Source organism: Camelus bactrianus, chromosome 12, assembly GCF_048773025.1.
Source record: "Camelus bactrianus isolate YW-2024 breed Bactrian camel chromosome 12, ASM4877302v1, whole genome shotgun sequence".
Lineage (NCBI taxonomy): Eukaryota > Metazoa > Chordata > Mammalia > Artiodactyla > Camelidae > Camelus > Camelus bactrianus.
Window position 1 is genome coordinate 60772604 of NC_133550.1, and position 68827 is coordinate 60841430.

The window sequence follows — 68827 nt, forward strand, 5'->3', positions numbered from 1 at the left end:
GAGCTGGGGACAAGGAACACCGACAGAGGAACAGGGTGAGGGGCAGTGGACACTGGGATCTGAGTCCATCAGTCAGATACCTCTCTTGAGGTCCCAGGAAAGGTAAGGCTGGGACTGGAATCCTGGATGGAATGACTCCTTGGCATTCATCATTGTGAGAGAATTGGGGAGGGGTCAGAGAAGAGGGAGTGGGGCATTTTTCTGGGTGGGGGTGTTTCATAAACCCCCTACAAATGGACTCACACGTGCACACATGATTACACCTTTGTTCACAGGTGAGGAATAAGGGAACCAGAAGCTCGGTGGCTTGTGGGGCTAGGTGTGCACTCTGATCTATTTCTCCAGGACTCTGCTGTAAAAGACGTACTCCCTCTCCTTAAAGAACATAGTAGCAATCAGCAGGGGAAAACCCATGAAGGAGGCAATCACTGGGTGCTGAAAACCAGGCACAATCCTTAGGTGGAAGCAAGTGATAACCTGCAGAACCGTGTGGCCCAGAATGAGATGGGAGGGGCCTCCAGAAGGTCCCAAGTGAGCTGGGGCCCCGGAAGGCTTCTGGGAGCCGGTGCAGTGGGGAGGGTTATTCCCCAGTGGAGGCTGGTTTGCGTCCACTCTTCTCATCTTCTTCCCCTGCCAGCCTCCGCTCCCTCTCGCTCCTGCTTCTTGCAGCCTTTCCCCATCTCTGAACCGTGAAAGTCTTGACAAATCACACAGACATTGAATGAAGATGATATGCGCTTACCCTGTGACTCAGCAAATCCCACTTCTAGGACTTTTCCCTGAAGACACACCTCCAACAGCATGAAAACCTTTATGCGTGATTGGGTTACTTATTTGTAACGTTACTTACTACTTATTTGTAGCATTATTTGTAATCATAAAGTATTGGAAACAACCTAAATGTACATAAGGAGGACGGCTGAATAAACTCCGGTCCATTCACACCATGGAGAGCTGTGCAGATGTGAGAAAAATGAGGAAGATCTCTGCAAAATGATGTGGCCTGATTTCTAGGCTATATTGTTAAGTCCAAAAGCAAAGTGGAAAAGAGTCTCTATAGTAGGCTGCCTTTTGTGTAAGAAAGAAGGGGAAATAAGAAAATACACATGTATCTGTTAATTCCTGCTTAAAAAACAGAAAAACCCACAGGAAGAACAAACCAGAAACTTTATTTAATGAGACTGGCTACCTCTGGGAATGGGTGGCAATAGGGTGAACAGATGAGGGTGAGACTTTTCTACTTTTCTGTGTATGACTTCTTGCGTTGTTTTGACTTTTAGAACTGTGTTATGTTTTGCACACTCAAAAATCAATGAACAAGAATGAGGGGAAACACAAGAATGTAGTCAGTAATGATACTGATTAATTCAAAGGGCTAAAGAGTAACTGTGCAGATCAGCAAGCTGGCTGACACCATCATAACAAAAGGATCAGCGTTAACCTTCAGTGATGGGATAAAGTGACACGTGTACCTCCTGGGATGATGCACTGAGAACACGGAAAACACAGCATCACTTCTGGGTTCCTGCCAAGGATGCATACAATGAATCTAATCATAAGGACACATCAGACAAACTCAAACTGAGGGCCATTCTACAAATTAAGCAGCCTGTACTCTTCAAAAAAGGGAGACAAAGACAGACTGGGGCGGGGGGGGGGGGGCTGTTTCCTATCAGAGGAGACTAAAGAGACATAACAACTAAATGCAGTGCATCCTGGATTGAATCCTAAACTACTTTTTTTTTCTTCTGCTATAAAGGATAGTAGTGGGACAAATGGAAATCTGAAGAAATCTGTAAATAAGTTAATGGTATTGTATCAAAATTAATTTCCTGACTTTGAAAATTGTACTGTGGTTGTGTAAAAGAATGTCCTTATTTTTAGATTCCACTGAAGAGTCTGAGTGAAAGGCCATGAACTCTGATTACTCAAGGTCTCAAAGGTCATGACTCAAACAGTTCAGAAAAACAAGAAGGAAGGGAGAGAGAATGAAAATGCAAATATGGTAAAATGTTAACATTTGGCTCTACCAGAATTCTTTGTATTATTCTTGCAACTTTTCTCTGAAATTACTTCGAAATAAATGTTATTTCTTTTTGTAAAACTTTAATTTGTATACAAATTTTAAAGGTTACTTTCCATTTACAGTTATTACAAAATATTGGCTCTGTTCCCTGTGTTGTATGTGACATCCCTGAGCCAATCTTACACCCAGTAGTTTGTACCTCCCACTCCCCCCGACCCCTATATGCACCCCTCACCGGGTATCAAGTTTGTTCCCTGTGTGTTCTGTTTTTCAGCACGTGTCTCCTGATCAGTTTCACAGAGCTGCTAACTGCACCCACATTCTAAACAAAGAACTAGACCATCTAAAGCAGTTCTTTCAACCAAGGTGGTTAAGAACTAGTTTTAGAAACCTTAGGAGTCCCCACCTCCTGCTACAGCAAAGAGAGATGCCAGCAAGAGGCAGAGGGAGGCTTTCTCTAGAGGCAGTTGTTGGGATCCGTGACCCTCCTCATGGGTAGAGGTGCGTGGGGCGCCCCACTTTCCGCCGACTGAGTCGGGGTCGGGGAGCTTCACGGAGGCCATTTGCAGAACTTGAGCTGTGAGTCCTGGATTCTGGGGGCGCAGAGGCTGGGCGGGACCCATGCCTGGCAAAGCCTCAGGCGAGATGCTGGCCTGGCTGGCTGCTGGGTGGTCGTATCAGGAGATGCAGCTGTGCAGGGTGAACCTTGTCAGCACTGAGCAAGCCACAGATTCCCGGGGACCCGCTGAGGACCTGGATGAAGAAGATAGCTAGGAGCTGTCCAGAAGGGACTTTATGCGTGAGGGCTGTGGGGTGGGGCGGGGCGGGAGGGAGTGGGACCCAATGACGTGGTCCTCAGGTGGGGTGTCCCAGGCAGACAACTGGAGAAAGCCCTGCCTGGGTAGGAAACCGCAGCGTGAGCCACTCCTAGCAATGCGGGCTCCAAAGAACCCTCAAAACAATCCTCCACAGGAGCCAGAGGGACGTTTGCAGGGAAGAGTGGGGTCACTGGGGGGAGGCTGGTAAGTTAGCCGACTGTCATGACCTCAGTCCTCCGGAGCTGATCTTCTGAAAATAGGAACCAACAGGAGCGGATGGACCGCGTGGACCGGGTGGGCCTGGCCAGGCTGGTGCGCCCCCTGCTGGTGAAGCCAAACCGCCGGCCACACTCCCGCCAAGGCAGGAACGGCTGGGATTCCGCTGAGCACCGGCCCACTGGTTGAAGAGAGCAGCGCCCGTGCTGAGGGCATCCTGCTGGGACCCGGGATGGGAAAGCTTCACGGTCAACCCCAACTGCAATTTCGTGCAAATTAGAGAAGGCATTCCTTCCTCCAGACCCTCGCGATGCGAATGGCGCCCCCTGGAGTCTGCAGACATTACGGGGCCCTCTCGGTGACCTCTTTAAGGGAGGAGGGTCCGAGTCTCCTTCATTTCTGCAACTCTAAAATCCAGTACTTGGGTCAGGCTTGATGAATGTTGACAGTTAGAGGAAGTTCGAGGTAAATGAGTTGTGGCATACTGTTATCTTATAGATAATCAAGTGTGTAGGACTCGGAGCCCCATCTATAAAATGGGTATAATACCTACATGGGCTAGAAAATGTGTGGCACATAACAGTCATAATAGCTAACATTTACTGTATGTAATCACACTAAAAAATGCGAATAACATTATGATGTAAATGTTGCAAATGGTATAAGGACTTGAAGGATTTTTATACCTAATTAGTGAGGTCTCAGCCAGGGAACCTTGGAGCAGAGATGTCAACTCTGGACCACAAGCCTCTAAAAGCTTGTCTGAATATTTCTGGCTGGTCAGGACACACTCTCTTTCACTGGTTATGCTTGTTCTTTTCCTCAGGTGACCCCAAAAAGGTGCTGACTCAGAACCAGCCACCCCGCTCTCCAAGGTAAGAGGCAGAACTGTCAGCCAAGGCAGTGATAGGATTGGATTTGATGTAAAAAACAACCACGCACACACAAAAAAGAGTCAAGACTAATCAGAATGTTCTGACATTCTGAACGTGGGGAAGAGGGGGACTGAATCCAAAAAACCCAGCAGGGGTGAATGACATCTGAGTCATGGAACTGACAGCGGATGTGAACAAGCCACTCAGTTGTGGGGGATGCTGCTAAGAAGTTCAAAATAGGATGCGGAGATGTGCTCGGCTGAGAACTTCAGGGATATATTTTATTTCCCTCAGCTCTGTATGGCAGCGGAGTGACTTCTGGGTCCCTTTAGTTCTTGGGGGTTTAGTATGAGGCAATTTGCAGCCACTGTGCTCTGGAAGCTGGATCATTTGGGGTGGATGTTCTCTCTGCTTCTCTGACTTCAGCAGGGAAGTGTTGGTTGGGTTGGTTCATTCGTGGCCAATAGGAAATGGATCTGAAAGGGGCAGCCTTTGGCTCAGGCTCTGATCTTGGGTCCAAACAACAACAGACAGAGTGGCAGGATCGATTTCACAAAAGCCAGTATTCACTGAGACTTTAGCCGGGCTGTGTCCTGAGGGCTCTTCACGTGGCTTCATGTGTTTGCTTATTGAATCCTCACAACTGTATGAGCTACGTACTGTTATTAGTATTCCCAATTTAGATATGGGAAAGCTGAGGTTCAGAGAGGTTAAGTAACTTTCCCAAGGTCACCCAGCTAGCAAGCCGCAAAGCCTGGGCTGGCATCCTTAGCTGGGAGCTTGTGCCCCTTAGCCAACTCTCTGTCCTGTTTCACTTTCAAGCCCTATTCAGAGCCATGTTAAAAAGCACCTGGAGAGGGGAGGGTATACCTCAGTGGTAGACTGTGTACTTAACATACACAAGGTCCTGGGTTCATTCCCTAGTACCTCCATCAAAATAAATCAATAAAACCTACTTACCTACCCCTCAACAGAAAAATATTGGAAAGAAAAAAAAAAAAAAAAAAGCACCTGAGAACTGCTCTTCCCAAAAGGGGACAGCAGGGGGCAGTGTAACCAGCAGCCATTTGAAGTCTGGCTCTCCTCCAGGGTAACTAGCACCCCGAGAAAGTGTCTAAGGGATGTTTGGTTTTATCCTTTAAATGTGGAAGACATGTGTAAAACTGTGAAGAGCACCAGTCTATGATTACAAGCAGGACAGTCTAGGATTCCATGTTTTGTTAAAGCCTCTCAGACCCATCTCCCCCAGACCGAAGCCCCCTTTAGGGCAGGGTCCACCCCACCTTCATCTCCGTGTTTCAATGTTTGGCACGTCGATGGTGCTCAACAGACAGCGATGGCACTGAATGGCGGTTGGTGGGGGATGTGTTGCTTTGGGTGGGAAGATTTTAAGTGCTGACTGAGGGGATGCTGTGTCTAGGGTTAGGTGGGGGCTTCTGAGGAAGGAAGGGGGTGAGACTGGCTCATCCAAAGCCACCCTCTCCACTTTGGGACCAAAGGTGCTGGCCTAGCTTCTCCAACACCTCTAAGATCCCAGCAACCTCTAAGATCCCAAGTGAGGATGGCAACGAGCCCTGGCACTGAGCTAAGCGGGTCTTCGCTGGACCACCGAGATGAGCGCAGTTTCCTCATCTGTACCTTGGGGATAAAAATGCCTGCAGAGGGGTGCATCGGGGCTCCATGTTGGCTTGAGCTTCGGAGTCAGTGGGACAGACCTGCAGGCCGGCTCTGCCCTTTGTAGCCACTTTGAGCACCGCCTATGGAGGCCCGTGGTCCTGGAGCCTCAGTCCCATCTTCCAAGGTGGGAACAGGGTCCACCGCGTGGGGCTGCGGTGGGAATAAAATGAGATGATGCATGGGCTGGCCTGGTCCAGAATAATCCCTCCATGAGTGACAGCTGCTGCTGCTGTGACCAAATGCCTGGAGCACATCAGATGAGTAAATGGTAGCCTCTGCTTGAGCATACCTGTTACACGGGGTGATGCGCTGAGGACAGCGTCTGGCACGTAGGAAGCACTAAAGCAGTGAAACAAAATACCACAGAAGCCAGTGTCCTAAAGACACGCTCAGTGTCAGGGGTTTCTGTTCCATTCGCCCCCCACCCCAAGCCAGGCCCAGTGTGACACGCCTGCGATACGGCTGCCCAGGGACGGGGTCTGTCCCCAAGCTCACTGTGCAGTGGGGGGAAACACAAGAAAATGGGGCTATGGGAAGGAGGGAGAGGGGCCCTGGGCAGGTCACCCCCATTTCTCCCTCCTGGCCCCCTGGCTCTCGCCCCATCCCGATTGTGCACCAATAACGCCAGATGAAACTTCCCAAAGTGACAACGTTCTTCCTTGGTTGAAAAATTTGATGCTGTTTAAGTGCTGCGCCGTCCAGGCTCCTCACCGGGGAGAGGCACCCCAGGTGGGGGAGGGCTGGCCCAAGAAATGTGAGATCTGCCCCATATCTGCTGAATGATCCTGTGCAAGTTACTCCATGCCTCCAACCCTCGTCACATCTGCAGGCTGGGTCAGGCAAGCCCTGAGTTCCCGCAGCTCCAGGACGCTGAACTTCCGCCTTCTCAGCTTTCACTGCTTACGTGAACTTGCTCAATACAGCTGGCCCACGCTTGGTCTCTGGAGTAGGGCTCTTGTTCCTTGCCCTCCAGACTTTGCCCGGTCCTCTCCATTGCCTGGAGCCACCTCCCAGGAGAGCCTTCCCAGGCCCCCAGGTCCAGGACTCTCATGTCCTCTTTGGGAGGGTCTCCTTCCTGCTCTAGGCTTGAGACAGCTCCACCTTTCCTCTCTAGCCCAAGCTGCTCTCCCAAGTATCACACCCACAGGGACAATTGTCACTTGCCCCACAGGCACTGCAAATGAGGCTTCAAACTGATCTCCTCACCCCTGCTCACTCCCCAGATCCACCTCTCCTGCTTTGGGGAAACACTATTAGTTCAAGCCAGAAGCCAGGGCTGTCAGCGTGGCCCCACCTTCCTCCTCCACCTCCCTCTTTCCCACAGTCCCTGCAACCTCAACTTCCGCCTCCCAGGTATCCACCGAATCCGCCCACTCCTGTCTTTGCCCATTGATGCTGCCTTGGTTGGGGCTTCCCGGCTCCTCACGCACCCCTCACTCCTTATCCTGTCTTGAACTATCCCCCCTGCAGCCCCAGAGTGATCCAAGTTACAAATCTGGCCATGTCATTCCCTGCCTACAACCCTGAAGTGAGAAAAGAAATATTCCCTGCTCTGGCTTTGTTTTAACTGACAATGGTTGAGGACTCAGCAAGGGCCAGGAGTGCTGCTGATCTTCCAAGGCCAGTTCATATCCCATATCCCGTTTTATTCACTCATCCATTTATTCAATATATTAAAATCTCAAAGACTATGCTGGCTATTTTACAGACATCATATAATTTAATCTTCACCACAATTCCCACTTTGCACAAGAGAAAGGTTCAGAGAAGAAGTTGCTCGAGATCACACGTGAACTTGGGTTTAAGAGAGCACAGGTTCCCAGGAGCAGGATTCCAGCAGCTATGACCTGACCCATTCCCTGCCAAGGGGAAAGGTTTATGGAGAAGGCAGAGCTGGAGGGGTAACAGGACCTTCCTTGGGCACAAGGCCAGTCTGCCAGTGTGTGTGACACTGGCATCATTGAGGGGACCCTCAGGTCCCTCCTCCTTAATCCAGGACCAGGACTGAAACAGTGAGAAGGAAAGGAAGTTAAAGAAGACTGCTTCCCTTCAGTCCTTGTCCCTCCCTGGTCCCAAATCACATGAGGATCTTCCCCCTTCCCACATCCTGCAGGACCCATGACAGCAGTCCCACCTCCGAATTATCTGGTTCAGGAGAGCACCCTCAGAACCAATCCCCCCCTCCCCCTGTCCTGAATTACAGATGAGAAAACTGAGGCCTGCAAGAGCCAGGATCTCCTGACTTTCATTCCGTGCCATCTCCACTCTTCCTCCCTAGAAATCTTCCCCAAGGAGCTCTGACAACCCCTGGCAGGGATCAGGAAAGGGTCTCGGTGGTAGAAATGCACTTGGAACCCACCTGGTTAGTGCCAACCTGCCACTCACCAGCTGTGTGAGTCTAGCAGAGCACTTCACCTCTGTGTTCTCATCTGTAAAATGGGTGCAAATAACACCAACCTCACTGACTCATTGATGCTCTCACGGCTGCTGAGAGCATCAGTGAATAATATATATGCATAAAGCGTCTGGGCTATAGAAGGTGCTGAGCCAACTTTAAGCCCAGCTGTGTTGTCCTCAAAGAATTTATGTGGGGAAAGAACCCAGCTCTACCCCTGCTTCCCGAAAGGGCAGAATGAAAGAATATTAGAAAACAGATACAGGCAAATGCTATGAAAATTTGGGGAGGCAGAAGTTTCCTCTCATGTCAGCTGCTTGATAACCCAGACTGGACAAAGGGAAAACAATAATGTGGAGACAAAATGGGATGATTGCTGATTTGGGGTATCACTCACTATTTTCCCAGTGACCTCGAACTTGACCTTCCCTAAAGACAGTCATTTGGCCAAAGGGCTTCTTCAAGAGACCCCCGTTTGTGGGCTTCCCAGGAAGGGCAAAGCAGGGCGGGGCTGGGGAAGGCAGGATGGCGGGCGTCCGCGGACCCTCACCCGCCGGCGCACCCGCCCGGGGCGGTGCGGACTACAGCTCCCGGCATGCCCGGCGCGCGGCACCTGCCCGCCTCCAGCCGCCTTGCCTGGAGGATGCAGACGCCAGGGAGAGCGATGAGGATGGAGGCTGGCGAAGCAGCGCCGCCGGCGGGGGCGGGCGGCTGGGGCAAGTGGGTGCGGCTCAACGTGGGGGGCACGGTGTTCCTGACCACCCGGCAGACGCTGTGCCGCGAGCAGAAGTCCTTCCTCAGCCGCCTGTGCCAGGGGGAAGAGCTGCAGTCCGACCGGGTGAGGCCCGCGGGGTGGGCGGTCGTCGGGCTAGGGAGCCTTCCCTCGCCTGAATCCGGGCTGTTTGGCCTGGCCCGCCCGCCGGGCTGGAAAGCCGGCTGGGTTTATTTCCCAAGAGCTGGAGGCGGGAAGAACTGGCCAGAGGAGGGGAGAAGGAAGTGGATCCGAGAGTGAGGGATGTGCCCATTGCCGTGGCAACAGGACAACGCCAGGCTGCGGCCATTTGCAGCTTCTGAGTGCTACCCTGGGCTTCCAACCCAGGAAGCTGATGGATGGGGACGCTCCCTGTCCTTTGGGGCTGTGGAGAGGGATGGACACTTAAGGCCTTCTCTCCTGCCCAAACTGGACTCCCACACCACAGAAGGAGTTACTGAGGCTGCTCCTCCCTGCCCTTTGGGGTGTGGGTGGCCCAGGGGTGCCGAGAGCAGGGTGGAGAAATCCTGGAGTAGCTTCTGAGCTGGGCTTCATTAGGGAGGAGCTCTGGCCTGGGGCACCATTTCTGGGTTCCCGTCTCAGCTCTGCTGCAAACTGTCTGCATGACCTTGGGTCAGACCCTTCGCTGCTCTAGGCCCAGCCCCTGTCTGTAACCCCAGGGGGCTGGTCTGGCAATGACCTCTAAGGCCCCCTCTCTCCCGTTTCCTGACCTTCTGATGCTGTGACCTTGGATGAGTTCCCTCACCTGGTGATGTCTGAGTTTTCTCTCTGTAGAGTTGTACTGATGCCCTCTCTGCCTCCTTGCAGGCTGAGGGTATCCAGTGAAATAGCAGCTCCTTTGGAAACTTGTAAACATCCCCAGAAGAACTGGAGATCTGGTGGAGACAGTACAGGACTGGATTCAGGGAACAAACTCTAAGAGGGGCAATCCCTGAGCGCTACTCTGAGTCGGTGCTACTCAGACCTCACTGGATGCTCACAATGCCCTCTAGTTATGGGGCAGAGGAGTGAGGCTCAGAGAGGCCAAGTCACTGGCCCATGGTCACACAGTCAGGAAAAAGCAGACGCTGGATTTGAACCTAGGTGTATCTGACCTCAAAGCCTTTTTATTCCATCCTGCTGCTCTGTTCTGGGGAAGAGCAGTCTCCACACCCCCTCCCTCCCTCTGATCCTTTACTGGGATTGAACTGAGGCGGTATGTGCAGGGTTGGGCAGGGGAGGGAGCTCGCTCTTCTCTCACTGCCTGTATCCTTCATCCCCATAGGATGAGACTGGGGCCTACCTCATTGACCGCGACCCCACCTACTTTGGGCCCATCCTGAACTTCCTCCGGCATGGCAAACTGGTGCTGGACAAGGACATGGCTGAGGAAGGTAAGTTGGTCCAGGAGGCTGGCAGGGGCCCACTTCCTAGCCCTGTGCTCAGCAGCCTGCCAGGGCCTTCCGTGGAGGTCCAAAGCCATTTCTCCCATCTGGAGGGAACATCTGCTTTCTTCCATGTTTCCTGCCTCTTCTCATCCCCGGCAGGAGTGAATCCCAAAGCCTCTGGCCAGGCTGAACCTGGAGGCTCTGTCAAGGTGACTGACTGGCCCATGCTTCCACTGGGTGTTGTTGAAGGGAGTGACAGAAACATGGAGACAGAGGACAGAGGGAGCCAGCGAGGCCGGCAGCCTCTGCTGTGGGCAGGGATGCCCTTTCTCTGGGTCTCCTGGGAAGCCAGTTGTGAACAGGGTGGAGATGAGTGTGGGAAGAGATGCAGTTCTCTTTCTCTGGGTGATCCGGCATCTCAGAAGCCTGGTGAGGGCTGACAGTCAGCAGGTGGGTGGAGCGGGTGCCTCTTCCCAAATCTGGCAGCCTTGGTAGCACAGTGCTGGTGGTGCTGGTTGTGGGCAGAGCAGGGGAGGAGGGAAGCCTGCTCCCCAGTGCGGCTGTGGTCCCTCCCAGGCCTGGGTAGCTGAGGCCCTGTAGATGCTCACTTCTGGGCCCAACAGACGTGGGGAAGCCATGCCTGGGAGAATGGCTTCTTGGCAGAGCCGCAGGAACAGGGACTACAGTTGGTGCCAAGTGCATTCTTCTTAGGGTACAAGGTGTGCCTCTGGGTCAGGTGACGCAGCCAGGCCAGCTTGGACATGTCACTTCTCCTTTCTGAGTCTCTACTTATGTGTATGAAGGGGTGGGCGGCGATGTACATTGCAGAGAACAAGTTCTGAGACGGTAGGTATGAGTCCCGGGGCTTGTACCCTGTACATGTCCAGCACATCCCATCTCCTCAGTCGGGCCCACAGTCTTCCCTCCTTATCCCCATGGGACACAGTGATCTAGAGGCCATGTGGCTCCCCGGGGGGCCAGGTCTTCAAACTCAGAGCCCATCATCAGCTCTGCAGAGCCCCACAGCTTTCCTGGCAGCCCCTGGGGGAATGCAGATACCACAGGCGTGGCCTGGGCGCAACAGTAGGTCCCACAGGGAGGGAGGTAAATGCTCCAGCCGCATCACAGCCAACATCTGTTTACAGGTTCTGAGTTTGTCAAAGCCCTGGCACTCCCAGCACCTTCAGACAGGGCTCGGTCTCCCATCCAGGGTACCAGGGGAGTCTGGGAGGAGACTGACTAGTTGTGTGGCACCTAGAACATCACTTACCCGTCTGCACCCCCACGCCTGCATCTATAGAATGGGGTGACAGTAGCACCCACCTTGCTGAGCTGCTGTGAGGATAAAAAGAGCAAATACAAGTGTGTCACTTAGCCCAGTGGCACCGAGCACTCGTGATGCCGAGCTGGTTGTCTGTCATCTGAAGGGCTCCACGGGGGCACCCAGGCAGCAGCACTCACTGACATGGGCACCAGGGACAGCAGGGTAGATCAGCATGGGCCCTGTCCCCAGAGGCCAGTCATGGAAAGGACCAGAAGTGTCCCTTCCCTGCAGGAGCTTAGGGGAAGTCCAAAGGCTGAGGGCCGTGTGCTTCACTGGAGAGGTGACTCCCTCAGTGTCTAAGACCCTCAGTTCCCTTAACTGTATGAGGACAGTCATGCTTGCTTCTCCATGGCCCTGGGGCTTGTGATGAACACAGGAGGGGCTTTGCAAACTGTAAAGTGCGGTGGTCGGAGAGATGCAGGTGCACAAAGATCGTGCACTTAGTGGGCTCTGAAGTCAGAGGAACTTGGCTCTGAATCCCAGCTCTTGAGCCTTGCTCAGCTGCTGCTTTTCCTGGTCCTCAGTTTCCCTGTTTGTTCACTGGGGGTGATTAAAGTACCTACTTCTCGTTCTGAGAATTAACTACAATAAAGAACAGAACGTGCCTAACCCGGTGCCTGCCCTTAGCATGTGTTTCAGAGATGGGAGCATGTCCTTGGGGGCCAGTCAAGGCCCTTCTCAACCCAACAAGCCCGCTGCCTCTTGATAGCCCTAGAGCAGCCCCCAGATAGGGGACCAGCAGGCGTCCCTGGGTGACCATGCTCAGCATAGCAGGGATGTCACGCTGCTGAGTGGTGGCCTCTCGCCCCTGCCATGGAGAGTGTGGGACCCAAGGAAGGAAGTGTTCCCTCTTGCCTGATCCCTGAACTCAGAGATGCTCATGACCCTCTTGTGACTGGAGCCGGGGGTGGGTTTGGAGGTGGAGGGGACTAGGTGAGAATGGGGCATGGGGGCAGTGGGGGTGACCAGGGGCTGCTCTGTCTGTGCCAGGGGTCCTGGAGGAAGCGGAGTTCTACAACATCGGCCCGCTGATCCGCATCATCAAAGACCGGATGGAGGAGAAGGATTATACCGTCACACAGGTCGGGGAGCAGCGGGGCAGTGGGGCAGCTTCTGTGGCCAGAGCAGGGGGCAGTGGGGGAGAGGGAGCAGAGCCAAAGAGGGAGGCAGGAGGAAGACTTGGGGAGGCCAAGCTCTCCTGTAAGGGGATGGGTGGTTGTCCCCAGACTGCCCAGCAACGCCCCAGACTGGGAGATGGACACTGGGTCCTGTCCCTGCCTTGGTTCTGTTTGCTGTGTGACCTTGGTCCATTCATGCCCCTCTCTGGACCTTGATTTCCTCTTGTGAAATATAGAGGTGCTGAGAACTGTCCACCCTTCCCTTCCTCACAGGCAAAACGGGGTCAGTGTGGAGGTACAGGGGGCCTTGTGGGGGGCAATGCAGGATTGGTACTTTTTGTGGAATCAGGTGGTCCCCTGGAAGGTACAGCGCACGCTGCTGGAGCTGGCATTTCTGAGCTTAGACCCTGGACCTAAGTGGCCAGTCTGCAGGAGGAGCTGGAAAGATTCTCTGCCCACCGTGGGGAAGCCATGGTGGGTGGGAAATGGGTAGTGAGGTACCATCTTCCAGCCCCAGGAGATTGAAAGGGGGTGCTCCATTTCTTCTGGAAGGGCTGCCTCAATTAGTGACCCAGAATGTCCCCCACTCCCCTCCTCTTTCCCTTTTGTATCACCTGTATTCCAGTCCTGGCTCTGCTACTCTTTAGCTGGGTGACTTTGGGCAAGTAACTGACCCTCTCTGAGCTTCCATGAAAATCCCATAATCTCTAGGGTTTGGGAAGGATTAAGTGAGATCATGCATGTCGAGTACCTGGCACATAGTAGGTACTCAGGACATGGCTCCTGTCTTCCCACTCTGTCCCCTCCCCGCCTCGCTTCCTTCTCGCCTTCTTAGGGGTAGATGGTGGGGGGAGGGCAGATGCTCTTCCCCATCCCGAGCCGCCTGGCCCTCCCACAGGTGCCCTCCACATCGCCTCTCTGCCTGCAGGTCCCGCCCAAGCACGTGTACCGCGTGCTGCAGTGCCAGGAGGAGGAGCTCACGCAGATGGTCTCCACCATGTCCGATGGATGGCGCTTCGAGCAGGTGGGCTGGGTGCTCAGGGGCCACAACTAGGAACTCCCAGCCTCCGGGCAAAGCAAGCCCCTCCCTTCCCTCAGCCCCAGCTTGGGTTCCTTACTGCAGCCCCCTTTTGGGACGGGGGGCACCAATTCTTGAGTCTAACTAAACAAGATGAAGAAAGGCCACAGTTGGCAGCAGACTGACCAAGAGGGAGAAAGGATGGAAGGCCCACTGGCCACAGGGCAGCTCCAGGGAATCCTCTTTAGTGAGAGTCCTCCCAGCGACCAGGAAGTGGTCTAGACTGCAGTATGTAAATCTCTGGCCCCCCCAGGGACAGCTCTGGTTCAAGGAGACAAGATGTACATAGGCAAGCGGAAGCCCCTGTGGGTCCACACTTCTTGTATTAACTCCCCAGATACAGCTTCCGGGTCCTCGCAAGGGACACGCCCAGTTCCAAGCTTTGCCACATTCAGGGAAGCCCAGAGCAGAGGCCCCCCGGGAGGTACTTACGGTGACCCATACTCCCTCCCAGTCTCCATGCACTTTCCCAATCAGGAGAGATTTTTAGCCATAAACGGTGCTGCCCTAGTAATGCACACCTCTCTCAGGCCTCCAGAGGAACAGTTAACCCAAGGTCAGATTTGCCCTTAGTGAAGGAGAAGGACTGGGCTAACCCGCTATCCACACGAGCCCCCTTGCACCTGGAGGCTGAAGAAGGGAGAACCCGAGGCTCTGCAGGATGGCCGGACAGTCTAGAGGAACAAACCCAGTACATTCACTGGATTCATATCTAGGCCTCACCACTGATACGCTGTGTGACCTCAAGCAAGTCACATCTCTCTGGGCCTCACTTCTGTAATCTGTGATGTGGGCCAGTAGTGCCTCCTTTGCAGGGATGTTGTGTAGATTAGAAAGACTGAGGGGGAGGGTATAGGTCAGTGGTAGAGTGCCTGCTTAGCATGCATGAGGTCCTGGGTTCAATCCTCTATTAAGAAATAAATAAGTGAGTAAACCTAATTACCTCCACTGCCTCCTCCCCTCTCCCTGAAAAAGAAAGACTGTTGATAAAGTCCCTGGCCCAGGGTAGGCCTCTCGACATTGGAGCCAGCTAGCATCCTGTGAATTATCAGAAGCATTTAAGTCTGTAAGACCCGAAAGAGGACTCGGGGTCCCGGATTCAAATCCTGTTCTGCTCTTCCTGGCTGTGGGACTTCTGGCAGGCCACCACCTCTCCAAAGCCTCATCTGCCAAAGGGGCTGATTTTTCTCTCTGCCTGCAGAGTGAGGGCTCCTGGGGCTGAATGAGACCTGTCGTGTGCAGGGCCTTTATCAGCCAGAAGGGCCCCTGCAGGTGTGGTTATTCTAGGGACCCCAGAACAAAGATGGGGTCACTCTTGAGAGCCTATGGGAGTCTTGGGCAATTGCATGTGCTCTCAGAGGCTGAGCACGTGGGTCGGGGCCACCGGCCTACGGAACGGGCGGCCTGTTCCACCTCTGCTTCCCCAAGTGAACAGCATATTCTATGGGGCTCCACCGGGTCGTGCCGACTCCACCCTGCAACCTGGTTCTGGGGCTGTTTCAGCCACGTCTGGGACAGAGATGGACAACCTGCCCGTTACAGGCCTCTGCCTACTTTCAGAAGGCGGCCTGCTAGACCTGGGACCAGGCTGGGCAGGGGAGCAGCAGCAGTGATAAAAGCCTTCCTCGAAGGACCAGGCCCAGCCGAGCCAGGTGGGTAGGCTGGCCCTGCGAACAGACCGAAGGGCATAGGTGGCAGCGGAGGGGAGGACTGACTTTCAACTAGAGCTGTCCTCTGGAAACCCAGGGATGGGCCTGAACGGAACAGCAAGACTGGGACACAGCTGGTATCTTGACAGGTGCCCACGTCCACACTCCCCGACCCCCAACCCGACCTATCATTTTCTTTCCACGCTCCGCCCCTCCAGCTGGTGAACATCGGCTCCTCCTACAACTACGGCAGCGAGGACCAGGCGGAGTTCCTGTGCGTGGTGTCCAAGGAGCTCTACAGCTCCCCGCACGGGCCGAGCTCCGAGTCCAGCCGCAAGACCAAGGTGAGCCCCCCGAAGTCAACCTCCCCTCCTTCCCCCCTCCCCTCGCTGCCCTCCCCCTAGCCAGCCCTGCTGCTTCTTTCTTCCTCCTGCTGTACACGCATAACCCCCTGGCCACGGCCCATGCCATCCATCCCATGCCACCCGTGGTCTGCTCATGCCAGTTACCCAGGCCCAGGCTAAGGGGGGCAGTGAGATGGGATGATCCTCAGGGCCCAGCGAGAGTGGACTTAGATGCCACTTGAATGATGGTCACATGGTGGCCACGGGGTAGTGTGTCACAAGGGGGAGTGCACTGAACTAGGCATGGTGACCTTGGACAAGTCCTGTCCCCTCTCGGCACCTTGTGTTCTTGGAGAAGTTAGGGGGGTGGATCACGTGCTTGCGAGGGTGCCATCAAGCTTGGAACTTCTGGGATCTCAATGGCCAGTTTATTTCCCTGGGGCCCGGGCTGGGGTGGGGCAGCCAAATCTGTCAACCCTGCCCCTCCCCCAGGCTCCCTCCTCGGGCTCCACAGCAGAGGGGTCAGGAGCCCTTGGGGGGGTCCAGCCCTGTGTTTCCGCCCTGGCCTGTGAGGCCACATCAGTTGGTGGCGGGGAGGGGGCTGAGCGGAGGTCCTGCCACCCTGGACCCAGAGCTGGTCGGAAGCCTCGGGGGCCTTCAGTAAGACCAGCGGGGCAGGCAGCAAGCCAGGCTGGGAAGGAGGGAGACTGTTCCTTCTAGGAGCCTGTCCCTGTGTGGTGGAGACTTAACGAACTCTGTCTTCCCGTCTGTCTGTATGCCTCCCTGTGCTGTGACTTCCCCCGCCCACTCCACCCCCATCAGGGCCAGTGGCTGGTGTGGTCTTTCAAGGGTGCGCATGAGCCCGCTGCTCCTGCCTCTCTGGGCCAAAGCCTCGGGACCTGGGCTGCCAGAGCCTCTTGCTGGCATCTCAGATCTGGGTGCTGTCTGCCCTGGGCTTGCCCTGGTCTCATTTCTCCTCCGGGTCAGTCCGCCTAAAATGAGGCCTTCTCAGGTGCCCCTCAAGGATACCCCAGCCACACACCCACCCCTTTTCTCCTCCACCCCCTCACCCAGCCTTGCTCTCCGTCACAGCAGCTGATCCCCCAGCATCCTCAGCAGGACCCCACCCTCCGCTGGTTCCCACCCCACCCCCAGACTCTTCCCAGGCTTCCCAGGGGACTGACCAACCAGACGAGATGCCCCAGCTTCTTTGGCTGAGTGATCCCCTCCCCTGGAGGTCCCCCTTCATCTTGCCCACCCGCTCTCCCTGAGATGGGGGCCTGTGGGGACCGTCGCCAGCAAGCCCTGGCCCCCTCGTTAGTTCTGCACTCTTTCTTCCCTGGGTCCGCCGGCTGGTCCACAGAGCACGGAGGAGCAGCTGGAGGAGGAGCAGCAGCAGGAGGAGGAGGTGGAGGTGGAGGTGGCACAGGTGCAGGTGGAGGCAGATACACAGGAGAAAGGTGCAGCCAACCCCCAAGGAGAATGATTGCTAACAAAAGCCGGAGCCTCCCACCCACTCCCTGCTGGAGCCAGCTGCAGAACCTGGGGGGCCCGGGGATGGCCGGGGGGTGGGCCCACCAGGGTTAGCTCAGCCGCGTGCCTGGCGCCTCACCTGCATAACCATCCCTTCTCTCACTTTCTCTTTGCAGCCCAGTCATCTCAGGATCCCGCTAACCTTTTCTCCCTCCCACCACCGCCTCCTCCTCCTCCTCCGCTTCCCGCTGGAGGTCCTGCCTCATCTTCATCCACCTCTTCTTCCTCCTGGATCTCATCTACACCCTGCCTCTTCCCTCTCTGCCCCTGTCCGGGTTTTCTCTCTGCCTGCTCACGCCTCCATCCCGGGGCCACCTTGGTCCCAGCCTCCTGCGCCCTCCACCCAGGCGCCACGGCCCTGCATCCCAGAGCATCCTGCCTGCCGCATCCTGCATCCTTTCTGGTACCTCCTGCCTCCCGGCCAGGGGAGGAAGGGCACAGCTGCACCTCCTCTGTGCCCACTGACCCTGCTGGGCACGTCTGAGGCTGGGCCGCCCTGCTCCAGCACCTCACCTCCTCGCCTCCTCCTCACATTTCCTCCTTGCAGGTTCCCGTCTGCACCCCCTCAGACCTGAGGCTGTGCTTGCAGTAAGGGCTTCTCCTCGGCCCCTCGCCCACCCCCAGAGATGCCATTCCTGGTTTGTAGCTTGGTGGAGCTGGAGGGAGGAGCGAAAGCCAGGAGGGTGCTCACCTCTCCTTCCCTGGACTTGAGCTGAACTTCTGGCTGACTTTCTCCCCTCACCAAAGTTTCTCAGCCTCTCTTGGCCTTGAGTGTGAGGCACTGAGACAAGACGAAGGGGCAGGAATTCTTTCCCACCTGCCCATCAGCACCAGAGCCAGGCTGGGAAGGAGGGAAGGGAGACGGAAGCCAGGTGCCCTGGACTCATCCTGCATGTCCAAGAGCTCCTGCGTCACAGCCTCATGGCACTGGGTTCCCTGTTTCTGCAAGGGTGGGAAGGACAGGCCACACTTGGATTCCCCGGGTTTACGAGGAGTCAGCTAGAGCTGGCTAAGGATTGAGGTGTGGCAGAAAAAACCCTGGCCAGGTGCCCACTCAATCTTACCTACCTGCTGTGTGACCTTGGGCAAGTCACTGTCCCTCTCTGGGCCACAGTTGCCTCTGAAATGAGGACAAATAGCTGCTCTCTGGGACCTTTTGCCTGAGACAGTGGTGACCAGCCTCTCTTGGCCTTGACCCCCAGCCGGAGTCCTGGCAGAATCTGGCCTCCTAGTTGGCCACCACTGGACCTGAGATGGGGCTTGGGGCTCCTGGACGGGTGAGCTGGGTTCCCTTCCCGCTCCCCCTCCTCCTCAGCTCTGAATCCACTTTTTCTGGGCCTTAGCCCCCCTCCTTCCTCCCAGAAAGGACCTTGTGACTCACCGACCTCTTTCTCTCTCCCTCTCTCCCCCACCCTGCCCTCCCTCCATTTCAATCTCCTCTCTGCCCTTCTCCTGGCCCTGCATTACCCCCTCCTCACTGGTCCCCCCATCCCCCTCCCGGTGTTCTGACCACTCCCCACCCCATCCCCCTGCCCCCTCTTATTTTCTAGCTGTTACAAGCCAGAGGCACCCGGATGTGAGGCCCCAGATCACCTCCAGGGACTTGGGGTTCCGATCTGAAATCCTTTATTTTTGTACCACGGGGTGGGCCCCCGGCTCGAGGCGGAGGAAGAGTTCTCCCCCTTGTCGCCTCTGTCTACACCTGTGGGGCTGTGATTTACCCCTGCCCCTGGGGGCCAGGTGGAGGCCCTCTGGGAACTCTCAAGGCCTGAGGTGGGCCCTTGGGCCCCTGGGCAGAGCCACCTGCCTGTGGCCAAAGCGTGGCGCTGTCCAGCTGTGTCTCCCGGGCCCCCACGTCCCCTCCCCTGGGTCCCCCAGCTGCATGGCAGATACGCTCCCTCCCAGCCCAGTCACGTCACCTCCTTGAGCCTTAGTCTGCCTGTCGGATGGGTTCACTTCCTGCCCTACCTACCTCACAGGGTTGTTGTGAGGTTACAAAGAGGAGCAAAGTCCCGGAAAACCCTCAGGGAGTGTATAAAGCGCGGACGGGGCGGCCCTCCCTTTACCCTTCCCTCGGAAGTGGGGGACCTGTCTAGCCCTGGATGGAGATTCAGGGTTTGGTGGGAGATGGAGGGTGTGGGGGTCGGCCCTGTGGGAAGCAGGGGATGTGTGACTTGGCCTTCACCTTGGCTGCTCCCACCCCCACGCTCTCCCCGTCTATAGAGGGCCCTGGCCCAGAGGGAGGCAGGCCATGGCTTAGAGGGGCAGTGCGGCCACTCAGGAACTGGTGACAAGGGAAAGGGGGACACTCCTCCCTCTGCCCAGGGAAGAGTCTGGGGTGGCAGGGGCTGAGTGAGGAGCCCCCTCCTGCATTTCTGGTCTCCCGGGCTGGGTACTTGCTTCTCAGCTGTGTCCGACCCCACCGTGGAATAAAACCTAAAGAAACAGCCAGGCTAGCTGCCTCCCTCTCTTTCTCTGGGCCACGTTTGGGGACAAGAGCTAAACTCAAGGTGAGATAGACAGCCCAAAGGTAGTGGGGCTTTTTCCTAAAGCTCAGGGACCCTGCCCTGTTGTCATACCCTCTCCTGGGTATGTTGGGAGGGGCGTTGTGGCTGGATCCTACATCCAGTGGCCAAACACCGAGGGGACCGACTCTGCCTTACTGGGTGAACTTTGGAAGGTACCAGCCCCCTGGAGTCACACAGGTCTCTTCCGGCCTCCAGGCAGCCCTAGACCGGCCGGGGTGCTAAGGGCATAGGGAATTTGGGCTTCCGGGAATCAGGATGCAGGTCCTCCCAAGCCTGGCTCCCTGCCTCCCACTTCCCAGCCTCACCTCACCGTTCAGATGGCCCTCTGTATCCTGGCTTCACCCTGCCACCTTGCTCCATCCTAACCCCCCAGGACGACCACTCTGCTTTTTGCTGTGACACCTCTTGGTCACCGCCACCCTCAGCCCCAAGTCCTAGGGAATACAAGCCCCACGCCACCCCCAGCCAGTTCCTTCACCTCCTCGGTCCTGCTGAGTGTCTGCCTTGCTCCCCTGCCCCCAGCAACTTAGCACTGCTGGGGTACCTCTCTGCAGAGCATGGTCCCCTAGGCAGAGGCCCTCCCCTAACCCCTCAGCAGTCTGGGGGGGTCTCACCACTCTTCCCCTTGGGCCACTCGGCGCTCTGAAGTTGACCTCACTTTTTGTGTCCAGCTTTGCTTGCAAGAGAGTCACCAGGAGGCTTGTTAAAAGAATAGGTTATGCCATCCTCGCTAATTTTGACTAATTAAGATCCGAGTAAGGCTGTGACTTTGCATTTTAGCAAAGCACCTTCCAGCTGTGTTCTGCTCCCCCTCTAAGATCCCTCAAAGGCCCCCCAGGGTGGAGTCCTGCCCCCACCCTAGAGGTCCCCATCCACAGCGTCTGCTCCATCTGCTCCAGCTCCACAGGCGGGACCCAGCAGGGGAAGGGCTCTCCACATGTGGACCTGGTAGCCGCTGCCTGTCTTTGAAAACCCTCTTGAGACTAGGTCCCCTCCAAGGCTCTCCGCTTCCTTCTCCTCCCAGCTAGGCTGGGAGAAAGACTTGTTCACAGTTGACTCTCCCTCACCTCCACCAGGACCCAGCCCAGCGGCCCTCCCTGACCACGCCCACTCAGACCACACCCTTGGCTGCCACCAAGATTCCACCCCTCTCAGGTCTCCTCCAGCCTCTGGCCACATCCCTCAGCCTACTCTGGGCCCCACATCTGCAGTGTCTCTGTCTCCCCCACCTCCTCTGTCTTCCCTGGACCACCTTCCGTGGATGGTGGCTCTAAAGTCCCTCCAGACCTCTCTCTCAAGCTCCATCTGCCTCCAGCTCATCTCCCTCCCAGAGGCACCCCAAGTTCATGACACCTTCCTAGAGCCCTTCCCCAGACCACCCCAGGTGACCAGGCTCAAGCAATGAGTCCTCTACCAGCCCAGCTGGGAGTGGTCCTGGGTGAGTCCTCCCTCACCTCACCCCATCCACTGAGGCACCTGGAGGACAGTGAGTGTCCTTCAACCCTATGTCCATCTCCATTGCCCAGCTCGGTCCAGGCCCCATCTTCTCCTTGGGGTTCTGCAGTGGCCTCCTCACCAGCCTCTCTGCCTCTGGCCTCCTCCACACTGGCGCCAGTGGTGATTCTAAACTGTGAATCTATGCCCGTGTCACTTCCCTGCCCTAGAGCCTTCCTTGGCTCCCCAGACGGCCCAGTCCTTGGCTCACCTCCAAGCTCTTTGTCGTCTGATCTGTGTGCTGCTCCCTGACCATGAATTCCTTTTCATTACCCCCTCGCAACCTCTGTTCTAACTAAAAACAACGTACTGTTCCCTAATAGGCCATTGACTCTGGGGACTCTCTACCTTTGCACATGCTGTTCCCCTGCCTGGAATGCTATTCCCCACGTTGGCCACCTTTGAACCCCAACTCAAGTCTCACCTCCTCCAGGCAGCCTTCCCTGACTTCCCAAGTTACAGGCTACCCTCCAAAACCCTTCATACTGGATCGTCACCCCCACCCATCCTGAGATCAGGAGCCAAGTTCCGTGCAGCTCTGTGACCCCAGCGCAGTACTTGGCACGTGGTAGGAACCTGTGAGATGCTTGCTAAATAAATGACTCAAAGAATGCAGAGGGAGTGCCGTGCAGGAGGGAAAGTGGTAGACTGGGAAATGGGAGATATGGCTTCCACTCCAGGCTCCACTCCTGCCCCCTGGTGCAATCATGAGGATGTCTCTGCCCCTTAGTTTCCTTCCAAGGTTCCAGAAGGACCCCATCACTTGTCCCAGCCCTCACTCTGCTGAGGGTCACCAAACTGTTGCCCCCCACCAGGGTTGCTCCTGGGACCTCAGCAGCTGCTCTGGAGGCCAGCCCTGTCCCCACTGGCCCCACCTTGGCCTTCTGGACACTTGGCCAACAGGCTGAGCAGACAGCAGGGTCTGTTCGGTCAGATCAGCGCCTGCAGCCGCATTCAATCCCCGGAGCATGACCTCGGATCAGACGGCTTTATTCCAAGGGCAGCTGAGCTCACCTCCAGGTGAGGGTGGGCAGTGAAAGCCAGGGTGGTGGGGGCAGGTAGGGGTAGAAGGACCCTGGAACCAGGGCTCCCCACCCTTTGGCTTGCAGTGGCCACTGGCCCACTTGTCTGTCTCCAGGGCTCTGAGGGCCCTTCCTGCGGAGGCACCTTCCACCCCAACCCCTCAAGTTAGGCCGAGGGCTCCACAGGCTGGAATCTGCTGAAGTGGATGCTGTCAAAGCAGCCTCTGTGCTGGGGCAGGGGCAGGGGGCTCAGACACTCCTACTGGGACCTGGAAGCCATGTATCATGCTGAACTCTTCCCCCCAGATCAGCAGTGGAGGAAGGGGAAGGAGAAGAGAGAATCAGGAGGGGGCAGGCTGGATGGGAGTCCCCCAGCCTGGCCTGCTGACCATCCCAGGCCCTCGGTGGATGGCTGGACCACCAGCTAATGGCCTTCCTCCCTCCTTGTGCCCTCCCTGCGGCAGATGTCAGGGAGCAGGTGGGGGGATAGGGAAGATGCCACTTTCGGTCCCCTCAGGGCCCTGCTATCCACAGAATACTTTTTCCCCCATCTGGCGGGTGCCCTGGGCTCTCTGAGTCCAAGAGGTGGGCCACTGCTCTGCAGGGCGGGCAGCTCCTCAGGTCAGCACCTGCTGGATCCAGCCAATCACTCCCGTGATGCGGGTATAGACACCAAAGTAGTTGGGCCGGCCACAGCCCAGACCCCAGCTGACCAGCCCCGCCAGGAACCAGCGGCCACTGGGCTCCTTGCACACCAGTGGGCCACCTGAGTCGCCCTGTAAAGGAGGGGAGAGACGGAGCCAAGTCAGGGTAAAGCACCCCCTTCCAGGCAAGGGTCCTGACTGCCAGGGATGTTCTGAGTGAGAGCAAGGATGTTACATCCACTTTGAAAGCCTCTGATAAAAGGAGGGAGCCCAAACCAGCTCAGCCTGGCCTCCAGCAGGGCCTGGCTGTTGTGGAAGCGAGGCTGTGTGTCCCCCACACCCAGATCTGCCTCCCTTCTGTGGGCTCCTTCTAGCCCTCTGCTGGGCCACTTGGGCAAAGTGCCTTGTGGTGGACAAGGAGCAGGGCTGGGTTTGGGCCTCAGGCCTGCCCACCTCAGGTCTCTTCTGCTCTGGGACCTGCAACCTGGAGCAAGGCTCTCCACCTCCCAAGCCTCAGTTTCCCCGACCATCAAGTGGGGACAGCCAACCCCACCTTGCCCGGAGGCTTCAGCAGCCTGTGTGAGCGGAGGGCCAGGTCCTGGGTGATGAGAGCAGCGCCCTCTCCCCCGTCTTGCCCACCCACCACGGGAGTCACCTGGCAGGCATCCTTCTTGCCCCTGCGGTAGCCGGCACACAGCATGCGGGGGGTCACCTGGTAGCGGTAGGCCTCGCTGCACAGGTCCTGCGGGATCAGCTGCACGTCCACTTTCTGGAGACCGTTGCTGGTAGGGCCTGCCCGGGAGGATGGAGGGCAGAGGTGAGAAGATCTGAGGTGCCCTGGGGCCCCCCATTCTTCCTTTCACGATTCCTCTTGCATCTCAGGAGCCCCCTTCATCGCTCCTGCTCCGCCCACCCTCCCAGCTCCACCCTCTGCCTCACCATCACTTGTTCCGGCTCCTTCTCTGAATGGCTGGTGGGGACAGAGCCCCCACCCAGAACCTATCTGGACTAGAATCCTCCTCCTGCTTCCCCTCCCCTCCTTCCTCCCAATTGAGGCCACTTGGCCACCTCCCCTCTGCCATGTGACAGCCCTGGGGGTTTTTCCAGAACACACATCTCACCCCTCCACTCTCTCCCTAAAACTCGTCAGCATCTCCCCACTGTCCAGCCCAGCGCTTCTCCATGAGGGCTGCGTGTTAGAACCCCCAGAGGGTGTCAATATAAACCGTGCCTAGTCCCACCCAGAATGGAGATCTGGTCTGTTCAGCTGGGGTGGGGCCCAGACAGCAGTGTTTTTTCTCGAAGCCCTGAGGCTTCATGCAGATCAGGAGAAGAACTCCCAACCCAAGGTCCTTATGGCGGCCCCCGCTGATCCTCGCCCAGATCAACCTGTTTCCCGGCTCCCTTCTGGTGCTGGGTGTTCTCAGGGATCCCTGAGTTGCCACCTGTGCTCTTACTGGAAACACCTTTCCCCTTTGCTGAGACACCGCTGACCCATCCTCCAAGCCTCAGCTCAACTGCCCCTCCTCTGGGCTAACACTGCCCCCTCTACCTCCCCATCCACATCAGCTCTTAGCACTGACTGTCTCCTCAAGAGTGTTCCCTGTTCATCTTTAAATCCCCTTTGTCCAGCTTGATGCCTGGCACATAGCAGGTGCCCTTAAAAGTGTCACTGAATGAATGAATGAATGTCCTTGCTTTACCACTGTTTTCCACCATCCTCTTGGACAAGTCACTTTTCACCTGAGCTTCAGTTTCTCCATCTTTAAATTATCCCTCAATCCTGCCTGCCTCCAGATTGTAAATTGTGGTTCACATTTTTAAAGCCACCACCACAAAGGGTGCAAGGCGTGGCTGGAGTTATGTACAGAACTGAGAGGTGGTCTCTGGGGACGGCCAGCTCTGGTCAGTTTAGGAGGGATGGGGAGAAACTCATGTTTCTGAGAGGCAGTAGCAGGAACAACAAGGGCTCAAAGTGTCACACTGTCCTGGGTTCTAGTCTCTGCTCCAGCCCTCTCTAGCTGTGTGACTCTGAGCCACTGCTAAATGTCTCTGAGCCTCCGTTTCCCCATCCTTAAAACGGGGCCTGTAATAGCCAATAACTAGGGTTATTGGATGGATTAAATGAAACCATGCTCCCCTAAAATCTAACCTCGATGTGGAAAGTACTAATAATTAAGAGCCTCCCCCCAACACAGACACATACCCCTCCACCCACTGTTTGAGGAGCAGAAGGTTGGAGCTTGCCTGTGGGCCGTGGGGACCCTGGCCTATCCGTTCACTCCACACATCTCCCCCAAGGTAGCCTTCCATGACCTTGGTTCTCCTTCAATGCCCTTCTGGAAGGAAGGGGAGAGCCAGGAGGGCAGGGGCCCACGACCATAGTAAAAGGTTGTTTTCTTCTGTGAAATCCAGCCCAATTTCATCCCAGGACTAGAGGGCATTGGGGTGGAGCCCGGAGGCCCCTTGCCCACTCCCCTCCAAGTTCAGAAGGTGGGTGTGGCGGCCCACCCTGTCTCCCCTGCCCGCGGTCCGGCTCACCGCCCTCTCGCAGGGCGCCCCAGCCCGTTATCCAGCAGTGCAGGCCCGGCTCGAAGAAGTGGGAGCGCGCAGGCAGGCAGACGGGGCGCACGGCGGCCGAGCGCACCACGGGGTGGTCGAGCTGCAGCAGGGCCACGTCGTAGTCGTGGCTGTCCTCCTCATGGTACGGGTGCAGGAGCAGGCGGCTCACCTTGAAGGACACCTCGCCCGGCCAGCGCGAGGTCTGCCACACCTTGCCCAGGAACACCGTCCACAGCGCCGGGGAGGCCATGCTGGGGGCGGGGAGGGTGAGAGCACTCAGCGGCCGCCTCTCCCATCCCATCCCGGATCCTTAGGGTGGCCAGCTTCCCCACCTGGGACACTGCCTTCCACACCCATCCCTGCCCTGCTCTAGGCCGGGCAGCTGGTGGTACCATGTTCAGTGTTGGCTGTGGAGCCCCCTCTCCTGCCTGGCTTCCAGCCCCAGCTCCATCCCACCCTAGGTGCAACTCTCGAGGTCTCACTCACTTCATCTGTGAAATGGGAATAGCAGCATCTACTCATATGTTCCTGGGGGAATTTTTTTTTTATTTGGTTGTTTTTTTTTTTTTTTTTTTGGTGGTAATGGGGTAATTGTCTTTTTATTATTAAGGTTGTTTTTTTTTTTTTTAATGGAGGTACTGAGTATTGAACGCAGGACCTCATGCATGCTAAGCACATACTCTACCACTGCGCTATTCCCTCCCTCCTGTCCCTGGGGGAATTTAATAAGACTGTGTATGTAAAAAAAATTAGCACAGCGCAGGACACCGACAAATCTTTTTCTCCTTTTTTCTCTCTATAAAGATACTCTACATAAAGTATACTTTATAGAGGGGGCCACTGTGAACCCCTGAGACTTGTTAATCCTCAGGAGGAGGGGGTGGGAGTTGAGTGTGGGTGAATCGGCAGAGACCGGGCTGTGCAGACCCCTGGAAGCCAGGTCAGCATCAGGTCTCTCTTTACCTTGTGGGCACTGGGGAGCCAGGGATGGCGTGAAAGAAACCAGGTAGTCAGACTGCACCCAGAAGGAACACCTGGGTAGCCGGGCAGAGGATGCAAATGTGAGCTGGGCTCTGCGCGGGCAGGGTGACCCTGGGGTGATGGTGGCAGTGTGGAGAGGAGATTTGTCCGGAGCACTGAGAGGACTTGCTGCCTGGCTCTGAGTGTGAGAGGCGGAAGAGGAGGTGCCCTGGTGGCTCCAGGTCTTTGGTTAGGGCTGTGTAGACCCAGGTCAGACGGGGAGATGTAGGGAGAGTCCAGGGCTGGCTGTGCTGGGGGTGGGGGCTGGGGCCCAGGACATCAGGCTAGAGGTGGATGGACAGCACTGTCAGCCCACCACGCAGATGGGGAAGATGTCTGTGGGGTGGGGTGGATGCCCCTTCCTGTGGGCTTCTCTGGTCCCCCTCACTCCAGGTCACAGGCAGGCCCTGGAGGAGAAGGTCATGGACGATGACCAGATGGAGCATTTCTGTTCTCTGCTGTACCCCAGTGTCTAGCACAGCCCCTGGCACATAGTGTTGGCACAATAAATCTTGCTAAATGAATGAATCACTGACTCAACTGAAAGCAAGATATCAGAAGCAGAGCACAGAGAGGTTGAACAAACTTTTCAGGGGCACAGAGTATGTTTGTGGTGGAGCCAGGACAGAATTCAAGTGTCAGAACAGCCAGTCTGAGGGGCTTCCCACCGCCCATCTCAGACACACTGTACCCACCTGCCGCGGCCTTCCCTAGCCCATCTCTGGTGGTCTCTGTCCCCGTGCCGTCCCCCTCACCTGTCCTCCTGGAAGCAGTGGGCAGCTGTGATCACCCAGCGGTCGGCGATGAGGGCCCCCCCACAGATGTGTCGGCCCCGAACCTGGAGGCTGGCCTGCCACGGCCACTCACCCTCCGAGGACACGGCCCCGCCCACGATGCGGCCGGAGGGGCCCTGGAGGCCACAGTCTGGGGGTAGCGGGGGCAGGGATGGACAGATGGGGAGGGGCAGGAAGGAACCAGGAAAAAAAAGACACAGAGAGACAGAAGGAGGAAGCATGGAGGAAGAGCAGAGGAAAGACATGGTTGGAGAAAGGGAAAGAGAATGAAGGAGTGAGGAAGGGAGAGAGGTGGGCAGGACCCAGATGAGGGGGCAGAGGGTGCGGAAAGAGACAGATGGACGAACAGTGAGCTCTCCCTCCACTCCCCAGTGTGGGCACCTCCCTCCCTCCCTCCCATGATCGAGGGTCCCGCGGGGGGAGGGCTCTCCTGCCCACCCCACCCCACCCTGTTGGAGCGGAGCCCCCAGGGCCACGGGCGGGCGGGCTCACCGCAGTGCTGCTCGTCGGAGCCGTCCCTGCAGTCCGGGTGCCCATCGCACTGCGGGTTGGGCTTCTTCACGCAGCTGCGGTCCTCACACTGAAAAGTGAAGGTCCCGCAAGGCACCCCTGGGGTAGAGGGGGCGGGGGCAGGGCGCAGAGTGGGTCCCTGACCCCAGTCATGCCCCCCCACCCCCAGGTGTGGTACCCAGAGGCAGAACTGTGCCCCTAATTTCAGACGAGGCTCCCAGGAGCAAGGCTATGCCTCGCCCATCAGACTAAGGCTCCCCACTTACCTGGCAGTCTTCCAGGCCCTGGCCCCACCCAGCCACCACCCCGCTGCTCCTCAGTGTCTTCTCTGTGAAGAACTTTCTGCTCCACCGCCCGGCCTTCTCCTGGTCTCCTTTCCTTCTGCCTATTTAAATTTTACCTCTCTTTAAGGCCCAGTTCCAGGCCTGCCTCCTCTAGCAAGCTCTCCCTGCCTGGTCTCCTTGTTGCCCTCCAGTCTTCCTATGCTCTGGCTCAAAGCCAGAGAGTCAACCATCAGGTCTCTGTACTAGTAAATGATCCCCAGAGGGCAGGGACCGCATCTGTAGTGTCTTTTATTCCCATTTCCTCACTCTGCCTTGCCTATCACTGGGTAGTCTGCAAGTGAAGTTTGGTTGGTTGGATGGATGGATGGATGGATGGATGGATGGATGGATGGATAGATGGATAAAACAATGGAGACACAGACAGGAGACTGGGCAGACCAACAAATGGGTAGCTTGATGATCTGGTAGGAAGACTGAGAAGCAGCTAGAAGAATGGATAAATGAATGGATGTAAGGACAAATGGACAAACAGGTAGTTAGAAAGATCATTGGATGGATGCAAGGTTGGAGAATGGAACAATGGACATACAGACAGGTAGTTGGGTAAACCAATAAATGATTAGATGGACAATAGGGAGATAGGTGGTTGGACAGACCAATGGATGAATGGGTGAGTGGATGGATGAATCAATGGACAAAGTGGTCAGAGGGACCAGAAGATGAATGAATGGATGGATGGATGGACGGACATAAAGGCGTACTTATAGACAGGTCAGTAAGTATTCGGACAAGAGAGCAGAAACCTTTGGGGAAGGAGCATGCAGAGGGCTGGGCTGTCTGGCTGAGCCCATTCTTTGGTTTCCCTCTAGATACCTGGTCATACCCCGCCTTACCTTCCTGGCACTGCTCTTCATCACTCCCATTGAGACAGTCAGGCTGCCGGTCACAGACCCTGGACAGTGAGATGCACGTGCTGTCCTCTTGGCACTGGAATGTGGCTCTGCAAACTGTGTGAGGACACAGAGAGGGGGCAGGTGGGAGGAAGCCAGAGGAACCAGCTGGGACTTTGCGTGTAGACCGTGTATTGCATTGCCCATCACGACCACGAGTCTCTTTCCCAGGTACTTTACATCTGAGTTTCACAGCAACCCTGTGAGATATGCCATTCCATCGGTGGAAACAGAAATGAAGTGACTTGTCCAAGGCTACCTGGCTGAACCAGAATTTGAAGCCAGATGTTCTGGTTCCAAATATGAGGCACCTTCCCCATCATGAAGGCAGGATCATCCCAGAGGCAGGCATATCTGCCTTTCCTCCTGCTTTTCTCCTTACATAGTTAAAGCTTTGATGGGATGGGGGTGGTCTGGGGAGATCAGACCAGAACAGGCTGCCCTGATGGTGACTCTGGGGACCAGAAGCCAGGGTTCAGGGGAAGAGGTATTATTCTGAGGGAGTCCTGGCTTGGGCACCATCAGGACCCTGAGTCCCTTCTGCCAGGGCTGGGCAGTGGTGAGAACAACCCCAGTAAGATTTGGCAGCTCCAGTTGGAACCCGTGCAGTGGCAGGGTGAGGACCCCACTCAAGGCAGGGAGATAAAGGATGCTCTCCGTGGCCACCCCGGGTCTACCCATCCCTGCTTAACAGCCTGGCCCTCCTCTCCCTCATCTGCTCTATTCCTTCTAGGATGGCTGGCCGGACAGAAGGCTGAGGGTGATGGCCTGGTGGGGAGAAGCCCTGAGCTGGGAGTCAGGACACCTGGACAGTAGCTTGTCCCTGCTACTGCCCCTGGGGGTGGCCCTGGAGAGGCCACCTTCCGACTCTGTGCTTCCATCCTGCCCTCTCAACACAGCAAGAGAGCCTTCCTGGATGCTGCTAACAGGAGCTGCATGTGGTGGGGAGGGGGTGGTCTCGGCTTAAAAGGGTGGGCTCAGCCCAGCACAGAGGTGAGGAGAGAGGAGGGCTGGGGTGGGCGGGCTGCTCACCACAGTTTCTCTCATCCAGGCCGTTGGGGCAGTCTTTGACCCCATCGCAGGCAGGCACGCAGAGTCCATTCACAGAGCAGAGGAACTCTCCCGGGCAGGCTGGACGGGAAGGGCGCCATTAGGACACGTGTCACCATGAAGACACGTGCAGACACACCACACCTGTGTGCTTACGTGTGTACCCACGTATACACGCGCCTGTGTACACGGTCCACGTGACACACATGTCCAGGCACCGCACAAAGCACACACATGGGTATGTATGAGTGTGTATACCTTGTGAGCCCGTGACTGCCTTGCACACGTGGTCACAACCAAGCTGCACACATTTGTGCATATGTTCATGCCTACACACTTGTACACACACACACACACACGCACACACACTCCTCTCATCTGGCCTCTTGGTGCTTTCAGGGATGGTGAAAGGCTGCAGGGGCTTCGGGGGTGCCCGCCCCACCCCTCGGCCTGCCCACACTCACGATCCGACTGGTTGTACAAGCTGTAGTGCACCTGCACGCCGGGCCCGGTGAGGGAGATCTGGGAGGTGAAGTTGATGGTGATGCCGGCGGTGGCCACCACAGGGATCCTCTCGGCATAGGGCTGCAGGGTGCGCAGGCCACACAGCCTGGTGGGGGCCAGAGACAGACTCAGGGCCGCACGAGCTGGTCCAAGGGAAGGGACAGCCTGGGTCCCCGGGTACAGAGACGGCAAGGACAGGGCAGCCAGAGAGGAAGGGGAGCAGCATCCTGACCTCCACCCCCACCTCTTCCGTCCTGACTTCCCCCTTGGGTGACTGCTCACCCCCACAGTCATCTAGAAAGCAGCCTGGCTGTGTCACTCCTGCTCAAAAGCCTTCAATGGCTCCCCACTGCCTGCAGGATAAAATTTAACGTCAGGATTCTAGTCCCAGTCACCTAGGAGCTGTGAGATTCTAACAAGTCAGAGTTCTTCTCTGAGCCTCACTTTCCTCCCTTATAAAATAAGGGAAATTATCATCTCTGTTGGCCTGACATCTGACAAAAGGCTTCAACGTGACAGTAGAGGCAAAAGCCCTTGGTTGGTCTACTCTCCACAGACAGGAGGGGACAGTCCCCTGTGCTGTGTGTGGGGTGACAAGGTGGCCTCGCTCTCCATCCAGGCCTGTCCCTCCCACTGAGAAGCCTCCACAGCCCTGTGACTCTCCGGGCATGAGGGAGGCACCAGTCTTGCTCCCAGGACCAACAGTGCAGTGCAGCATCTTCTCAGTGCGTGGCCACACTCGGGTGGGACCACCCCCAACTCACATCACACCACTCACACACATCACACCACTCACACACATCCCTGCTGGACCCCCACTGATGATGCCCTTGTTCCCACAGAGCAGGTGGGAGACCTCCGCAGACAAGCGGAACCCCCCCACCACCACCAGAAAGCGGGTAGGAATCCTCCCTTCTCCAGGGTGGGGGGCATAGGGGGCTTATCCCCTGCGGTATCTGGTCACACCTCGCCTCACAGAGCAACTGGGCGTGCTTTCAGGAGCAGGCACAGCCACGCCTCCAGAGCTGTGGGACCCTCCCGAGAGAGCAGCCTAGGGTCCCTGCCATCCCATGCAGGACACCCTCACAGAACAGATGGGTGGGCCCCGCAGCTCAAAGAAATGCCCCCCATAGAGAAGGCAGTATCCTCACAGAGCAAACGGAAATGATTTTAGAGACGAGGGAAACACACCCAGAACATGGGCAGAAAGATCTACATGAAGAGATGAAGATGCCCTCTGCAGAGACGGTAGGAGGAAGTCAAGAGAGCAGGTGGGAATGCCCCAAAGCATGATGGGAACATCCCACAGCAGCCCACAGAGCAGGTCCCCTAATTCTCAGGGGTCAGAGGCTTCCTCAGAACATCTAGAACATGGCAAGTATTTAACAGTTCAATTAATCAATTAGTGAGTCAATCAACAAACAACTGTGATAGAGCTTTGAGGTTGTTTTAACATCCCATGGTGTGGGGCTGGGGAGGGGCACAGGTGGACCTTCTCGTCTGGCCCCTCCCTCGTCACCAGCATCACAAGGCCTCACTGCACAGGGACTCACAGCAACTCCACCCTGTGAGGAGGAGCTGTTCTGGAACTTTCCAAATGAGGCTCAGAGCTGGGCCAGAATCCAGCCTCCTCAGGACCCAGGAGGCCCCACCCGGCCTGCCTGGTGGGAGACAGGCACCCTAACCCTCAATGCCGCATGAGCACCAGAGGCTGAGCCCTCACGCCCCCCGCGGCCCGCCTCAGATCTGGCCTAAGTTACAGCCTCCCATGCTGCCTGGCCCCAGTGACCACATTCTCACCCCTGTGCTAATAAACATTTCTCAAAGTGTGGTCCTGGAACCCCTGGGGGTCCAAAGGAAAAATAACTCTTACACTAATTCTCAGGTATCATTTGCCCTTTTTACTCCCCTTTTCCCACAAGGATAGAGTGGAATTTTCCATAGACTACGTGATGTGTGATATTATCGTATCACATCTGCATTACGCACCAAATGCAGAAGCAGGAATGGGAATTCAGTCGTGGTCTAGTTATTCAATTATTAAAGAAAGCAGCAAAAATGTAAAATAATTATTTTTTTTCCTTCCCGAATGCTTTTAGTTTGGGGAAATACAATTAATTTTTTAAATATATGTCCTTTATATTAAAATGTAATAGGTTTCTTGTTATTTTAAATGAACTGATAAATATTTTTAAATGTCCTCAGTTTTAATTTCTAATACTGTAAATACAGATTATAAATATGGTTCTTATACTAGGTATAAACCTCTTTGGGGTGTTCAATACTTTTAAAGAGTGTACAGGGGTTCTGAGATGGAAAATTTTGAGAACCACTGCTCTGCACCTAGACTCAGTGCAGGGGAACCAGAGGGATGGGGTACCACCAGGGGGTGCCCCTGAGCAAACCTTGGCTCTTTTCCTTTTAAAACTAAGGAACACGGGGGTGGGGGGGGGTTGCTGTTTGTTTTTAAAGTATATAAACAAATTTATCATGGATGATTATCCCCAGAGAATTGCCTGGGGGTGTGGACAGGGGACCTAGGGCAGGGGGAAATGAGGAGTCGGGAGCATCACTGAACTAACTGAAGCTTCAGGGGCCTGGGACGCTGTCCCTGCACAGTCACGGGGAGACTGCGGAGAGACAGGGAAGGAACCAGAGCTGGGTTGGAGGGGACGGGAACGTATATATTTGTAAGAATTTGAGGGCTGCATGGTCATCACCACCTTGACTAGATCTCTAAGTCCTGCCGACAGGACATTTTTCTACTGGCGTCCAAGAGAAAATTCTAGAATAAGCCTGTGGCTCAGCCTGGTGCTCAAGAACCTGCCCAACCTGGGCAGCATTTAATTCTCACCCTGGTGACCTGGGGCAAAGGCAGGGGTGGCAGAATTCCTGCGGCAAAGCTCTTTCTTAACAGTGGCCATCACATCAGAGGCTGTAATCTGGCAACACAGGCCGAGTCACTCAACCTAAAGATGGTCTATCTGTTTAGTCTATGCAGTGTTAAAAGCTTTTTTCCAAATGTAGTTGCCAGCTAATTTCACATAATAATCTAGATTCTTGCTTCTGAAAAATGAGCCCCAGAAACACTGGCTGGAATTAATCAGAGGCCACCTGAATCAGGCAGGGCACATATGGCCCAGCTAACCAGGTCCCTCCCTGCCTCCCTGCCTCCCTCCCTCTCCCCCATGCAGCCGGCCTCGTGGAGCTACGCACAGCCTGGAACCTTTGCAGCTCTTGGTTTCTGGTTCCTGTTGCAGAGCCTTCTGGGAGAGGGTATGCATCCCTCTGGCTCTCTAATTCCTCCCCCTCCATCAAATGCTGCCCCTTCCCCTGCAAACCTTCTCCAAGGAGCACCAGAATTCTGAATGAAGATTGTGGACCCCACTTTTCATCTAAGCTATGAAGTGCTGGGACCTGCCTTGCTCTTTCATGTCTCTGTATTGGGGCAATTTTCCTTCTTGCTTCACTCAGACAATAGATAAGCAGTGACCTGGTCAACTTTTTGCATATCAGCAACTCTATACAGGGAGGAGGATGGTGGCTGGATGGGTGGATGAATAGAAGGAAGGAAGGGTGAGTTGGTGGATGGATTGATGGATGGATAGAAGGGTGGATGAGTGGTTTGGTGGATGAATTGATGGATGGATGGTTGATGGATGGGTGGAAGGAAGGAAGGAAGAGTGGGTTGGTGGATGGATGGATGGATGGATGGATGGGTGGAAGGGTGGGTTGGTGAACGGATTGATGGATGGATGGATGGATTGGTGGGTGGATGGATGGATGGATGGATGGACACACACGTAAATTCCCTTCCCTAAGGATAAGCTAAATGGGAAAGAGGGTCAGAGAAGCCAAGCACTAACAAAGGGAGGACCGCAGTGTCTGACTTGGTAGCCAGAGCGCTGGTCCTGAAGCTGCAGAGCTGAGGCTGAGGCTGGACTTTGCCACATGAACAGCTATGTGACCCTGGGCATCTGGCTCAACCTCAGCAAGCTTCCATTTTCATTCTGGAGGATGGGGTGATAGCTCCCTTGTAGGATGCTTTAAGGCAGATGTGAGAAATGAGTTCTTTGAAAACCAGCTGCTGGCGTTGTCAGGCTGTGAGCTCATCAAAGGCAGCAGCTGGAGCTCTTCCTTCTCCATCGCCAGCACCTGGCAGTGCCCGGGGAGCCTCTGTAGCCGCCCAAGGGCTTAGGGGAGAAGAAGGGCCACCCCACAGCCAGGCCACGCCTGAGGGGTTCCAGCAGGCCTAAGGAGCCAGTGGCTCTGCCTGTCCCCACGAGAAGTGGAAATGGTTGGGCAGATCACAAGAAAAGTAACATCACAGGGGAGGAAGCTGGCAAGAGGCAGTTTCCCGGAAAGGGGGAAGCCTGTGCCGCGCTGACGCCCAGCCAGAGCGGGTTCTGCGAAACCAAGCAGCTGGTGGCCAGATCTCACGAGGTCAGGTCCCTCCCCCACCTCCAGGCCACTCAAAGGGCATGAGGCCTGGGCCAGGGAGAAACTGGGTAGAAAACAGGGAAGCTGGGGGGGAAGCAGAAGCACTCAGAGGAATAAGGTGATGTGCCCAAGGATGCCCCGTCAAAGGAGGGAGCCCCAGCCAGCCTCTCTTCATCACTGCGCGGGCACCTGCGGGGTGAGACACCCTCTCCCCCAGCCCACCCTCTCTTGCTCCTTATCAATGACCATTCTGGGCCCAAGGACTGTGCCTCCCCCTCCCTGCAAACCCTATGCCTGGAAATCTACACCTTTCCCCGGACCTCTCATGTCTTTGCCACCCACACAAGCAGATTTTCCAACAGATGCTCATTCAAAGAATTTCCCAGCAACTACATAGGATGATCATTATCAAAAAAAGATCATAACTAGAGGAAACGGCTTGTCCGGTGCTTACGGTCTGGAGGTACACCTCTGCCTTCCCTTCCACAGTCAGACACGGACAGGAGCCTGGGGGCAGGGGGACATGAGTCTCCACCTGGGGACCCCAGACCCTTAACAAAGGTCTGAGAAGACTGATATGGGACTTCCCAGGTTGCTCTCAGAACTGGTGAGAGCCAAGGAAGCTGTCAGTCCGCTCAGCAGGATGCCAGTGGGTTGGCTGGGATGCCTTGGCCAAGAGAGAGAACAGCTGACACGGCTGCTCAGAGGCTCCGGGGGAAGAATCCACATGAGTGTGAGCACTTACGTGAGCACACAAACGTGCACGGACGCGCGCACACAGGCCCGCGCACCCCAACACACGCTCTGGATCAGACTGCCTTACTCAGCTCTGGCTTCTCTAGTTTCGAGCTGGGTGACTTTGTACAGATGCCTTAGCCTCTCTGTGCTTCAGTCCCTCATCGGTACATGAGGGCAGTACGGGGCCTGCTTCCTCGCCAGGTCGCTGAGGATGAAAAAACGGCACCTTAAGCCCCTGAGCTCCGTGCCTGCCTCGTGCAGTGTCCAGAGCCTGTTACGAATTGATGGTTGGTGCCCCGTGCAGCTGCGTTCTCCCCACCTGCAAGAGCCAGCGTCCTCCATCCGTGATCCCTTTTACTCTTCCCTGGGTGGGGGTCTGCTTCATGCCCACTTTTCAGATGAGTTACCTGAGGCTGAGAGGGGACAGTCCTTGCCCAGAAGGAAGGAGAGGAGCCAGGATTTGAACCCTGCTGTGTCTGGCTTTGAAGCTCTTTCCACCTCACCAGCCCATTTTGAAATGACGTTTCATCAAGAACTAATAAAGACAACTTACTGGAGGGGAGGGTGTAGCTCAGATTCGGCTCTGGGGTTGAGACAGTGGCAGGAAAATATGTTATCTTCATTCAGAGACTTGTGAATCATGGGCCACTCTAGGGTCACTCTGTGGGCTCCTGACACTGAGGGGCGAGCCCAGCCATCCTCAGGTGGGGCAGGCGCAGGGTCAGGGGGCCTGAGGGAGCTCCATGAAGGATCAAGGCAGCCATGCCCAGAAATGCCACCCACGTGCTGGGACCCGTGACAAGTTGCCTTCTGCTCTCCAACCTGCATGGGGCCAGAGTCACACCTCCTGATGTCACCCCCTAAACAGCACAGTCCTGAACTCACACCATCGGCATTTCTTCTTCTTCCTCTTAATCTCGGTCCCTGATAAATTGCAAAACCCCTGGAAAGGAGGGTGCCGAGTCAATGAGAGTCGTCAATCCCTGTCACCTTTTGTCTGGCTGATGCTTTTCAATAGGCTCACCCGATAAACAAAGCACCAGCATTGGTGAACACAGACACCAGCCCCAGAATCCAAGAATTCCAGGGTCCTAGGAACTCCCAACTTTAGTGTATTGGAATCTTGGAGACTCAAAATCTGTGAAACCAAGAAATCAAGAACCTTGTATATTAGAATCCCAGCCTCTGTTAGGCCCCCTAGGACTCCAGGGTTGGAAGGGAGACCAAAGGCCCAACCTGCTATTCGATGTGGAATCTTCTCTTCAACATCCTTGGACCCCAGGGGAGGGGACTTCTCCACTCTGCAAGATTACGTCCAGTTCCTGCCTCCCTCCCCAAGCCTCTGCCTCTCGCAACAATGGAGCCATGGGAAGGGGATATGCTGCCCAAGCGTGCCTCCCTCCCCTCTCCTGCGCCCCACCCCACCCAACTTAGCACCTGTCCCTGAACCATCCTCTCTCCCTCTATGAGATGCTCTGACACAGCATTTAGACACGGAGCCCCTCCCATTGTAAATATCCGCCCCCCCTTGAATGCCCTAGGTCTCTCCCTCTCTCCCCAGACCAGGGAAAGTGCGTCTGCACTGTATCCGTTCCCCACCTCCCTGCCCACCCTACTCCTTTGGCACTGTCAGGACCACCAGAGGTGCCCAGCTTGCCAGCCCCACTGGGCATTTCCCAGTCCTCATCCTACTCATCAAACTGTAGGCAGGCTGACCTGAGGATGGCTCCTCGGGTGACCTGGCCTTGCTGTGTCCTGCCCACCTCCCCAAGGGACTCAATTCTTCCTCAGAAACTTTGTCACCAGAGGGGCCAGGGGAAGGACAGAAAGCAGTGAGGGCACTCCTCAGGGAATGTGGATGATACAGGGTGGCCCAGGGAAGTGGTCAGTTTAGCAAAAGTGGCATTGACCTTGTCTGTGCAGCTTTCTGGCAGGGGAGCCACTTGACTTTGGCCAACAGCAGGGAGTGGGATAAGGGAAGAGGGGCCTCCAAGTGCACTTGGATGGGTTTAGGGAAAGGCGCTGTGGCACCGCTGAGACCTGTGGTTCTGCATCCTCTCATTTAAGGATTCAAGGTGCCAGACAGTGGGGTGACAGCATCCAAGGAGATGAAACCATTTCACTCTAAGATCAACATCCAAGGTGGCTGATGACAAATGTGTGTCTGAGGCTTTTGGGTGGCAGGAGGGGGAGACTGGGGCCCGGGTTGGGGGCTGGGACGGGGACGGGGTCAAGGGTGAGGCAGCAGAACTGAGCAGCCCCACCAGCGCTCTCTTCCTGTGCTGCTCCTCTGAGGACCCAGACTTGGGCTCCCAAGTAAGGCCACCAGTGGGGGAAGGAAGGGAGCCCCAGGGGGTGGGTACCTCCGGTTCTGGATGGTCCACTGGCCCTGGGTGCACGGAATGTCATACTTCTGCCTCCGCAGTGCATAGGCATCAAACCAGAGGGCCAAGCCATAGTCCAGGGAGGGCACCTGGGACAGAGGAGCTGGTCACCAGGTGGCCTGCGGGCTGTGGCTGGGCTGGTGGCCCCATCTCCCAGGACAACAAAAGGAGCAGGAGGCCTGCCAACACAGTTCCAGCTAGGGCCAAGGTTTGTTAGTCACTCAACAAACAGGCATCGCCATGGCCAGTGAAGCCATCCTCCCTCCAAAGGGATTGGCACCCAGGGCTCAATGCTGAAGCCTAAAGACGCTTCAGCAGAGACAGAACAGTGCTCCCCTCCCAGCCAGAGTCCCCGGAGTTCTCTAGGGTGCTCTGGGCAGAGGGTAGCTGCACTCACCGTGAGGTGCCAGGAGCAGTGGGTGCTGGGTGAGTAGTAGCTGGGGAAGTATGGTGTGCTGAGGACGCCCTGCGGCTCCAGCCGGCCCTCCAGGGTCAGGTTCACCTCACAGGCTGGGTCCAGACAAAAGAAGTTACACGAGGTCCCCCAGCCCTGCTCCCTTACACCTCTGCAGGTAAGGGGGCAGCTCAAACCCCACCACCCCTACTGCCACTAAACAGTAGAGCCTAATGGTTGCATGTGAATGTGTGACCTTGGGCCTCAGTTTCCTCATCTGTGAAATGGGAACAATAACAGTACATACGCCATAGGACAGTTGAGCAGATTAAACAGATGTGGCATGTAGTAAGCACTCAATAAATGTTCGCTACTGACATCAGCTGTGCAGCATGTGACCATTTACTGAATGTGTTCACTGCTGTGCCAGCCTCACAGTTACAGGTGCTGGGAGGGAGAGTCGTTCCCCTTTCCAAAGATGAGGCTCAGAGAAGAGGAGCGACTTGGCTGATGTCACACAGGGAGAGGGTGAGGGATGGGGAGCAGATGTGTCCCCAGCTGCCCCTCCCCTTTCCGTGGAGCCAGGGTCCTTAGAGGACCCCATTCCACTCTCCCTAGAGCTGTGTCAGAGACACCCATGAGAGCGGGCCAGCTCTGGCACCTCCTCAGTGCCAGGGGTCCCCGAGGGCAGCCAGCACCCCAGCAGGGTCACCTGTCAGCCCAACGGGGTGGACACCAAGAGAGGGAGGGGACAGTGGGTGGGAAGAGGCAGAGCGATGGCAGAGGCAGGGGGAGGCAGCAGCTTGTGCGAGGGGCTCCCTTCCACTGAGCCCAGGAAACTGCAAGTTTGGCTTGGCCTGCCCAATGGTGGCTGATCTAGGCCCAAGGACAGCCAGCAGGAGTGAAGGGGGGGGGCGTGCTCTTCCTGAGAAAGGGAGAGGGGGAGGGGGAGCAGGAAGAGAGCGGGGAGGGGGAGCAGGAAGAGAGCGGGGAGGGCTCAGAGGGGCAGCCGGGGGAGCCTTTCCTATGAAACGCTGTGAATCTCCCTCCCTACACCATCTCCAGGGACAACTTTGGTGTGAGAGGGTTGTCTGTGGGACCCCATCCTCCAGGCTCAGCCAGAGTGGGTGCAGAGGGAAGAGGGGCAGGGGAGGGGGCCAGGACATTGGAAGCAGAGCCAGGATAGGGAGAGAATGAGAGAGGGAGGGAGGATAGACAATAAACTCAGGGAAGAGGGCGGGAGAGAATGAGGGAGAGATGAAGGGCAGAAGGGAATAAGTTAGGGGAAATGAAGTGAGACCAGAGGGAGAAAGGGGGCCAGGGACATGGGGGGCTGGAGGGCAGAAGCACTTCCAGAACCTTCCCTCCCCCATCCCATCCCAACCAGAGCAAAGAAGGTAAAAGTAAGGCCGAAGTGCCCCCTGCTTCTGCCACTGTGCCCCTCCCCTCCCCTAGGGACCCCTGCCCCCTCACCCTGGAAGGCCACAGGCTGCACGGAGAGCACGAAGGGGTCATAGTAGCTGTACAGACCCTTCTTCCAGACCACCGCCATGACAGCGCCCGACGCCAGGACCTCCACCACGGGCTCCTGGCGACTGCAGCCGTAGACCCTGGTGGAACAGAGAAAGGTGGTGGGGGACAGGATCTGAGAAGGGCATCCAGGAGGGCAGCGGGCTCCTGGGAGGAGCAGAGTAGGAGGGACTGGGAGCATGTACATCCAGGTCTTCGACCAGCCTGCTGTGTGTCCTCAGGCATATTTCTGACCTCTCTGGTCCAGGATACTGACTGGAGGTCCTGTAAGGGTTAGGACAGCTCCTCAGGGGAGAGAGGTCAGGAGATTGCCCAGACTTCCAGGCTGACTCCAGTCCCACAACACCTGTCTACCCACCTCAGAATCCCCATGACCCCTGAGTGCCCAGCCTGTGCCCCGCAGGGAGACCACACTGGCACTTGTTGGGGCCATGCCCTCTAGCTGGCCACACCTGACTGCTGGCCTTGTTCTGGGCTGGAACAGAGATGAGACAGGTGTGCGTGCTGGTGACTCCTTGGGCACCCTAGAATTCTATCCAGAGCTTGGCATGTGGGAGGCGAAGAAGAAATAATGGTGTCTTAGAATTCCAGACTCTTAGCGATCTGGAATGTCAGCCCTGAAAAGGCTCTTCCAAGATTGTCAAGGTCAACTGCTTGGTTTCCACGTGGGGAAACTGAGGCTCATGAATGTGCTGGGTCCACAGCAGAGACAGACCTGCGCTGGGCACTTCCTGTGACAGCGCCTGGGGGCACCTCCCCCACCCCCTGTATTAGGGCCTCTCCCTGGTCTGCCCATCTCAGTGGGGTGCTCCTGGCTTCCCCCTCACCCTTTGCCAACCTCTGCCAAACTTCCACTTGTCTCCAATAGAATTCTCTGGAGTCCTTGCTTAATCTGTAAACCAAGTCCCAGGAAGATAACGACCCTGCCTTTCCCGAGAGGGTTTCACCAACATCTAGCGGTGAGGTACTGCCTGCGTGCTGTGTGCCGGCCCCGGCCCCGGACTTGACGGGTGGAAGCGGGCAGTGATGGGGGTACTGCGGGTCCCAAGGCAAGTGTGAGGGATCCAAGCACAGCCTCAAAAATGCCCGCCACCCACAGCAGCCCCAGTAGCCCTGCAGCTGGTGAGGGAGTCGAGGGAGCAGTCCCAGGACTTTCCCCAGGAGGAAGTAGGGTCCTGGGAATGGGCCTTCCCCTGGCCTCCGCCCGCCCAGGCACTGGTCCCCACTTCCTCGTCCTCAGGCCTTAACCACCCCCCCGCTTGTTTTCACTGTCAGTGGCCCCCACCCTCCTGCACTGTCTTCTCTGCCTCCTCTGATCCTCTCCTCCAGGAGGTGCAAGGTAAGGTATCAGGGTTGAGAGGGCCCTGAGGTTGCCTTTAATGGTCGCTTTTAATGTTGGGGATTCTTTTTTAAATAACTTAGCAGCTGAGACTTTGTTGTTACTAAAATGATGTGAATGTGAAAGTTGGTCAAGGCCTCATCAACTCCCCCCACAACACCGCCTCCTCTGTCTTCCCATCACCACTGAAGTCCCCCTTCACGGTCTGGGGCGGGGGGCCAAGCTTGTTTGACTCATCATTTTACACCTTCTCTGAGGGTCCAAGACAGAGTGAATGCCCTGGAGTAGGGACAGAGCTGACAGGGGTGCTCGGAGAAGACTCAGCCAAAGCCCTTAAGCATCCCCCACTCTCATCAGGCCTGGAAATCAGGTGATGTCTGGCTTCTCTGCGCTTCCCAGAGCCCTCCAGGAACCCAGCCCACACACACCCCAGATTGAGGTCACCACGTGGCAGGGCGAGGTAGGGGTGCGGATGAGTGTACAGTCTCAGGGCCCAGAGAGTTGGAGAGGCCCTAGGGGAGGGGCCCAGGGAGGACTCTGGCCCAGCTCACTCTCCAGGACTGCCCTTGAGCTGAACATGCCGGTCCCATCCCAACCCTGCAGGGAAGCTGGGCTGGCCCAAGCAAGACAGAAGTCAGAAGACCCTGTGCCCAAGGGTCTCCCTCATGCCTACAGAGCCTGGGAGGCCCACACCCCTTCCCCACCCTGTGGGGAGGTGAGGTGATCAGGCTCCTAGAGGCCAAGGCCATTTCCAGCCCCTTTATGGTCTCCGCACCACACGCCACCTGCCCACCTTAGGCATTCCACATCGTATACTAAAACCCTACTCCTCTGCTCAAGAACTTTCAGCTCTTCTTCACTTACCTAGTATCAAAGTTCAGATTGCTCTTGGCATTCAATGCCCTTTGTGACTCAGCCCCAACTAGACTCTATATATTGATAGTAATAATGGATAGCAGTTACTGGATGTTTAATGGACACATGTAATGTATAGTAATAATGGACAACATTATTACGCGTGAGAATCTTGGCCACAGAGAGTCTAATTGAAACCTTCACAATAACCCTGCAAGGTTGATATGGCTGTGAGCCCATTTTACAGGTGAGGGAACTGAGGCTCAGAGAGGCAAAGTAACTTGCCTTTCAGGGCACACAGCTAGGAAGCAGCAGAGCAGGGCTGGAAGTCTGGGGCCGCCAGGCTTTGAAGCATTCTAACAAGATCATGTCACCTCCCAGAGCTGACCTTAGGGGTCATCTAGTACAATGGTTTTGTTACAGATGGGGAAACTGAGGCTGGGTGAGGAGAAGGAGACTGCCCCCAGTACACAGCCATTTCCAGGCTCCTCTCCCTAGCTCCCTCTGGGCTAGACTCACTGTCTCCCAGATACAAATACCCAGGGCCCAGGGTCACGTAACCCCTTCCTTGTCTCAGAACACTGTCTCAGAAAATCCCTACTTTCCAACCTTCCCCCCTCCACCTTCCCAGGAACTCACGAGGTGATGAGCCTCCGCTCCAGGGGCCCGGCCACGTCATACATGGCCAGGCGGTCCCGGCAGTCAGCCAGCGTCCACTCGAGCCGGAGTTTGAGCATGAGATCCTTGGGGCCCTGCAGGTGCCAGAGGCAGCTGGAGGCCAGGTGATCGGGCCCCTTCAGCCTGAGGACCTGGCCCTGGCCCACGTAGCTGTAGCGGTAGCAGCCTGGAGGTGAGAGAGGGACAGGCCCCCTGCCCCCTGTTAGCTGGGAGGAGAGCCCCGGGGGGGTGCCAGCCCCATCAGCTCCTTGCCTGGGCAGGGGTCAGGAGGGGAGAGCAGTTGGACAGAGATCAGCTCAGATGCGATATGTCCTGTCTTTCTGTTTCCCTACTGCTTCCATCTCTGGGCTCCTCATCCAAACATTCGTTCATGGCTTCATTCATTCACCCTTTTAGCACTCACTGAGCTCTCCATCCTTGCCAGGTGAGTGCCAGAGAAAGGTCCAGTCACTGTCCGGGAGCTATAAGAATAGCAGGGACAGATACAAACACCACCGGGGACAAATAGCTCGGAAGTGAGGGCTCCCAGGGAAGTCCTGGGGTGGGGGAGGTCACAGTGTGAGCAAAGGGCTGCAGGCCAGGGGACTTAGAGGCAGGTGGGCGGGGTCCAGATCGTGCCCAAGAGAGAAGCCTTTTCTTCCTGCAGCCATGGGAGCCGTGGAAGGTTAGGCAGGGCTGGGACACGGTAGGGTTGAACCATAGGCTCCTCTAGCTGCTGGGAGCAGCAAAGCAACGCTGCGGAGGCCGAGAGACCAGAGGGGCAGCCGAGCAGTAAGGGAAGCAGGCTGAGAGTTTCGTTTCAGGTGGAGAGAAGACAGTGTGTTCCAGTGGGGCTGAGAGGCAGCCCAGGGAGAGGAAATGAGCTCGAGCTAGTGGTGATCAAACAACGAGAATAAACAGATTGCACTTAGCAAAGCATCTCAATACGTGCCAGGAGCTGAGCTAAGTACTGTGCACACACCATCTCATTTAATAGCTCCATGAAACCCACTCTATTATTGTCCCATTTTACAGACCTGGATCAGACAGACTAGATTCATCTAATCTCCACCTAAATCTTTCTCAGGCCTTGGTTTTCTCCTCTGTCAAGTGGGGGTAATGACAATCCTTACAGGGTGGTTGCAAAGCTTAGGGATGGTGTAGCTTTGAGTGTCAGCATAGCGCCTTGCACACAGCAGGTGCTCAATACAGGTACTGACTGTTCTTTAGGTGGGTGTTGAGGGGGAGGGAAAAGGTGGAGCTGGGGAGAAAGTCCTAGGACTTGTCACTCTTCAGTTGGCCCTGCTTGAGGCTCAGACATAGCCAGTCCCGGGGCTGTCCTCACTTCACGCCTCCTTCGCCATCACTCCCATTCACCCCCACACCCCTGCTGTGCCTCCTCTCTTACGTCTAGTCCATGAGCTTTGTACGCAGCACTAGACCCTGCACATCATTGCCACCTGTGCCATCCATCCATTCCACATAGTTATTGGGCACACACTATGTGTTTGATTTAGGCACTGGGGACCGGCAGTGAACAGTCTCTTCCATGGACCGTAAGTATGTCATTTAAACCTCACCATAAGCCCGTGACGCAGGGAGGATAGGTGCTCTGCCAGGAAGCAGTAGGGATGTGGGAGTGAGCCCCGGATGTGGGAGGCTGCCTGGTGTGTGGGGAGTCCACACTCTGCGTTTCAGTTCTGGCGCCACCTCTCACCAGCTGTGTGACTCTGGGCCAGTAGATCAGCCACTCTGAGTTCTGTCCAATGGGCACATTACTAAGTCCTGTCCCACCTACTTCTCTACATGGTTCCAAGGACCAGGAAGGGACTGGAGGTGAATGAACAGGCTCTGCCCTGATGCTGCTACCTCTTGCTCAACTCCCCCCTCCTGACGCCTGGTCATCCTGACTCCAGGGGGAAGCTGACCTCCCCAGGGAGAGACCTCTGACGTCTGCAAAGGGAAGAGACAGGGCACTGGGGGAGAGGTGCCTGGCTGTTCCTAGGTGTTTGTGTTCTTTAAATCTTCCTCCAAGCTGATGCTTTGCTTTTGCCATTTTAATAATTACTTTTTTGGTGAGGCTGATTAAGTGGAAAGCTTTGTGCTGGTCTCTGCTGATAATGAGGAACACCTTTGGGAAGCCTGGGAGAAAGTAATGAAATTGCCTTGTTCTCCTCGCCTGGCCTTTGCTCTCTCCCTCTGCCCAGGGTGACCTTTAGCCTCCTGGACCTAACAGATTCCTACCTACCCACAGTCCTGAGTCTATCACCCCCTCCTCCATGAAGTCTTCCAGGACCCCCCAAGTCAGAAGCAACTCCCTTCCTTCCTCTAGAGCCATGTCCCTTCCTCTGCTTTGGACTGTAGCCCCCAGGGTCCATCTCTGTCCCCAAGGCAGAACAATTCCCTTTCCATACTGCCTCCGGGACCTCTATTCCAACACTGGCATTTGGTGTTGTGAGATTCTGTTTATGTGTCTGTCTCCCTCATGGGGCTTGGAGCTCCTCCGAGGGCAGGGGTGAGGACACGGTCAGCTGGTGTCTCCAGAGCAGGCATGGGGCCTGGCATGGATAAAGTGCTCAAAAAGCCTATTTAAAGGATGTGAATTGTCATCCTTGCCCCATTAGACTCTGTGCTCCTGGAGGGTGGGGCTCCGAATGTGCACTGAATTAAAGAAGGATAATTACAAAGCAACTGCCAGAAACCTGGGGACATACAGACACCAGCACAGGCAAGGCCCTTTCCAGACTAAGGATCAGGACAACATGTGTACCAATGCAGTGGAAGGTGACCGACTGGTAGAGAGATCAGTCAGTTCTTGTGCTTTTCCTTGGATACAGGGAGGGAACATCCTACAGGTTCCCTCATCAGTGAGTTAAATAAATCTTTGACATGTGCTCATATCTTCGTATGAGAATCATGATTTCAACTGTACTTTGGCCCCATTCAAGTAAGTAAGCATTTGACCAGCCACATGGGAGGAGAGGAAGGCCAGAGAAGGTATAACCAGGATTTCAACTCTGCCTCCCTCACGAGAAGGGGGCCTCAGCCCTGAGTAGAAACTCTAGGTAGGTCGTCTAGGAAGAATCTGAGAATTTAGGAGCTCATGCTCAGAGCCACAGGTACAGTAGCACAGGTGGTGCACTGCACAACTCCAGGACTCTCCAGTCACACAGACTACAATGTGGACAGCGCTCCCTGGTGTTGTGGGGCATGTGGCCCTACTGGTGCTTTGCTTCCCAGGGCTTAGCATGGAAACTGTGGAACCTTTTGGAGAAAAAACAAGGTGACTTGAACAATAGGGCACTGGGATGGTGTAGGAGGAGAGGGCAGTTGAGCCTGGCTGAGGGAGGAAGGGAAGGAAAAGGTGGGGGGAGTGTCCTTGAAGGTGACAGAAATACCCTCAAAAGACAAAGTTTTACAGCCAAAGGGACTGATGCACTTCAAAGCAGCAAGATTATTTTCTACCATCAGTGGAAACTTCAGTAGATGGTGGGCAAACAGAATTCTATGATAGAAAAGTAGAGTGCAGCTAAATTTGATACCCACTCTTGCACCCTACCCGGGCAACACACTCACACTTCGGTACAAGACACACACATATGTTCACACGTGCACAACATCTCCTCCCCTCCCCCCACAGGCCCCTACGCCTTACTCAGGACCCATCACAGGGTCCACTGTGGAGGCCCCTGGGAAACCCCAGCCTGGTGCTCCCTGCAACCACCATAAAAACCCTGTGGACCCCTGACACTCAACCAAGCTAAGAAAAACACCAACTCAAAAGGAAAGTGGAGAGGAAAAACAAAAGTCGCGTACCCAGCGTGGAATTCAGTGCAACTATGTCTTTCACGCTGGCTTCTGTTAAAGGGAAACGAAACAAATAGAGATAAAATAAATAAGTAAATAAAATGAAATACAAAATGAAAATAGAAATAGAAGAGACCATCAGAGCCAGCCTGTCTGAGATTTACCCTAACTGCCCACCTTCCCCCAGGTGTCCCACCCCGACTCAGTCCCGGCTCCTGGCCACTCAGGGGCCCACCCCCCGAGGGCATCCCAGCCCCAGCAGTGGCAGCCTTCCCGGGCCTCACCAGACCGTCCCACACTCCCCCTCCCCAGTACTGACCCAGGATCACCAGGCCCTCTGGGTCCACCTCATACTCGGCCCTGTAGGGAGCGGGGGCTGAGCTGTTGGCCGTGGATAGCAGCTCCTCCACCAGCAGTGCCCGCACCACCTCAGGGCTCAGCATTGGCTGGCGGTGCTCGGGGATTTGGAGGATGAACCAGAAGAAGCAGGTGAGAGGTCCCTCCCTGAGGTGGGCAGAAGAGAAAGGGGCCGGGGAAGAAGCCTGAAGTTGGGGCCCCGCCCCACCCCCTGCACCTGTTGGGAGCTGGGGGAGGACACCAGCTGCAGCTCAGGCTTACCGAGCGCTTACTACCTCCCAGGTATCACTCTCCACCTGCTTGTGGAAGCCTCTGAACAACCTCTGAGGTGGGTGCTCTCAACAGCCCCATTTTACAGACGGGGAAACTGAGGCTGAAGAGGTTGTAGGCCACAGACAGTAAGTGGCAGAACCAGACATGAATGGGACAGCCACCCTCACCCCCAAGACCTCACATGTCAGGCCTTGATAAAGGCACTGCGGCCATTGTCTAGCATAATCCCTACCACACCAAGGTGCCCATTCTACAGATGGGGAAACCAAGCTCGGTGAAGGGAGGTCACACGCAGGAAGACTCTCTGTGCCTCAATTTCCCCATTTTAAAAAATGAAGGCATTGTACCAGAAGCCTACAGCATCCCCTCCCATTCTCTGAGTCTAAGGTTCTAGCAGGAGCTGGTTGAGGTAGGGGAGCTGGGGCGACTCACCCAAAGGAGTAGACGGAGCTGGAGTTGTAGTAAGTACCCAGGCGGGTGCTGGCAATGAGCTCCTTGAGCTGAAAGGAGGGGAAACAATCAGAGCCCCGCTGGTGACCCCCTGCAGAAACCCTCTCCTGCCTTGGGGTGCCCTTTGCCCCTCCCAGCATCCCTGCTTGACAGAGGAGACCAGGAAGTAGAGAGGCTTGCCAGTGGTCACATGGTGGACAATGGCCTCTCCAGGAAACAAGACATTCCAGCTTTTTTCCCCTCCACCTACACCAGCTCTGACCTTGACTGGACCACCAATGGCCTCTCCCCTCATTGAAAGTCACTCCTTGACTCTGAGAAGCCCCAGTGGGCCCATCAGTTCCCTCCTTACCCACAGCCACCAGCCACGGGAGCTCAGCTGGTTGGCTTTTGCACATGCTCGGTGACAGTGCTGATGGCAGAGTGGAATGGCAGGACTGTAGGTTCTTAAAGCACTTTGACCGGCATCGAGACCATGTCCGTGCTCTCTCCTCTCTCATTTCAACCCCACCACAAATCTACAGACAGGCACTGTTGTTTTCACCCCACTTCTGGTCCCCCAGAAGCAAGTCCTGAGTCAAGGATGTGAGACAAGTGGTTTATTGGGAGGTGGCTCTGAGGAACACCCAGTGGGCAGTGGGGAAGAGAGACAGGCAGGGAGGCAGATGACACGGCTGTGAAGGTGCCAGGCAGAGCTGTGGGCGGCTGAGGCACAGTCTGTCAGGGAGCTCTGGGAGACAATGGGGCATCCTCAGACTGCCCCCACCAAGGGCCGAGGGAGCTGGGGTATTTATCCACCCACTCCATCTCTTATGCCTGAGAATAACTAACTCCTCAGCATTTCCAGCCTGCCCTGCTGAGCAGGGTGTGGTCCTGCAGCCTGAGGGTGGAAGGTGCTGGCAGCAGGAGGGCATCCCCAGTGCAGTTAGCCACTGCCCGGGAGGAGAGGGGGTGTGGGTGAGCCCTGGCAGCGTCCCTGCATTGCCCTTTCCGAAGGTTATGCTCCCACTAAGTGGTGCAATCAGGGTTTAGTTCAAGTGCATTTGACCCCAAGGTCCACTAACTTTCCCCCCCCTCCACCTCTCACCATTGTGGCTAGAACTGGGCTCTGCTCCCAGTGAGTGCTCTGGATGGATGAACGACTGACTTGACACAATCAGACGCCTCCCCTCTCCCTTCTTGTCCCCACAATCCTTCCTACCATCTTCTGAGCTTTGGCGGTTTCACTGCGGAAGGCACTGGACTCCCGGTGGGCAAGGTCCTGGGAGAAGTGGCGATTGAGCACGCGGAGGCTGCCTGAGTACACCTGGCTGACCGTCACCTCCGCCTTGTACCCTGTCCAGGAAGAAGCCAGCAAGGTTAACCAAGGGAGCAGATGGGAAAGGCTTCTGTGTCCCTCACATCTTCTCCTAGCTCCCTGAATCCTCAGCTCAGCCTCCAGCATCTTGGGCCTCCACGGCACCACCACCATCATCACCGTCATCTTTGTCATTGTCATTCATGGTTTATGTAGTGACACCATGCCAAGGAGGAGAGAGGCCCACAGATGAACAGCATCCTAGAAGTTCCCAGTAAGAAACTGACATAATGATCAGTTTAGGACATGAAAGCCAAGAAACCCACCTGGGCCCAGGAGGTCAAGTTCCTGGTTTAGCACCTCTGTGTTGTCCACCAGGTTGTCCAGTTTGCACCTACTATGTGGGGTACACTAGTAAACCAAGAAAGACATGTCTTCCCACATGGAGCTGACAGTTGTGGGTAAGACAGAATCATGGACATGAACACGCGGGACTCATCTGCCATAAGTGTCTTGAAGCAGAAGCACAAGGTCCTGTTGAGGGGACCGACAAAGAAACCCAGCCTGGGCCAGGGTGACCCTCCATCTGAGATAGGAGGACTGGAGAATAAACTGGGAAGAGAGGAGACAGGGAAGTACCTTCAGAGCAGATGGAACAGCATGTGCAAAGGCCCTTACCCAGGGGGATCATATGAAGGACCAGGGTCAAAAGCCTGTTTGGCTGGAGCAATCAGATGGGGGGAGGGGCAACAAGAGGCTGTGACATCAGCAGGGCAGGATTCTGGTTTTTCCCTGATGAACAAGGGAAACCATGAAAGGTTTAAAAAATCAAGGGTGATGTCATCAGATTTCTGCTTTGTGAAGATCTATGAGCTGATTTGAAGAGATTAGATTCATAGCCCAGGGTTTCTATGCTTATTCAGTAGTTCATTCATTCAACAAATATTTATTGAGAACCTATGATGTGTAGGGACTGGCCTAGAACACTTGGGAATATACCAGTGTAACAATGAATAAAATAATAAAGAAAAAACAAACTTATCCTCAGGAGCTTTTAGTCTAGCAAGAAAGACAATAAACAGACTTAATACATAACATGTTAGAGACATAAGTGCTGTGGAAATCAGGGGCCAGCATGGGCTACAACAGGTAGGTCAGGGAAGAAGCGATGCTGTCAGCCATGTGGATGTTAATCTATGGAAAGAGCCTTCCAGGCAGCAGGACCAGCAAGTGCAAAGGCCCTGAGGCAGGAGCTTGTCTGGTGTGTTTGAGGAACAGCAAAGAGTGAGCAAAGGGAGAGCAGGAGGAGATGTGATGGAAGGGAGGGAGGTCATGTAGGGCCTTGATGTTTACTCTGAGTGAGCTGGGAGCCATGGGAGAGTTTAAGCAGGGAAGTTAGATGACTTGACTCGCTTTGTAAAACAATCCGTCTGCCCTTGTGTTGAAACAGGCTCTGAGGAGTCAAGAGCAGAAGCAGGGAGCTCTATAGGCGGCTCCTGCAGCGGTCCCAGTGAGAGTGGTCCAGGTGAGAGGCGATGGAGCCCGGACCAGGCTGCGCAGTGGAGAGGGAGAGACATGATTAGGGTCAGAGTATATTTTAGTTAGAGATGACAGGGTTTGCTGGCTGGCAAATTAGGACTGGGGTGTCAAAGAAAGAGAGGAGGAAGGGGAGCAACGGGAAGGATGAAACGGCCACCGCTGGGGGTGTGGGGGTTGGGTGCAGGTTTGGAAGAAATGACGGAGAGTCACGTTTAGAACGACTGGAGTCTGAGATGCCCTTAGACATCCTGGAGGAGGGGCAGGCCCGGCGATCCAGTGGAGCTCAAGGGAGAGGCCAGGCTGGAAACGCAAATCTGGGAATCATCGGTGTGTAAGGGAGGGGGCGGAGGCAAAGTGGAGGAGAGCCTCTCCACCGGCGAAGGACACGGAGGAGAAGACACCATGAGCTGAGGGAAAAGACAGTGTGGGCGCCCCAGAAGCCAAGTGAGGAAAGTGTTTCAAGGAGGATGGGGTGAGGCGCCTGGTCAAGTTTTGCTGATGGGTCAAATGCAATGAGGACTGGCCATTGGATTCGGCAGTGTGACAACTGGTGACCTTGACAAGTGGCTCCTGGAACTGTGAGGGGATGGGGGGCAGGGAGTCAGACCGGAAGGGGTACCAGAGAGACTGGAGAGGCAGAACTGGAGGCAGCAGCACTTTGAAACAGCAGGGGTTTGCTGCAAAGGGGAGCAGAGAAGGGCTGTGTGGTGGGGCACCAGAGGGATCTGGTGCGGGAGCAATGAGACGGCGCAGTACACTGACGGATGATGCCACAGGAGGAGAGAGGGGCCGCGGCTGCAGCTTGGCCACCGTGTGGGCAAAGAGGATCTGGGCCAGGAGGACGGCTGGCTTTAGACGGGGCAGGGCTGGTTCACCTGTGGGGACCAGCAGAGGGCAGAGCACGTGGGTGAGGCTGGGAGGACATCTGTGGGGCTTCTCTTCTGAGTCATTCCATTTTCTCATTGAAGAAGGAGGCAGAGTGGGTAGTGGGTATAGGAGGTCTGAGAAGAAAGCCTAAAACAGTGGCCCAGGAGAGCAGGACAGGGAAAGGACCAGGGAGCTACAGCTGGCAGCATTCAGGTCCCCACTCTAGGGATCTGAGTAGACCAGCCCAGAGCCCACCGGCCTCCGGAAGCCAGCCTCCACCCTCTCCTCTCCTGGGCTGCTTTCTGGGTCAGGCTATCACTTAACCAGCCATTCACCCCTCACTTCAGGCCTATTCCTGCTCCAGTGTAACAGGCCTCTTGTCCATCTCCCTTCCAGACCGGGCAGGGTGAATCTGTAATCCATCCCCTCACCCAGTGCCCGGTACCCAGAGCACAGCCTGGTCCAGGGTGGGAAGAATCGTTCAAACATCTCCTGAGGTGCCTCTTCTACCCTCATCCCTCTGGGGAAGGGGTCGGCTTCCCCCAGCTGAGGCTTTGGAGCACTCACCCCCTGGGTCCTCAGCCCTACAGAGCACACCCCCGCCAGGGGGCTGATTCACTCCTGGAGCATCAGGAGAAATTAGACTCTGGGAAGAAAGACAATTGGCAGACGGGTTCTTGGCCCTTCCTTCAGTCTGACGCTCTGTGGTTTCCCCTGAAGACCAATTATCCCACAGTTTAAGGAGGCCTCGGCAGCCCTGTGCTATTTGGGGCGCTGGCTTCCTGCCGGTGGTGAAATGCACATAGCTCCCACTCCTTGCCCTCGATGCTCAGTGCTCGGCTCTGAGCAGAATCACGATCCACCCTGCGTCACGGCAGGTGGGTCTGCATCAGACCCAGGCTTCCCACCTCTGGAGCTGCGCCTGCACTGCTCTCCCCAGTGGCTGCCCCAAAATGGGTCCCCATTCCTTTCAATGAACCTGAAATTCTACCAGGAGATTCTGTCAGTACGAGAATGATAGAACGTTTGCAGAGTGTTTAATGGGCAGTCTCTGATCACTGGGCAAGGTATGTTGTCCCTGCGAGGGTTCCACTGGGACCCCCTCAGCTTGCTCTGTCCTAGCAAGTACCAGGCTTTATAGTGAGTGGCAGAAAGCTGGCACATAGGAGATGCTTGGTACTGAATGAATGAATGAATGAGTGGAAGGATGAACAAATGGACCCAGAATATGGGCCAGTTGCTCCTGGGGCCCCAGGGGATGGACTGAGCTGCTCTGGACACCCCAGGCACTCCCATTTCACTCTGGGTTGAATTTCACGTGTGCCCGTGCTGGGTTATAAAGTTATCTCTGTGCGTGGACACCTCCTTGGATACCTGAGTCCTGTGCCATCCCCTCCACTTCATCTCCGCACATGGTGGGCCCTGGAGATCCAGAGGTGAGAGAGCTGTGGTCCCCACCCTAGAAGAGCTCCCAGGTTGGGCTCAAGTGTGCAGAAGCACTAACTGGTGCCAAGTATCACTAGCACCATTGGGCCTCCCCTAGCTGAGCCAGGTGGCTCTGAGCCCCAGGGGCAACCCAGGAGGGCTGCGGGCAAGGGGAGGCAATGAACTGACTTCCTTTTGACAGTTCACAAGAACTGGGTGCTGGGCGAACACACTTTCCTCAGCTGTTGGGAACTGGAAGCACTTGACCTAAGCAAGGAATTTGCACTTGGCCTGAGCCCCAGGACCTAGAATGTAGGTGCAGCAGCGTTCCCCTCTCACAGGACAGCAAGGGAGACTCGGAGAGACGTGCTTGTCCGAGGTCACACAGTGAGTTTCTAGGCATTGCTGAGCCTGGAATCCTGGTCTGTCCTGCTGTGCCCCCTCAACCACCCCAAGTCCTCCCCAAGTGCCTCTCCCAAGGGCCCACGCAGTTACCTAGGAAATACCAGAGCAGGACGCCCACAGACGCCAGCATGACCAGGGCCAGCCACAGGGGAGCCAGGCGGAGGTAGTCACGGACTTTTCTCTTGGAGTCTTCAGGGGCCTTGAACATCCCCTCTGGCTCTGCCTCCTCGCCATCACCTCCATCGCCCTGCCCACCAGCTGCCTGGGGGGCCTCAGCCATGGGCATCCTGGCAAGGAAATAGACCAGTGTTGGAAACAGCCTGGCATTTGCAAGGGAGTTGTTACTGAATGCCAGCCTTGCACAGAAGCAAGACAGCACCTCTGCCTTTTGGAGGAGGAGGATAATGAAGCCAAGTGGTAGTGACTGAAAGCGGGCACTGAGCCAATACACAGAGGAGGAAAGTGCATCTCAAAGCAGCCAGCCCCAGACGGCCAGCAACAGAGCGGGACCTGGTCGGGCTCCGTGACCCCCACCTTTGCATCTGCAGTCAGAGGACGGATAAAGGTTTCATAGCCTGAAACCCACTCCCCAAAGGCTGCACCCACAGATGGAGCTGGGGTACATACATGGAGCACAAATTTCTGTAAAGCAGCTCCTTCTGCCCTCAGCTTTCTTTCCATTTGGGGGATGTTTTTCCATCCTCTTAGTTCTCAATAGCAGAGCTTCCCACAATATCGATGCAGTCAATTCACTTAGCCCTCCCCCAGAAGCCCTGAGCCAGCTCGGTGCTGAGCTAGGGACTGCCCTCCAAGGAGTGCCATCCCTCTGGTCTCCGCACTGCCCAAAAGGGGAAGAGGAAGGAGATAAAAACTAATATACATTTAGTGTTTGCCCAAGACACTTCGCAGATATCACCCCATTTAATCCTCTGGTCACCGTGGGATGTGGGGACTATTGTCCCCATGCGTTCTTCTTCCTCAGGCCCACTTTGTTTGGACATTTTCTGTGTATTATCTTGCTTAACCTCCAAACAGCTTTCGAGGTTCTACAGCCATTGGACAGATGAGGAAACTGAGATCCAGAATGTTATAGCAACAACTCAGTCCAGGGGTTTTCTAGCCTCATTTTCCCAATGTGATTTGAATATCTGGCATTGACAATCAGACCCATTTTGCAGATGAGAAAACTGAAGCCCAGGGAAGCTAAGCCCCTGGCCCAAGATCACACAGCAGGTGAGTGGGAGTTGAGCCCAGGTGTCCGACTCCCTCCCCTTTCTGCTACTCAGGGCTGCTTCCTGTAGATGAGCTGTTAATTAACAAATCCTAAAGAAATAGTCCTGAATGCCACCCCCATCAGAGCTCTGGGCCTGCAGCTCTGTCTTTACACCCTCAGGCAAACTTTTGAGTGCTGTTTGGCTTCTCAGGCAGGGTTTCCCACAGTACAGAGAAGGCCCTTCCCCTGCCTACCCATCGGCACAGCAAAGATTCCAGACCCTGGGAAGTTAGTCTTCCCTTGCCACATCCAAAAGGGCCACTGTGACTTTAAAATACATCCCCAGGTGTGTGTGTGTGGAGGGAGGAGATGGGAGTCCTTTGGATTGTATCTTGGGATTTCTGAAAGTGGGGCTCCTTTGTGATGCTCAGATAGTCCCAGTCAAGGGGCTCTGGCATCCAGGGATCTCCTGAGTGGCCCATGGAGACAAGGGAGGAGGGACTGCTGGTAATTCCCAGCTGGGACCAGGACTCCCCTCCACCCCAGCCAGAGGCCATCTGGATATGTGGGGCGGGCCTTGCTGGCTTTCATGAGGCCAGGGCCACAGGTGGTAAAGATGGGACAGCCCCGCCCACTGCCCTGAGTGTCCAGGGCATCCTTGCTGAAACTGGCTGTCCCCTGCAAGCTGAATGGGGTGCTTAGAGCCAGGAGAGCCCAGTGATGGGCCTGCTCCTGCCCTCTCTCAGCCTCAGGTCCACTCCCCCTGCCAGAGAGCCACACCCCTATTTTACTCTGATTCTAGATCACCAGGGAGCTACTGGGAACTCAGTGGGGCACAGAGGTGACAACACCTGACATTTATTTAAATTGTTTCCAGTGCTTTATACGTGCTGTCTCATGTAAGCCCTTCATGGACCCTGTCAGGGTAGGTTCTCTAATTAGCCCCATTTTACAGATAAGAAAGTTGAGGCACAGAGAGGTTGAGTAGCTTGGCCAAGGTCATGCAGTTGTTTAGCAGCAAAGACAAGCTGCAAACCCAAGTGGTTTGTCTCCAGAATAACACCCCGACCACTGTGCTCTACTGCCTCGCACATCATCAGGGTACGAAGGGAAACTGAGGCTCAGAGAAGGTCATAGGAGTATTAGAGGAGGCGCCAAGAAGAGCAGTCCGGGATAAGATGCTCAGTAGGCCTCCCTTTCCTCTCCCCACCCAGGCCTTCACTGCCTCCCTTATTAATGGATTTTGCCTCCCTCATTAATGTCCCTCACGTCCATCTGGGAGAACTTTGTGCATCAGGCAGGAACTTGTTTTCAGAAAACTCATGTATAAAACTCAAAATCAGACACAGCCCAAATGGTGGGGCAGTTCACCTGGGCTCCCAATCACCTGCCACCGGGACTCACGGGGCAGCCTCCTAACTCTCCTCCTGTCTCCCATTTCTTCCTCCAGCACGTCCTCCACGTTGTCATCAGGGAGCTCTCCCTGCCCACCTCCAACCTTTCACATGCTCCGAATCCTCTCAGGGCTCCCAGCTACCTCTAAACCCACTGCCGTGGCATCCAAGACCCTCCATGGCCAGGCTGCTGCCCTGGCCCCCGTAGCCCTAACTTCCATCATGCACATCACCCCACAAGCCCACAAGATGCACCTTTGTACAGCCACACCCTCTGCCTGGAGGTTGGTGGGGACCCTTACAGGCTGGCTCCAAGGCTACCTGCTCAGCAATGGGGCCCTGGATAGCAAGTCACCTCCTCCCCTAGGCAGCCCTTGGTCAGATCTACATGCCTGGCTTTTGGCTTCTGGCTTCGTTTCTTTCCCCCACGAGAAAAGTGACCTGTGTCTCATTCACCTCTGGATGCCCATAGAATCTAGCATACAGCCTGCCCACTGAATGAGGCAGAGAGAGAGAAAATGACTTACTCAAGGTCACTCAGCCAGGGGCAGGCAGAGCAGAAAGGGATAGAGCTGGGGTTCTGATCTTGGAGCCTCCAGCGAGGCCATTCTGGCCTAGAGTCAGTCCTGACTACAAGCTGCTTCAGCTGTGTCTCTGAGTGTGGGAGGGATGGGTGAAAGTCCCTTCTACATGCAAATACCCACATAAACTCACACAGAGATGTACACAGATGGGAACACACTGAGCTGCACACACACCTATCTGAGACACAGAAACTCAGATGCACACTCGTACTTTACAGACACTTGCGAACACACACACACAGCCAGCCGCGTTCGACCCTGAGCCTGTCCCTGTTTAGTACACTGGGGGGCTCTGGGCCTGTCTCCCACACCAGAAAGCCCAGGCCGGGTACCTGAATGTGGAGGGGGCAACTCGGCCAGACCTGCAGAATGAGAGTGGGGTGCCCAGCCTGACAAATCAGGCCTCTCCCTGCCCCGTCCCTCCCCCAGAGTCCACCAGCCCCAGCTGAACCCCGGGCCTCCCAGCACCCAGAACCTGCAGCCCCTCCACTGCCCTGTGCCTGTCCTTACACCTGGCCTCTGATCCCAGCTCTGGGGACCTCTCGCCTTCTGCTCACCTGGTCACTCTCTGGCCACCGAGGCCCAGCACTCCCCAGGCTCATGCCCCAGGGAGCCAGGCCCGGCTTTCGGAGTCGACACTGTCACCAGGTCATTCATAGTCCCCAATCCCCTGTCCTGGAGGTCCCCGCTTACCTTTGGGAGTGGCAGGTGGGTGCCGGGCCTGCACGCAGGCCTCAGAGCCTCTGTTTGTCCCGGCCAAGGTCTCTCCCCACCCCCACTCAGCCAGGTCGGGCTGGATCAATGGCCCACAGCCATGGCCAGGATGTCTGGCCCTTGTCCCCTGTGGCCTGTGGCCCCAGGCTCCATGGGCCTCCTGATGGTTTCAGGGCAGCTCTGTGCTTGAGCGCAGGTAAACAGGCCAGAGGCAGGAGCCAGGCAGTGCCTACCCCTCCCCGCCCCGTGGGCACCCTGGAGGCTGGAAGTCAGGTGCGGGAGATCTGAGCTCTCCCTGGAGGCCCGTTGCCTGGTGACATTCCTGCCTGGTTACAGCCCCTGGTCCCCTAGAGCATGAGGTGGGGGTGCCCGAGGATTGGGGGTTGTGCAGGGGCCCGGGTAGCGTGAGCAGGGTCTCACGTGGGCCTCCTTACCTAGACAGGAGAGGCCAGAGGAGCTAGTGGCCCAAGACAGAAAAGGAGGCTGGGCCCACGTGCTCTGGGGGCAGGAGGGGAGAAAGTGGAGTGGGGGTGGGGTTGAATGCTATTTTCTGCTTATCTGGAAACAAAATTTTTTTTTAACTTCTTTTACGGCTGCACATCTTTACCCTTCCTACCTTAAGCATTTTAGCCTCTTCTTTCTTTTTTATTTAAGTATAGTCAGTTTACAACATTGGGTCAATTTCCGGTGTACAATATAATGTTTCAGTCATACATACATACATACATACACATATATATATATACATTCCTTTTCATATTCTTTTTCATTATAGGTTACTACAAGATATTGAATATAGTTCCCTCTGCTATACAGAAGAAACTTGTTTTGAGGTGGGAAGCCCCATAAAAGACTGGCAGGACCCCAGGTAGGGCCACTGCTCTCCTCCCAGCACCATCCGGTTCCCTGGCCCAGAAGCTCTAACTTACTTTTTGCCTCTAAAGCGGTTAACTTACATCTAAAATTCTATTGATTCCCTGAGCTCACTTCTGATTGGTTATTTCCTTCACTCCTGATTGGTTATTACTCTCACTCCTGATTGGTTATTACTCTTACTTCTGATTGGTCCACTTCCCTAACTTCTGATTGGTTCATTTGTAGTACTTCATTTGCATGGAGCTCACTTCTGATTGGCCTATTTATACAAAGCTTGTTCCTGGTTGGTCAACTTCTGTTGTACTTTATTTGCATATGATTTTGCAAAGTGTAAAACTGGCAGCCTATAAAAGGCCTGTGTAAACCTACAGACGGAGTCCAGAGTTGGAAGTGTTAGTTTCTGTGGGCTTGTTAGTGTAATGAACCTCAGTTCTCCAAGTCTGTGAGTGCTGCATAGTGTCTTGCCCGGTTCTAGGTTGCTGTCACAAGTGAGTTGTAACACATTTTTCCGCAACAGTTTATCTATTTAATAGATAGTTGTTAGTTTTTGCAAATCTCAAAGTCCCAATTTATCCGTTTTTACCCACTTCCTCCTCTGGTAACCACAAGTTTGTTTTCTATGCCTATGAGTCTGTTTCTGTTTTGTAAATAAGTTCATTTGTTTTTTTGTTTGTTTGTTTTGTTTTTAAGATTCCGCATATAAGCGATCTCATGTATTTTTCTTTCTCTCTCTGGCTTACTTCACTTAGAAGGATGATCTCCAGGTCCATCAATGTTGCTGCAATAGCTGGAAATTATTTGAATTGCTACTTGATTCTAGAGAGCTGTGCTGTCCGTTTTGGAGGCCTCTGGACACATGGGCTCTTGAGTGCCTGGGATGTGGCCCATCTGAACTGTGATGTCACACATGGGTAAGATACACACCAGGTTTTGAAAACTGAGTGCATAGAATGTAAAATAGTTAAGAATTTTTTATGTTGAAGTGGTAACGTGTTGGCTATATTGGGTTAATAAAATGTATTATTAAAATTCATTTCACCTGCAGATTTTTTACACCTTTTAATGTGACTGCAAGAGTATTGGAATCATAAGTATGGAATTAAACAGAGCTGCAGCAAAGATGGTGGGTTGGACATGACCGTGCTCCAAAGCACGTGTTGTGAACCAGGGGTTTCTGGGTGTCTACAGTGACTGCCATCTCCAGACAGCGGAAGGGCTGGGCTCGGGCAGGGGGTGCACCTTGGGGCTGGTAGGGATTCTGGGTGGGGAACATCTTCCCTCACTTCTCCTATTCCTCCTATTCCTCAGTCCTGCCCAGAGCCTAACCTGGGACCTGGGACCTGGGACCAAGGACCCCAGCTTTGGCCCCCCTCTCCATCACCCCCAGCCCAAGGCAATTTTCCCTGCTCCCTCCAACTTTTCCCCTCTTCTCAGGCCCTGACCCCACCCCTCTGCAAACATTCCAAGGGAGAGATGCTTAGGATGGGAGCAGGGAGCATTTAGGGGCAGAGACACCCCTGGCCCTGCCTCTGCACCCCTCCAAAGCAGCCCAGGCCCCTGGACTAGGCAGGCTGGTTGCTGGACAGTCTTTGAAAAGCAGGTCTTACGCAATCACGTCCTCTGTACTTGTCTGCCGCCTGGCCATCGATTGGCCACAGCCTGTGGGGAGGGGCTGGCACCAGGGCAGGGGATGGGTGCAGGCAGCAAAAAGCTACCTGAGGCTTTTGAAACAGGCAAGAGTGCCAACTCTCTTAAGAGCTCAGAGAGCAGTGAGTGGGGCTTGCCCGCCACTGAGACAGACTTGGCCTGGATACCCTTGTACCTGAGACAGAAGGACACATTCACAAACAGGGGGGGGAGGTCCTCGCTGCTCCCTGGGAATCTGCATTTCATGCTAACGCTGGGTCCCCTTGGTCTCCAGGGACAGAGAAGCCACAGGGAGGCCTGGTCGGTGAGGCTCGGAGACCAGGGGGCAGAGCAGGTTGGACCCAGCAGGACAGGAGAGACTGGTTTCAGCATTGCCACCACACTCGGGTGACAAGGATCCAGCCAGGGGCTGGAGAACAGAGGACCTGGTCAGAATCCCAGTCCCTCCATCTGTTGTGACCTGGCGAGACACATCACCTCCCCACGCTGCCACCTTGTCACCTGTGGAACAGGGATGAGCAGGCCGGTTGTTGGAGGCAGAAAGAAGGAGCTGGATGTGAATTGCAGGTGCTGGGCCTGGTGTACGGGAGGCCCTTGAAAAATCTTAGTTGCCTTTCTTTTCATCTGAGGTTTGGGCGGAGTCAGGAGCACGACAGGCTGCCGTGTCCTCCCTCACACTGCACTGCAGTCCTGGGGTCCCGGCCGATGCTATGGGGAGCGCTCACTACCGCCTAGGCACTGCGCCCAGCACGTCCCAGGTTATTTAACTGACTTCTCACGACCACCCTTTTGTTGATGCCACTTTTGGCCCCAATTTGCAGAAACCGAGGCCTCGGTGAAATCTGAACCCACGACTCCCGGTTTATTAATTACACAGACATGTATTAAGTGCCTACAAAGGGCCAGGCTGTGTTGGGCACTAGGGACAGGGACGTGGAAGAGACATGCCTGACTCCTGCCCAGGAGAGCTGGATGTCACATTAAAGTCCTTGATTCGAAAAGAAAAGGGTTGGCCATTAGCATCCCACTTCATAAGACATTCTGCAAATGAGCTGACGCTCCGAGGAAGGAACCAAGGCGGGTGGCGAATCACACCCTGACTTCACCTTGGGTGTCTCCCAGAAGGATGGGGGCCACCTGCCCTCCTGGTGGCACAGAGAAGATGCTTGTAATATGTTGAATTGTGCTGCTCCCTCCAGTTTATATGTGGAACTCCTAACCCCCAGTACCTCCAGATGCAGCCTTATTTGTAAACAGGTTGCTGCAGATGTAATTAGTTACAATGAGGTCTTACTGGAGAAGTGGGGACCCCTACTCCAATATGACTGGTGTTCTTATAAAAAGGGGAAATTCGGAGACACACACACACAGGGAGAGCCCGGTGAGGATGAAGGCAGAGACTGGTGTGATTTTCCACTGGTCAAGGCAGACCAAAGCTTGCCAGTAAACCCCCAGGAAGGAGGGAAGAGACGTGGAGTGAGGTCTTCCTCACAGCCCCCAGAAAGAACCGACCCTCCCAATGCCCTGACCTTGGACATCTCTCCTCCAGAGGCATGAGCCGTTACATCGCCATTGTTTAAGCCGCTCAGTTTGGGACACTTTGCTATGCAGCCCCCGCAAACTAACACAAGGCGCTGGGCAGATGCCCGTGTGTGCTGCGTGAACGCAGCAGGGGCTCACAACTGGCTGCCAAAGAGGCTGAAGAGCCAAATGTCTGCATTTTTATTGTGGGGCCTTCAGGCAATGCGATGTCTTGAGCTCCGTCACGGTGGAGGAGGCTGGGGAAGACCACCCTGTCCCAGCTCAGGAAAGCCCTGCAGCGAGAACTCTGACAGCCTGGATGCCTCAGTTTCAGGTTGTCACTCCCTGCTCTCCCCACCCCTAGACTGTGGGCCCCGCCAGGACAAAGGGTTTGTCTGTCTTGTCTCCTGCTGGATCCCAGCTTAGAACAGTGCCTGGCTCACAGGACAACCAAAGATTTGTCAAGTGGACAACTAACAGTTACTGTCCATTCCATTGAAGATAACACAGTATTTTGAGCTCTGGGTCCCCAGTTGGGCCCTCCCCAGTGATGCCTCCAGTCCAGGCTCGGGAGAGGGAATATGTGTCTCCACTCAGCAGAAGAAGAGACCGAGGTTCTGAGTGGAGAAGTTGGCCTGCCCCAGGATGCACAGCCCATGCAGGTGGAACTGGTCTCTTTGATGGGAAGTGTATCCGTTTCCTAGGCTGCAGGTAACAAATTACCGTAAACTGGGTGTTTTAAAACAATAGGAATTTATTCTCTCACAGCTCTGGAGGGGAGGCCAGAATCAAATGTCAGTCCATTCTCTCTGTGAAGGCTCTAGAAAGAATCCTCCCTTGCCTCTTCCTAGCTTCTGGCTGTTGCCAGCGATCCTTGGCGTTTCTTGGCTTGGAGAAGCATCATTCTGACCTCTGACCCTATCATCATGTGGCCTCTTCCCTGTGTGTCTGTGTCTCTGGGAGCAAATCTCCTTCTTCTTATAATGACCCATCATCTTGGATTCAGGGCCCACTCTAATCCACTACGAAGTCACCTTTGCTGGCTTACATCTGCAAGGGCCACATGTCTAAATAAGGTCAAGTCCACAGGTTCCCGTGAACGTTGGTTCTGGGGACACTATTCAGTCCAGCACAGGGAGTGGTGTGCTATTCCAGCGGGATCAGGCCGGGAGGCAGTGGGAGAGCCCCCCTCGTAGTCAGCCTGTCCAGAGCTCAAGGAGGCCAGTGCAGGTGGAGCTGGGAGTCCAGTCCACCCTGCAGAAGGTTCTCGACTGGCTGAGCTCCTCTCTGAAACCCTCCGAGGAAGCGCAGGGCTCACAAGCCTGGGGCTGCAGTGAGAGGTGAGGCGTAAGCTCAGGGCACCCCCGCCAGCTGCTGTCTAGACAGTGTCTGGGAGGACGAAGCTCTTCTAGGCCCCACGGCGGTGTAGTCACTTTCTAGGACCGTCCTATGAAGATACCATCAACGGGGTGGCTTAAAACAACAGAAATTCATTCTCTCACAGTTCTGGAGGCTACAAGTTCAAGATCAGGTGCCAACAGGAGCGCGCTCTCTGAGAAGGCTCTAAGGGAGGATCCTTCCTCCTCATCCCAGCTCTGGCAGCTGCTGGCATCCTTGGCGTTCCTTGAGTGGTGGCAGCGGAATTTCAAGCTCTGCCTCCGTTGTCACGTGGCTTTCTGCTGTGTGTCTTTCTCCGTGACTCTCCTCCTCCTCCTCTTATAAGGACACCAGTCATATTGGATTAGGGCTGCCCTTGTGACCTCATCTTTACAGCTGCAAAAATCTGTATTTCCAAATAAGGTCACATCCAGAGGTATCGGAGTTAGGACCTCCACATACATTTTGGGGGACACTGTTCAGCCCATTACGGGCGGGGTGAGAGGGTGGGAGCTGGCTGGTAATTGACAATGCAGTGGACCACTGTTCCCAAGGTCTTTGTCACCCTGAGTCCTTGAGTCCCTTCCCAAGCCTGTTCTCTCTCTGCACCTGCGCTACTGCCCTCTTCGCTCTTGTCCCGCACAAACACAGGTGTCACCTGCTCCCTTCTCCCTCCTGCAGCCTCTGGAGATTCCAGGTGGCTGGCAGGAAAGGAAACTCCATGAGCTGCACGCATTTTTCCTGTTGGCCTTGACCAGGTCTTCAGAGGCTGCCCAGGCAGGTGTCCCAGAGACCACCTCTGTCCAATGCACGTGTGCCTACTGTAACTCCCTTGCTTGTTCTTTAAACAGATGTTAAGCACCTGCACGGTGCTGGCCTGTGCTCCCCCTGAGGCCATGAAACAAGCTCAATGTCTGCCCTTGAGGTTGAGGGATGCAGCGCAGTCCAAGGGAGACAGACAGTGGGACAGACAGCAGCCGCTCTGTCCTCACAGCAGCAGATGACAGAGGACAGACTTAGGGATGCTCCGGAGTGCTAGGAGGAAGGAGAATCAGTCAGGATGGGCTGCCATCTCTTCAAATGTGAGATCTCCCAGGAGTCACCACCTTGGTGGCCTGACTTCCCTCATCTGTAGAGGGATTTAAGGTCCCTACGGGCCTCTAGGACCCTTACAGAGGGTCACAGAGACTCTGTGACTTTACAATACTGCTAAACAGACACAAGACTTGCCTTGCCCCTGAATAAGAAAAATGGCCACTTTACTTCATTTTACAGGTTAAGAAAGTGGGGCTCATTTTCTCATGGTCACAACCAGGAAGTGCTGGGATTCAAACCCAGGACCCCCTGACTTCAGAGCCCCCTGACGTCACCCAGTGTATGTGTGTCCCTCCTTCCTCACTACCCCACCCCTCCTGGCCCCCTCACCCCTTGAGTTGCAGCCCTGGCCTCTGGCCTCTGTCAGTTGGGGGATTGTTCACAGGCCCCTGGCCCGCCTGGGCTGCTTTCCCAGCCAGGTGGTCAGGGGAGTGGCTTCTGATCATGTGTTTGGGGTTTGAGAGGCGCCGCTGGGGACACAGAATGGAAACTCTTCATGCGTCATTCAGCCTGCCTCCTGCCCTGTGGGGTCCCAGCAGGAGGGGCTCCGGGCAGGGGATAGGGGGTGGGGAGGGGACTAGCCAAGGTCAAATGGAAAGGCTGCGGCAGAGTTGGGCCTGGAACCCACGTCTCCTGGTTCCCAGTCCTGTGTTCTTCCTTGCCCTCTGTCCAGAAATCAGTGTTTAAAAAATAAAGTTACAGGGCAATATCATTACTGAACATGCAAGTCCTTAGGTAGAGTTAATAGAAATTTCCAAGGCACACAGAACTCCAGTTTCCAACATATGTGTACTATTTTTGCCTCAAAATATTGTTGCAGCCAGAGCTCCTCCCCTATAGGCAGTACAGTTTGAGGATCGGGCTCTTGCCCCTCTCTCCCCTCCTTTTTTATTTCCTACCTCCCCTCACTCATTCACAATCTACACATTTACTCCATGAAAATCCTGTGGCAGGTGCTGGGATGCAGTGATGGATGGGATGCCCAGGATCAGGGCCAGCAAAGGCTCATGGCGGGGCTCAGAGAACACAGGAGTGGGAGGAGGGAGCGCCCAGCCCAGCCGACGACAGGAAGAGGCGACCTTTGCAATAAATCCAATGGGATTATTGTCCTTCATTCCTCCTTATCTAAGCAGACACAGTTTTCTTGGCCTGCTTGCGTTCTAAACTTATTTAAAAAATTAGTTACCAATATTTCAAAATCTGGACTGTACACATAAAAAGCTGAATTTCCAGCTTCTCAAACATTTAGGAGATCTGGCCTGCCTCCCAGCATGGGCCCCATCAGTGGTGGCTGCCCTGAGCAATTTCAGATTGACACAGACCCCACCACTCCCAACTGTTTCCCACTGTATGGGTTAAAAAACACAGGTACTGAAGTCAGAAGCCTGGATTCAAGTCCTGACTCTGACCTTGAGTTACAAGATACTTGACCTTGTTGTGCCTCTGTTTCCTCATAGGGAAAATGAGACAATAATCATAAATGACGTTGAAATTGAAAGAGATAACTTCTGTGAGGAATTTAGAACAGTGCCTGTCCCTACTAAGTGCTCGCTACACGTTGCTGTCATCATTTTCAGCACTGTTGCCCCCTCTGCTCCTGCATCTGAGTTTGGGATCCTAGCAGTGAAAGTTTCGTCGTTAATTTTGTATTTGCATAAATCACAAGCAATGGACTCCACTTGCTGACATTCTCAGTTCCTGGCTAGTTGCTCTGACCACTGAAGCTGGTGCTGTCCTGCACCGATTTTTACAAGAGCCACTGGACCCTTGGCTGGGGACACCCACCCAAACACGGGTTGACCAACACCGAGCCCTGTCCCAAGCAATCTCAGCTCCCCGCTGTCCACATGTCCACCTTGAACAGTGCAGTGCACCCAGTAGAAGCTCAATAAATGTGTCAGAATGAATGAGGAATGGGTTGCCTGCTGCAGAGTGGGCTACCAACCATGGCCCATGTGGCTTGTCTAATCAGTAACTCCCTCAATTTAAAATTGAGATGGGGATCAGAGAGGAGAATTGCAGTGGCAAATCTTCTGGGTCATTTTACCAGAGTGAATGGGGACCCCCTCCCCATCCTTCCAGAGGCCATCAAACAGACTGGTTCAGCCAGAAAGGAGCTTCCAGGTAAGACAGATTCCCCTCACCAGCACCTTTCACTGCAATTTATAGATAAAGAGATTGAGCCTCAAAGGGGACAAGTGGCTCAGAACTGGGACAAGTGGGACAGACTGAGTGCCCTTGGCCCTGGATTAGGCTGGTGGCAGCTAGCATGACTGGATTTGAGAGGCAGGCAGAGGACCCGGTAACTTTCCTTCCTCCTTTGTCACACTGTCTGGAATCCCATCTTCAGAGATTCATCCCTTTGGGCTTTTGGATACCCATAGAGAGGGTCACACTTTAAACCATTATCCCCTGAGACCCTCCCAGGTGCTTGGGAGATGGACACTGAAGAGCAAATCGGAAAGGGCAAGGAGTGGGGAGGGGGCAGTAGAACCCCAGGCTGCTGTGGCATCCAGGTCAGCCCTGCCCCAAACAAGATCACCCACATCCAAGAGGCTGCCCAGCAAGCACCTGCCTCCACACCTGCGGCCCTTGGGTTTCCCCTGGTCACAGCCCTGTCCCTGTCTGTCCCATCTCCCCCGAGGCCAGCTCGTCTCTTCCAATGCACACTCACTTCTCTAATCCTCACAGCAGTCCTGGTACTTCCCCCTTTTACAGTTGAGAAAACTGAGGCACGGAGAAGTTTAGGTACTTGCCCAGTGGCACTGCTGATAGATGGCAGAACCAAGATTTAATCCAGGCCACCCATGTCTAGAGTTGGTGCTTTAATTACCGCACCAGCCTTACCCCAACGGGACCACAGGGACCTCGGGGCCAGCTTGATGGCATTTTGTCCACTACAGCATCCCCAGCACCCAGCACTGTGCCCTGCACATAGCAGGCCCTCAGTAAATGCATGTTGAATGAATCTCTCAGAACAATTCCTCCCTTTTGCAAGAGCCAACCTCAACCCACTGCAGTGGCCCCCCCTTATCTGTGGTTTCAGTTACTCGTGGTCAACCTCAGTCCCAAAATACTAGATGGAAAATTCCAGAAATAAACAATTACTGAGTTTCAAATTGTATATCATCCCACTCCACTCCGCTCCGCCCCACCCTGGCCATGAATCATTCCTCTGTCCGACATAGCCTGCTCGTTAGTCATCTAGTAACTCGGTTATCAGGTTGGACTGTCGTGGTGTCTCAGAGTTATGTTCAAGTCACCCTTATCTTACTTATTAATGACCCCAAAGCTCAAGAGTAGTGATGCTGACAATTTGGATAATCTCTTACTGTGCTTCATTTGTAAATTAAACTTTATTATAAGGACGTATGTGTTAGTAAAAGCATAGAAAACAGTACTATCCTGGGTTTCAGGCATCCAATGGGGGTCTGGAATGTGTCCCCCCCAAAATAAGGGTAGACTGCTGTGTGTATATCTAAAACTAGCTGAACACAGCTGAGCACCTCTTGCTAAAGCCCCTTACAACTTTCCACCTTCCCTCCCCAAGTTAGGAGACGCTTTCAGCCCTTCCCCAGGCTGGGCATTTCCAATAAAGGCTCTGATTGACTGTCCTCCACAGCAGGAGGGTGTGACTGTTGGTTGACTTGTCTGTGTCCTCCGTGGTCACTCCCTCCCCCACAGGGCTGGGGACTCTGCAGACCGGGCAGCGGCCAACCTCCTCTCTGTGGCCAGGGCTTGGCATGAGGCCGAGTGCACAGGAATGGAAGATGATGTGTCTCCCGCCAGCTCCTCCCTCCCCTCTGCATCCTGAGTTCCTGGAACTGTAGACTGGGTACCTTTTTCCCCCACATGCAACTCTCCCCCCACTCAGCACTTCCGGCCTTGCTTTCTCACAGCCCTGTCCGCCACCCTCCCTCCTGGGCGCTTCGATGGGACATCAAGTGTGTCATACCTGCGGTGGTGGAAAATGTCTCAGCCAGCCAAGGGGATGTCCCGGGGCTGTCACAGGCGCCAGGCCCAGGCCGCTGGTGCTGAGCTCAAGTTTAATCAACAACCCAACCCCCCTCCTCCCCTCCAATGATAGTGGCCATGAGACAGCAGGATGCAGGGGTGAAACCCAGGCTCCTAGACCTCCCCCGACCCAAACTTACTGTGTGGCCTGGGACAGGGCGCCATCCTCTCAGGCTGCCTGTCTTCATCTGTGATGCAGAGCCCAGAATCTTGGTCATTCCCGTCTTGCTGGGTCACTGAGAGCCTGTATGACGTCTTTGATACGCAAACACTTTAAATCAGTAAAGTGAGTGCTGAAGACTGCCTGGGTTCGAATCCTTGCTCCACTGTGTTCCAGCTGTGTGGCCTTGGGCAAGCCATTAACCCCGCGGAGCCTTGGTCTTCTCATCTGTAAAATGGGGTAAGAACAGTCCCTCCCTTGTGGCATTGCTGTAAGGATCAGGTGAGTTAATAACACCATGCTCTTGGAACAGAGCCTGATGGATGCTAAGTGCTCAATGCCCCCCTTGAAGAGACCCTGAAGGACCGAGAACATTCCACTGTGGCCCTCACAGGTCCTTGTCCCCACAGCTATCCCTCACCCACTACCTGGTGATAAAATCCAAATTGCCAAACAGTGGCTGCTAATCTGTTAGAACAGTTTCTTTCTCTCTTCCAAGAACCATCCCGGAACAGCTATTGCCAATACTACCTCCAATAAGAGGAACTCTGGCTGGGTCCCTCAACACGGCCCTGCACAACATTCTGCCTTCCTTCCCCTAGTTAGAAGGCACCTTCAGAGTCTTCTCGTGTCGTGTATTTCCAAATAAAGCTTTCTGCAAATGGGGCTCTGGCCGAGTTTCTTCCATAGCTGTTCTTAGCATCCTATAGCCCTAGAATCTTGCACAGGATCTGGCCCATAGCACGACAGATGATTCTAAAAGAGGGAGCTCAGGAAGGGGACCGTAGGAGGAAGTAATTGACCTTACTTGGGATGAATCAGAGGGCCTCCCAGAAGCAGGGATGCTTGAAGGTCTTGAGGGATGTGTAGGAGTCCGGGAGTGGATTGTTTGGGCGGCAGGACTGCTTCAGACCCAGGGAC

The 68827-nt window shown here is 55.1% G+C and overlaps 2 protein-coding genes across 16 annotated transcripts; one reads left to right on the forward strand and one right to left on the reverse strand.

The window, feature by feature from the left end:
* The first annotated feature begins 8613 nt into the window (after nucleotides 1-8613).
* KCTD17 (potassium channel tetramerization domain containing 17) lies at nucleotides 8614-29996 on the forward strand. Of its 12 annotated transcripts, none has more exons than XM_074375495.1 (9): nucleotides 8614-8845; nucleotides 10044-10152; nucleotides 12461-12552; nucleotides 12938-13062; nucleotides 13517-13612; nucleotides 15170-15318; nucleotides 15534-15659; nucleotides 17023-17119; nucleotides 18743-18961. In XM_074375495.1, the coding sequence occupies exons 1-9, from the start codon at nucleotides 8651-8653 to the stop codon at nucleotides 18810-18812; spliced, it is 1059 nt and encodes a 352-aa protein (XP_074231596.1). In that variant the 5' UTR covers nucleotides 8614-8650; the 3' UTR covers nucleotides 18813-18961. The 12 variants fall into 12 exon arrangements, with proteins under 12 accessions (XP_074231596.1, XP_045376650.1, XP_045376651.1 ...); XM_045520694.2 differs by lacking the exon at nucleotides 18743-18961 and adding an exon at nucleotides 17309-17474; XM_074375497.1 differs by lacking the exons at nucleotides 12938-13062; nucleotides 15170-15318 and adding exons at nucleotides 17309-17386; nucleotides 17740-17830 and having other exon boundaries at nucleotides 8618-8845.
* Nucleotides 22189-57672, reverse strand: TMPRSS6 (transmembrane serine protease 6). 4 transcript variants are annotated; one of them, XM_074375494.1, is made up of 18 exons: nucleotides 57651-57672; nucleotides 53402-53598; nucleotides 48980-49113; nucleotides 47761-47828; nucleotides 47018-47202; nucleotides 46708-46749; nucleotides 42874-43078; nucleotides 39984-40120; nucleotides 38514-38626; nucleotides 38096-38205; nucleotides 30515-30660; nucleotides 30033-30131; nucleotides 28944-29057; nucleotides 27749-27865; nucleotides 27218-27386; nucleotides 25422-25693; nucleotides 23536-23672; nucleotides 22189-23012 (listed from the first exon to the last, which is right to left on the reverse strand). In XM_074375494.1, the coding sequence occupies exons 2-18, from the start codon at nucleotides 53595-53597 to the stop codon at nucleotides 22854-22856; spliced, it is 2403 nt and encodes an 800-aa protein (XP_074231595.1). In that variant the 5' UTR covers nucleotide 53598; nucleotides 57651-57672; the 3' UTR covers nucleotides 22189-22853. The 4 variants fall into 4 exon arrangements, with proteins under 4 accessions (XP_074231595.1, XP_010958656.1, XP_074231594.1 ...); XM_010960354.3 differs by lacking the exon at nucleotides 57651-57672 and adding an exon at nucleotides 57196-57409; XM_074375493.1 differs by lacking the exon at nucleotides 57651-57672 and adding an exon at nucleotides 57060-57193.
* Between the last annotated feature and the right edge of the window lie 11155 nt (nucleotides 57673-68827).

What these genes read in the sequence shown, in the direction of transcription:
- KCTD17 (XM_045520690.2), top strand. Translation starts at nt 8,651, where the DNA reads ATGCAGACGCCAGGGAGAGCGATGAGGATGGAGGCTGGCGAAGCAGCG. An exon ending in CCCACCGTGGGGAAGCCATG is followed by an intron (nt 13,063 to 13,516) that starts GTGGGTGGGAAA and finishes CTCTGCCTGCAG; the next exon opens with GTCCCGCCCAAGCACGTGTA. An exon ending in ATGGATGGCGCTTCGAGCAG is followed by an intron (nt 13,613 to 15,169) that starts GTGGGCTGGGTG and finishes GGGCTGTTTCAG; the next exon opens with CCACGTCTGGGACAGAGATG.
- TMPRSS6 (XM_074375494.1), bottom strand. Translation starts at nt 53,597, where the DNA reads ATGCCCATGGCTGAGGCCCCCCAGGCAGCTGGTGGGCAGGGCGATGGA. An exon ending in GCAGCCTGTGGCCTTCCAGG is followed by an intron (nt 38,627 to 39,983) that starts GTGAGGGGGCAG and finishes GTCTGGACCCAG; the next exon opens with CCTGTGAGGTGAACCTGACC. An exon ending in ACTGCTCCTGGCACCTCACG is followed by an intron (nt 38,206 to 38,513) that starts GTGAGTGCAGCT and finishes CCTCTGTCCCAG; the next exon opens with GTGCCCTCCCTGGACTATGG.